Source organism: Gastrolobium bilobum, unplaced genomic scaffold, assembly GCF_033153095.1.
Source record: "Gastrolobium bilobum isolate Gb01-03AN ecotype WA unplaced genomic scaffold, APGP_CSIRO_Gbil_v1 utg5259, whole genome shotgun sequence".
In the NCBI taxonomy this organism is placed as follows: domain Eukaryota; kingdom Viridiplantae; phylum Streptophyta; class Magnoliopsida; order Fabales; family Fabaceae; genus Gastrolobium; species Gastrolobium bilobum.
In genome coordinates, this window is record NW_026898073.1 from 1 (window position 1) to 70541 (window position 70541).

The following is a 70541-nucleotide window of genomic DNA, read 5'->3' on the forward strand; positions in this document are numbered from 1 at the left end:
TCTATCTCCAAGAGTGATAATGTATCCAGAAGAATAACTATATACTGATGCAGCCCTCGTCAATATGTTGTCACTGTTGTTCTCTGCTCCATATCTACAGCAATCCTCATAAAGTTTTGTTCCTATCTACCATGGGTTTTATTGATGAGGATTTACTCGCAAATTGTAAGTCAATAAACAAAACTGGAGCTAGTTCTAATTCCAAAACACATGCTATCATGACTTGTCAGATCAGAGTACTCAATTTGCACCAAAAAAGAAACAAAAACTAATTTTCACCTGCTTCAATATGCTTAAAAGTTAAAACCTATAGCTTTAAATGTTTCTGCTGCTTTAACAATTTCTTTTTGGATGTCCTGGATCATAAGACAGTTTCACGCACATCAATAAACAGGACCAACAGAAAATTCAAATAATTGAAGATAAAATTTCTTTTACAAAATTTTTATAATAACTTCCAATACAAGTATGGTTCAGAAAGGTTACAGAGTCCTGTTTAAAAACTCCCCCTTCAAATTATATGGTCCCTCCCTCTCTCACTGCCTCACTTAAGGTTAAGCTCATTGGTAGACCTTTCATGACTAAGGTGAATTCCAGTAGAAACAAGGTCCGATGCAGGAAATCAATGCTTAGAGGTAAGAGTGATGCAATGAGGAAATCATTGATGATAACCCCCATGCAGTTTATTTTTTGTAAAGGGTATTTTTTTTTTTTAGTTTATACGAATATCTCCTCATTTAATTGGTGAGAGATTAATCTCTCAAATATGGCCACATGCTAAATCTGAAACCATTTTCAACAGAATTTCTTCCATGTGCGTCAATCTTGTCAAATTTACATTTTTTTCCTATGTTTATATCAAAGAACGGGAGCAGTGGTAAAATTGTTCCTTCATGACTGAAAGGTTATGAAATTGCCTCTTTGCAATTATGTAAGGGTAAGACTGCGTACAAGGATTTCCTCCACTCCACACTCGTTAGTCGGGTTTAACGGAGAGTGGTTTTTGGATATCAAGTGCAGGGTACATTATTGGTGTAGAAACTAAAACCATATAGGTAAGAGGTACCCTTATTCTAATTAAGTGACAAACTGAGTTTATTATCAGTAATCACATGTTTCAATTGAAACTGAGTTGGTATTTAGGTGATTTATCAGGTCTGAAGAGACCAAAGTGCTTCTCAATTTCTGGACCCTGCTTCTGGTTTTCATCAAACATAGCAAAGAGATAAGTCTCTATGGGTCCATTAGGCCTCATTGGAGTCCCACCCTTGGCGTGATTAATCAGATTCTTATAGTAAGTGGCTGCGTTATCAACAGTGGCTCCAGTTCCACCTTCAGATGGCCACCCACTCTCAGATACAACAACCTTCACATTTGGTGCCCCTACTTTCTCAAGAGCAGCATACACAGAATCCAACAATGCATCAAACAGGTTTTGGTACCCAACCTCGTTTGCTCCTTGTTTTGTAAACAAAGCATAGTCAAGACCAATGCTTTGTTGGTTATTAACATAAGAGAAATATGGGTACACGTTTGCAAGAAGCGGTGCTCCATTGCTTACTAGGAAGCTTATAATAGGCTTTATATATTGACTTGCACTATCGGTGAAAACACCATCTTTTGGTGGGTAAGAGTTTGTTATGAGGGTGGTGTCTATTGCGGTGGAGACCTTGATTTGTCCTTGTAAATTGGCTGAAGAAACTGCATTCTGAATGTTTTGCAATACGGGAAGAACAGATCCTGCTGCAGCATCACCTGGGTGAACCTCGTTACCAATTGCAATGTACTTGATTTTGACGTCTGGTGAGTATGCTTTCACATACTTATTGACCCAATCTGTGGCAGCTCCAGCATTAGTAAGATCTTGAAGCTTGTTATTATCAGAAACACCAAGGATCACCTCTATGTTTGAACCTCTAAGGGCTTGAAGTGCTCCTTCATCTGGATCATATATACGCATTCTTCCAATTCCATTTGATTTATATAAATCCACCACCGCTTCCTTAGTTGGTAAGTTGTTTCCACTTCCTCCATAACAGACTCCCACAGATTGTGCACCTGCATGATATATTAATGTTGAACCAAAAGTTAGTGATTCTGAGATTGAAATTGTTAGTCTAGACATCATGTACATATTTATATTAATTAAAATACAACAGGTTGGAAATATTCATCTGATTCTAATTAAGTTGAAGTTAAAAAGAGACAATAAAGTAAAACATTAAAAGGGATATAGGATATATAATTGAACTTAAAAACAAGATAGATAGATATTTCATTCTTTTTTGTTTGAGGGGTGTCTAACTTGGAGGTTATAGTCTAAATTCTATCAAGCTCTTAGGGAAAAATAGTGCAGGAAAAGAGACAGACACATTCTCATAGCCAAAGGATAACTTATATAGTTTGTCATTTGCAATATAATTTAGAAAGAGAGTAATAGACCGGTAAATTCTACTCCAGTGGAAGATAATATTCCAATAAGGAGCAATATAGCAGACATGGCGGTGTTGCCTTTTGAGAAGAATGTATCCATAAACTAGCTGATGTATATGTTTTACTCCATAATTACTACCTATATATAGGCATAAAGTGGTAGAATTAGCAGGACTTGGATCACTACATGTAGAAGACTTTTCTACCCGTCAATCACTCCATGAAAATATACGCTGATTTCACTTTAAATTCCATCTTATTTCCCTGCAAGATATGTATATCATCACAATACCGATGGCTTTGAATAAGGAACAATACCTCTGAGAAGTCCATTATGTCATTCAGCCTAAGAAGACGGAAACGTTTCTATCTTCTAAACTTAGCCCACAAATCAACTTCAGACGTCACTCATTTTTTTTTCCTTACTTGAAGTTAATTTATTAAAATGACTTCCTTTGCACGATGTGGAATAGTCGCATGCGTATGTAATCAGCTAATTACCGATGTTAGTGTAGACCGCAACCTAACGAAAATAATTTTAGTAATTTGAGTCGATGTATCTCGGCAAAAAAATTAAAATAATGTATTTAAATTAAATAATTACGCATTTAATGTTGTTTCGTAAAAAATTACACATCTACTGCACAATGTGACGCCCAAAACTAGCGTCACATGTGTGCTCTATATATTTCCTCACCCCCTCCATTCAATTCACACCTCTTCTCTCACTCTTCATATCTCTCTTCTCCACCAACATTCCTTTATCTTTAATTTAGTATTTGAATTTTAGTTGTAATTCTATTTAAAAATGAGCTCAAATAACACAGATGAAATCATCTGATGGTCCTGCACTGCTGCCCGGCACATCAAAAGGGGTGTGTCCCTGACTGTGAGAATCTGTGGCTAGAGTCTCCCCACTGTCATGGCTCTGTGCAACAAGGCCTACAGAGCGATACAACTCCATCGTGTCCTCCGCAGACCAAAAGGGGTAATCGGCATCAAGTCCCTGTGAATAGGGCTGGAAATCAGGCTGTGAGGATGCCGGATCCGCTCCTGCCATAGCCATCGGACTAGCCTGGAAAACTGGCTCCTGCCCGCTCATGTAAGGGTGCTCAGACGCCGCCTGACTAGGACCTGCCGCATACTGCGATCCGTGATGATAAATCGGATGTGACCCGTAAGTAGGACTAAATGCTGGAGGTCTAAACCATCCCTGAGTCTCGACCACTGGTCTAGGTGCCATAATCGGGACAGGCTCAGCAGCAACTCTCTCACGTGTACGTCCTAATCCGCGTCCCTCCCGTCTATTACGAGGAACATCCACGATCAACTGAGGATCAGGCTGAGTCTGCACGGGGGGTGCCTCAGGTCCAGGCTCATCAACTCGTGAACTCTCACGAAACATCCCAATAATCCGGCCTATTTCCTCGTGGATATACTGTAGTCCAAATCGAGGAAACTCCTCCGCCGTTGTTGCATGATACAGCATTTCAAGACCGTCAATCTGCATATTACGAAAAAATGTTAGAAATGTGAAACAAATGTAAAATAAGTACAAAACTCACCATACGCCCTATCTTTGCTGCCCTCCGAGATATGTAGCGCTTTCCCCTCTCTGTACCACTCCATGTACGCATGATTAGGTGACATCAAACCATATAATGGAGGTGGCAGTACAATATGCTGAATCCTAGTATTCCATCATCAATGTAAGCCCTGAGCTTACGTCTCCAGTTCTCTTCAACCTTCCCCTGTAGAGTATGATCATGTATTCCTCTCAATTTTCTAGATTTTTCCGGGATGGGTTGATTAAGACCGAACTGTCGCATGCACCTATCCGGTTGACATGCCTCAACTGTGTGGAAGTAGATAATAGGTGTGGGAGCAAGCCACAGATACTGCTGCTCTAGAGTCACGTCAAGCCACTCATATTCTATATATGGCTGCCACACCACCTACAAACAAAATGTGAAACAATATATAGAGTTACAAAAAAAAATAAACTCATAGACAAATAACAACACCGTAAGTATCTAACACCAAACCTCATCTCTACAAAGTGTGTCCAATGTTGCCCGATAATGGGTGACCTCATGAGGTTTAAACTTTTGTACAACATTAAACCTATCAATCAAAAACAAATAATCGTCCAAAGTCAAGAAGTATACAGTTAGTACATACATTATTAACCATACATTATCGAAATCAAATGAAGTAAATAAATCATACCGGCATCCATAATGTGTGCCCGGCTCTGGATGAGGAGGAAGGGGTGGAGCAATGGGTGAGAATCGTATCCATGCCCAAATTTGAAGGAGAATATGGCAACCACCCATGTCGCTTCGACGGGCATCTGTCACTTCACACAAATTCCTGAACAAGTGTGTCAAAACTGCAGATCCCCAGTTGAATCGGCCAATGTCCTTAAATCCTCCACCTAGCAACGGGACAAGCCGGCAACCAAAATTGTTACCTCCAGACTTGTCCGCCAGCAACCAAGTCCCCAACATCCGGGCAATATGGGCTTTTGTGAAGTAGATCTCGGCAGCATGATTCCCTTCATGATCAGTCCACCGGGTATAATGTCGATCCAAGAATGAGATGCGGAGGTCGCCAGAATGATGGAACTCACCGGCCTCTGGAACATGTCCAAAAACAGCAGCACAAGCTGCGTGCCAATCCTCAGAGGTCGATCTGATGACGACAGTACCATCGGTCGGCAAGCCCAAGATGCCTGCCACATCTTGTAAGGTGATCGTCATCTCACCTTGGGTCATGTGAAAGGTATGTGTCTCTGGTCTCCACCTCTCGACCAGAGCACTAATTAAAAATGTATCTATCTGTGATAAATTACGCAGTTATCACGTGTTAACGAATTTTATTAAATAATTACATAAATACAAAACGACATAAATAGCATACTTGGATATGTTGCATCCTGGCAACATGTATGAAACCCGCATGTCTGAGGTACTCTTCCACAACCTGTGGAATAGCACCGGTAGGTGGGCCCCCTTGTGGCTTCCCACGCCTAGTCTTAATCTTTCTTACATGCTCAGTATTCCACACTCGCTGTGAAATATGACCTTTATGCGTCCTCTGACGAAGGACCTCCCACCTGTACGGTCCAGGTATGATCCACATGCTGGGATCGGTGGGCTCTACATCTGAATCAGATCCCGAAGAAGATGATGACTCAGCCATTATCCTCAACTAACTACAAAGTTATGCACTCCCGCATTAATAACATCATACATACGAAATTTACAAAGTCTCTAACACTATTTATAAATCACTAATTAATATGCTAAACCCTAATACATAATTAAAAATCGGTAATAATAATAACTACGTAATAATAATATTACTATATCATTACAACAGTCATAGCATGACACAAAATTTCTAAGTGACTATCCTAATGTTCCAAGTCTCTAATATACAAACAATCCTAACATGTATTACTAACTATCACTGTAATTTAAATGTATTCATATGAGGTATTATGACCTTACCTACGTTGGCAGAGCTTCGCTACGAACCGCGGTTAGAGAGAGGTTAGAGAGAGGTTGGAGAGAGGTTAGAGATGTAAATGAGTAAGGAGTGAAAAAAAGAAAGTGAGGTATATATAAGTTGCACATGAGACGCCCTCTTTGGGCGTCACATGTGACGCCCAAAGAGGGCGTCTCATTGTGCAACAGATATGTAATTTTTAACAAAACAGCATTAAATGCGTAATTATTTTATTTAATTACATTATTTTAATTTTTTTGCCGATGTATCTCTTATCATTGAAACTGACTCACGTAGGCTAAGTGCATGTGTGGTGTAATGTATAATAAAGTTTGGTAATATAAGTTTATACTATACATTATGATATTTTTAGTTATTTGATGTAGGACTTGGGTCTCTTTCTTTGGTGGGGCATCAAGTATACGTATCTTTGCCGATTAACTAATTTTTAAATGCTGGAGTAGATCCTAAAGAGATCCCACTTTCTCATGAATTTATCTTGAATAGACATTGGCGTAGGGAAGATGAATATTTTAATTTGAAATTTTTTATAGAAATATAATTTCTTATGTTGCATGAATAGTATTGTCTCGTGCACACATAAAAAAATGGTTGGAACCTAGTAATGAGAATAGAGAGAAAGAAAACAAATGATTTCACTTATTTTTTTGTATGTGCATAAGGTAATTTCTTTTTTTGAATAAATCACAAGTATCATTCACAGGAGACAATTCTGTTCGAGGCGGGTCCAGGATTAAGGTTTTAAATCTCTCCCAAAAATAATTTTATATCATGCAACATAAAAACCATATTCCTTTTTTTTATATGACATAATTATTTGAAAAGAGAGATCGGTATAAATATTTTGTTCATGATTTCATAAATTCCGGTGATAAGGATTTTTAGTTAATTTGCAATGTTATAAAAACTGGACCGACTCGGTCGGGTCGACCCGAAAACCGGTCATGTAACCGGTCTGATTTTTATATTGGACCAGCCATGTTACAGAAACGGTCTGACCCGGTGCGACCTAGTCGGTTTTCCTAAAAACCGGTGACTCGGCCCGGTCTATAAAAAAAAACTAATTTATTTTCATAAATTAATTTTTTTTTTTTTACTCTCAAACACTAATGATTTGTTTTCTTTTGAAATATTTGAGTAATTTGTAGCTTATTAACTTACATAGATTATGTACCTGTAACACTAATATTATCTTAATTATGCATTTAATTTTTATAATTTCAATTTAACACATTTATTATAGTTACAAGTTAAAACCATGTTAAGTTTTTTTGTTGGAAATATTTTTAAGAATTGATGTGAGATTAATTTTACTACTATTCATGTGATTCAAATTAACAATGTTATTAAACCCGGTTCGGTTATTGACCCGGTCGAGGAACTGAGTCACTGGTTCAACCGCATGACCCGGTAAGTATATGTAAATCTACAATTTATATTAAAAAAACTATAAATATATTTAAATTCTTGTAATAAAATATACCAATTTCAAATATTTTAATATGAAAATAATAAATTACACATCATTGTTCAACAAAAGATCAATCAAACATATAATATTTGTAATACTAGTGTTTCAGATTCAGTAAACGACATTTTTAACTATAAATCAAATCAAAATTCCTTGCATATTGCATAATCAAGATAATATTAGTGTTGTAGGTACATAATCTATGTAAGTTAATAAACTACAAATCACTCAAATATGTCAAAAGAAAACAAACCATTTGTGTTTGAGAGTAAAAAAAAAGAAGACATTAATTTATGAAAATAAATTAGTTTTTTTTTAATAGACCGGGCCGGGTCACCGGTTTTTACGAAAATCGGTCGGATCACTCCTGTTCTGTAATATGGCCGGTCCAATATGAAAATCGGACCTGTTACATGACCGGTTTACCGGTTTCTGGGTCGACCAAGCCAGATCGGTCTGATTTTTATAACATTGATAAATACAGATAACTTATCTGCAATAACTGCAAAATATTTTTCTGATAAATAAATCACACTTACGGAGAAAAAAGAGTCAAATTTTAACCCTAAATAATGGCATATGGTGGTTGTTATGAGAAAAATTTAATAATGATAATTTTTGTGGAATTAATTCTATAACAATTTTTTATATTAAAGTTTTTTTATTATAAATTCTACTATTTAGTTTCCAAGAGTTCAATGAAAGATGATACATGTAGAATAACAAAATTATTTTGTAATAAAAAAACAATAACAAAATATTTCAACTGGGTTTATGGATAGTCTTTGAGCACAATTGGAATTGGGCCGAACCAAGTGGGCTTTGGATGGCACCACCCTTGGAAATTAGGGTTTTACATATATGGCTCTCTGTTCGTAGCAGTGCCATTGACGGTGGCAATCGGAATCGGTGGAAATGGTTGCGTTGAGGGTGGGTGATGGTTATAGTAGTGGTGATAGGTTTTTAATTATTTATTTATTTTAGTCTTGAGATTGAGTTTGTGAATTTTAATGTAATGTGGTTGTGGTTGAAACAGTTTCACCAGTACCAGGTGGTGGGGAGAGCTCTTCCGACCGAAACCGATGAGCACCCGAAGATCTACCGAATGAAACTGTGGGCTACCAATGAGGTTCGTGCCAAATCCAAGTTCTGGTATGTAATCATCACAAAAACTTATCATTATATTTCATTCCATGCTTATGATGCTTATACCTGTGTATCTCTATGCTGCTTAAATTTTGTTTGTTCATGTTATTTGATTTAAAAATTGTAAGCTTCTGTTAAGAATTGCCATTGATCACTTCTTCTTTTTTTACCTTGTTAATTCTTGCAGGTATTTTTTGAGAAAGTTAAAGAAGGTCAAGAAAAGCAATGGTCAAGTGCTAGCCATCAATGAGGTATGCACATCTCAATTGTCTTAGTATATATACCTCTTGATGTCAGGATGATTGATTATGGCTGTAAAAATGTAAAATGAATTACGTTGAGCATCAATTAGTTGTTAAAAAGGGTTGCAGTGAAGCTAGATTTCTACTTAGAAGAATTTTGGAGCTTCTGTTAAGACCCTTTTTTTAACATTAAATTGCTTGCTATAACTTATGCATCTGTGTCATCCTGGGCAGGGGACCGATTATTTAATTAGGTTATATAAACAATGGAAGAAGTGAAAATATAATGCTATGCAGAGACTTTATTTGGTGGGGATTTGACTTAGTGAAGTCATTTATGCTTAGCTATCTGTTTGGAAGAGTAAATTCTCCCCTTCCCTTTTTCTTTTCGTTTTCTTGTAGTTGGTTTTTTTTGTCTAACGAAGAAATAGTTTTATTGTCAATCTTTTCCACGGTTATTATGAAATCTAACTATACAAGGGGTTCAGGATAAAAGGATGCGAAACTTTGATGATGTTAATGTTCTCAATGAGTTATTGGGGGTGGGGGGGACTTAACGAATGGAAGTATGGAGGAAGTCTCTGAAATAAACTATTCTCACTTTTGAGTTTTAGCAACATTATCATTTATCATTAATTTCTTATGTTGCCACAATGCTCCATCTCATGCTATTCACATCAACTCTTTGTTGCATTTAGTTTGAATGCCTTATATTGAAAGATAGTGGATTTTCTACTTGGAAGTTGCAAGAGTATTGCAACTGTTTTTTTGGGTGGGGGAGGAGGCTCTGTTTGCTATGGTATTATTATAAATAGATGTTTGGTTTGCTTATTTTGGGAGGAATAATTGTTTTTTATTTTTTCTCCTTCCAAAAGCTCCCTTAGAAGGCTTTTAATTTCAAAATAAGCTAATCCAAACTCACAACTAATCAGTTGTGTGCAATATATTTCCAGGGAATGTTCTTTTAGTTGTATTCTTTGAGAGTTATACCTGTCTATGAGAAGATTTTGAGGAATTATTGGGAAGAGATAACTTTATTTGACTTGTGAAGAGAGGAGGTTTTAAGACTGAAGTCAGTAAGACATTTTTATAGTTGAAACATTATGAGTGACAATTTTTCACATTGCCTTTTTGTTTGCAATTGTTCTACTTATGCAGACATTAGGAAATATAGGTAGGCTATTTGAGTTGAAAGACATTGAAGTTTGGACATTGGGTGAATCATGGTTATCAGGAAACACGTCTCATAAATTTTTGAGTACTTTCCTTTCGGAAAGTATTTTTGAGAAGGGTTTTCCCTGTTAGCTTTAGTTTTATTCTAGGTTCCAATTGCAGTCTCATTGGACATGGGTGGTTTATTTTTTGTTTATTTTTATTTTTTTCACTGATTGCAGATTTTTGAGAAAAATCCTACCAAGATTAAGAATTATGGAATTTGGCTGCGTTATCAGAGTCGTACTGGTTATCACAATATGTACAAGGAATACCGAGATACAACTCTAAATGGAGGAGTTGAGCAAATGTACAATGAAATGGCATCTCGTCATAGGGTCAGGTTGCCATGCATCCAGATAATTAAGACAGCCACCATCCCTGCTAAGCTGTGCAAAAGGGAGAACACCAAGCAGTTCCACAACTCCAAAATCAAGTTCCCTTTGGTGTTCAAAATGGTTAGGCCCCCCACTAGGAAGCTCAAGACAACATACAAGGCATCCAGACCCAACCTGTTTATGTGATTCAGTTCATCACTCATCATGGGGCTGCTTAATTCATTAGTAAACATAATTTGTCTTCTTTCAAGCTTTGAATATTTTGTTTTTGTTTTATTTTTACTTTTTGCGGAGTCCTTTATTTTACTCATTTTGATGTATTCGTTCAAGGCTGGTTGTGAATTTAGAGATGAGTTTTGTTTCCAATGCGGGTTTATCATTTCTTATTTGATATAAACTGGGGATGAGTATTTTTAGACAAGCATCACAAATAAATTTGATTCCTTGAAGTGCGATCAGTTGCGTAAATTCATCTATTTGGTGTTCTATTCATTGCTCGTTCGTTATTTATTTGGACTAATATTTTTCGAGAACATGTTTTTCTAAAATCAGACGGTTGTTTCAAGTTTCATTACCGCAAAATGCAAATATATTTGCCTATCCCTTAAAAATAATATAGGGAAATTATGCATCTCTCCAGAAATTGAAGTGAATTACACTTGAGATATCTAGACATCCTTAACCTTAAGCCTTAACCCGAAACACTGTATTCTATATACCGTTGCTGATAAGGCAAATGTACATTTGATACAGAGCTATAAACTACATTCTGTCTGTTACTCTGAGGACATTTGACGTTTAACATTACGTGAAGCTTCCAATTTATAATGAAGTTCTGTATTTCATGAAGGAGGACCACATTTACTCCTGCATGGCACTCTTGGATCTACTCAGTGAAAATTTGTATCAGCTTTTCTGTCTACCTATCTTTTATGGTTTAGCATTGGCTCTTGTCCGTTCTCTACTTATTTTATTATCACCCCAAGTGGGGATATAATTTTAACTCACGATACATGGGTTATGAGTTGAAATTGTCTACTGTATCTTCCATCTTCCACACGCATAAAATAAAAATATGGGAAAAATTGCTGATAAACTTCTATTTACATGTCTGGTAATAATTAGGACACTGTATTGAAGATTTGGCTAAACAATTTAAATAATGAAAAAAAGTCAAGTGTAATAATCATCAGTAGTAACACAAAGAAAGGGTAACCTAGAGTTTCCTACAAAGCAGCATGCAGGAATATGATTTGATATGAAGCAGAGTTATGCCTACATGATAGCGTTTTTACTTGGTAGAATGTGATTTTATTGACAATTGTTTTGCCTTTGTATTTTGTTGGTGAACAAGTCAAGCATGTTATGATAAACGAGAATTAAGCAGTGGGAAGCAGAAAATAATGTTTACCAGGGAAGTCCACCACGAACCACTTTGTCTTTTAATATATATTTAACCCTCCATTGAAATCTGACATACTATTGTTCTGAAAGTCAACATTATCCATCATAGACTCAAAAAGCCTGTGAAAGTTAACAAGTTAACCACAGAAGTTTGAAATCTCATTTCATATTATATCCCCACACTCCACTAGTTCACTTTTAACCATTAATTTTCATGCAACAACCCTTGTTATTAGCCTGTTATATTCAAAGAATCTCACATGAAGCTGAAATATATAATTTTGAAGGTTAAACTCTATTTATCTTAACTGATGAGTCCTTTCTTCCCTCAAATTGATCTTATTCTTTCCTGAGTTAGGCTCAACTGTTTAGTTGTGTTATCTGAAAAAGAAAGATAAGAGTGCTTTGAGTTAGGGCTGTCAAAAAGGTATTAGTTGACAGGTCAGTTGAAATAATCTAATAAAATGTGTGGATTATGTTAATAAAATTACTATTTTCAAACATTAATTATATAAATAAGTAAAATGCCAACCCAAATTATAATTGGCACAACTCCTCAAAGTAGTAACAGGTAAGTATCTTGGCCAGTTTGAGGAGAAATACACAATTTTCAGAATGTCCTAGTTTTGCTTTAGCATTGGAGATTGAGTTAGCCATCATCATATTTTCAACAAAATAAGAGAGAATGAGTGTTCAGCAAAATCTCATTGCTTTCCTCTTTCAAGCCAGTAATGTTTTCATCATGTTTCTCCTTGTTAGCCCATCCCAAGAGCATAAGAGAACTGCAAGCAGTCATTCAAGCAATAAAGAAAACAATATTAAGGTATTCTATTCCTGCTACATGTTCATTCTTTCCCTTGTCTACATTGCTACAGCAACTATTTTTATGGTATTAAATTAGTTAAAAGGGTCAATTGCCCCACTCATTAACTTTTAATCATGTTGAAGTGGCGATAAAAGTAGCAAGATTCCAGTCTTCCAGTTAATTTATTTGTCCTAAGGCTATTAGAAAGGAACTTTAACGAATAATCTTCTTTGTTATTAGAAGTTCCATGCTTTCTCTATCTGATTTTTTTAATGTAGAATGTGAAGAGAACAACGCAATTATGCTGTTGGCTACATTACTAACCAAGTCTCAGTAAGTCAAATCAAGGCCAGAAGTGAATAGAGCTCCATTATTAACAAAAATAACTAATTTTAATAAAAACTTTCTCGCATTGATGACCCTTGCCTTTTTAAATTATATGTACTTATGTATGTATGTTCAACAGAAGCTTGCTGCACTTCTTGCCACAGCAGAAGCAATCATGTCCATAAAAAATTTCAACAAGATTAGGGGCAGTATTATATGGTATTATCTGGCTGCAAGTCCTAGTTGGTATTTTTCATTATGTGGCTCTTTGCACACTGGATAATTGGAACTGCAGTGTCATTACTGGGTGTCCTGAATGTATTTATTGGTTTACAAGCCTACCATGAAAAAACATCAAAAAGTATAATAACTTGGAATATACTATTCACTGTTCATATATCTTTGATTGTGATCTCTATACCTTTTTCAAGACAAATGGGTCTACATAAAGAACCGAGGAGTGGTTTTGGACAATGAACTACTGACTCCCACTTATTAAGAATTTTGTTCAGATGACGAGGAGAAGGCATTGAAGACCGAGTCTTATTAAGGAAGATGAATCAATGCCTTGCGATCACAGACCCTGACTTCTAAACAGATAGATTTTTGGGTTGAATTGGTTCTTGACAATTAATACAGTGAAACTCCAAACAACCAATACAAGGGGAGAAAATAAGTAATGAGCTAAGAAATTCTATTGAGTATCATTAATTATATCATATTTCAAGGAAAAAGCTGTACATAACCGGTTAATATAGCAATTCCTAGTATTATAAAAGGTGGAAGAATCACAAATGCTCCTATGGTTGCAAAGAACACAGAATCATTCCTTTGAGAAACTTCGTTCAGGTAAGCTTGTCTCTTAATATTTCTCCTTTGTGAAATGGTCAAGAACTTTGCACTCACTTTCTTCAAGTTTTTACCAAGGGGTAGGCTGAAATCATCATCCCTTTCTCCAACCAACTGTGCAAGCTGCTCGCGGATTGTAAGTTTCCGAGAGCTGCCATCATTTTCATAACCTGTTAACCAGAAATGTTGCCATAGTTGTTATCCTTTTACCAAAACTCAACAAAGAAGAAAAACCAAATATAAGAAAGAGGTTATAAAGATAGATGGCTATAATATTTCTATCCCTTTACATAAATCATTGAGATATACATGCTTATCAGGAGTGATACATTGACATCCATATAAAGGCATGAGAAAATTTCAAAAGTTGGACAATGCAAAGAAGAGGAGGGGGGGATAGGCATATTATCATACCAAAAACATAGGCTTCCTTTTTCACTCAATTTTCGAACTTTCATATATACTATGAATTATTAAACACATTACCATGAATGAACAAATCATATAACGACAGTCAAATATTGCTATGGAGTTTGGTCTATGCTTAAGAGTATTACATGATCTCAACGTTATTTTTTGTACTCTAAATTGTATACGATGCAGTTAAACATGGAAGGCATGGTAGCATCAAAGTCAAGCACTTCCATCATATTTTAATGATGTGGCAGCAACATAATCAGTTTGCACCTTATGATTTCAAAGGTACTACTCTTGCTTTTTAGGACATGTACCTTCTTCAGGCATGTGTGTACCTTCCGCATATTCACTTAAACTAACAAGCTAACAACAAAACAGAAGAAGGGATATTTAACAGGCATAAAGTTGCATTACAAAACCATAGGACAACTAATTCTTCTCCCCTACACATGTCTTTGATTTAAAGGGAAGGGGAGATTGTTGTAAATAATATTGATTTAGTTATTATTTAGTTTTTATTTAGTCATTTATTGTTGTATTGGGCCAAGCCCTTTGTTGTATTGGGCCAAGCCCATTAGGTTAAAAGTAGGTCAAATATTCTCTATAAATAGAGAACCCTTTGTACAGATTATTTACAATTCTATAATATATTAGAATACCCTTTTTCAAGTTGGTATCAGAGCTCTCGATCTGAGGGCTTTGCTTCCGCACATATTATCTTCTTTTTTAACAAAACCCTAATTTCTTTGCCTCTTGTCGCCATTAGCCGCCATCGGAAAATTTTTCCGGGGACCTTTTGGACCAAGGGGACTATTGTTGACCTTATTTTTCCTCCGATCTATCATTCTACGCAGTGTTCCTCCGCCACAAACGACCGAAACACCTCCGACCGCCTCCAATCAGATCTGTCTTCACCGTTTGGACCACTTTCCGGCGACTTTTCAACCGCGACCACCCACAGACAGGTGCGCGCTCACCGGACGACCACACCAGAAAAATCTCAGCCGGCGAAGCCCATCCACGCGCTCTCACGCGCCGCCCCTTTCCCGGCGAGTGAATCCCACGCGCAGCTCCTTTCTCCGGCGCGTGGAGGCGCGTGCGGCCGTGTTTTTGGACCGGACCACCACCATTCTTCTCGTCTTCTTGTCTTCTGTTGGATCTGTAATTATTTTTCTGATCAGAGGTCATTTGATATTCTGTTTGGTTGATTTTATCGCTGGTTGTTAACTTTTTTTTGTTAAAGAATGGCCGAGCATGATAGTTCTTCGATCTTATCTGGTAAGAGCACACGTTCTATATCTCTTCTTGCTTCTTGCACTGATTTTAAAACCTCATGGATTTTGGATTCTGGTGCAACTGATCATATGGCTTGTCGTACTGAGTTGTTTTGTTCTTATCATCCTACTGTTGGTAGTCATACTATATCCGTAGCTGATGGATCCCATAAATCAGTTATTGGTTCTGGTAACATTCAAATTCAACCTTCCTTGTTTCTTAAAAATGTTCTTTATGTTCCTCAGCTTTCTACTAATCTTATCTCCACTCAAAAACTTACAACTGATTTGAATTGTTCTATCACATTTTTTCCTTCTCATTGTCTTATTCAGGATCTTACCACGAAGAAGACAATTGGAGTTGCTAATGAACAGGATGGGTTGTATCATCTCCTTCCAGACCATGCTAGCAAAAATCAGTTATTAATGACACGTCATCCTTCTACTGCAGAGTCTATGATTTGGCTCCATCACAAGCGTCTCGGGCATCCACCATTTAGTCTTTTGAAGTCTATGTTCCCCTCTCTGTTTCTCAATAAGTCGGTTGAGACCTTTCATTGTGATGTTTGTGAATTTGCAAAACACCATCGAGTGTCATTTCCTTCTAGCACTATTAAAAGCAGGGAACCTTTTTCTCTTATCCATTCTGATGTTTGGGGCCCTTCTAAAGTGCACAGTGTTTCAGGTGCTAGGTGGTTTGTTTCTTTTATTGACGATTGTACTCGGATAACATGGATATACTTGATGAAAGACAAGTCTGAAGTACCAGAGATATTTATTCGGTTTCATCACATGGTTGAGACTCAGTTTGGTAAGGGTATTAAAAGACTCAGATCTGATAATGGTACTGAGTACGTCAATCAACGCCTGTCACAATTCATTTCAGACAGAGGTATGATTCATGAGCTCACATGTGTTGATACCCCTCAACAAAACGGGGTTGCTGAAAGGAAAAATCGTCACCTTCTTGAAGTTGCTAGAGCATTACTTTTTCAGACATCTGTTCCTAGTTCTTATTGGGGAGAAGCAGTATTAGCTGCAACTTTTTTGATCAACCGTTTACCTTCACGGGTCCTTAACAATATCCGTCCTATTCATTCCATGACTTCCTTCTTTCCTTCTGTTCCCATATTGCAGAGCCTTCCACCAAGAGTGTTTGGATGTGTTGCCTTTGTCCATGTTCATAAACAACATCGGAGTAAGTTGGATCCTAGGGCTCTTAAGTGTGTCTTCCTTGGTTATAACCCTTATAAAAAAGGGTACAAGTGTTATCATCCACCAAGTCGGAAATTTTTTGTTTCTATGGATGTCACCTTTCAAGAATCTGAATCTTATTTCCTGGGTCCTCATCGTCAGGGGGAGAATAGTTCTTCAGAAGACTCGTCCCCTTCCTTCTTTGAGTCTGGATCAATCTTCTCTCTTCCTAGTGTGTCTGCTCCTGGTGTGTCAGAACCTTCAAATACACCTGAGATACAACCCATACTGTCTCACCAGCAACCTCAATCGTCTGAACCACTGGTAAGTCCTGAATCTCCTATTTCTTCTGAGTCTCCTGAATCTCCTGTTTCTGATTCTAATATTATTTCCTCTCATGATTTGTCTATTTCTTCTGATATCTCTAATGACTTACCCATTGCTTCTACTTCTGATGACTTACCTATTGCTCTTAGAAAAGGAAAAAGATCTTGTCACAAGAAAACTTGTTCCTCCTGTCCCTCTTGTACTCAATACCCTATCTCCCACTTTGTTTCCTCTGCTAATCTTTCTGTGCAGCACAAAAGCTTTGTTTCAGCACTAGATTCTATTGCAATCCCAAAATCAGTACATGAAGCCTTGAAAGATAGGAATTGGGCTCAAGCCATGCAAGAGGAGATGAATGCTTTGGAGAAAAATAAAACATGGGAGGTTATTGATAGACCCAACGGAAAGAAAGCAGTAGGGTGCAGATGGGTTTATGCCCTGAAATATAATTCTGATGGCACTCTTGAGAGATATAAGGCTCGATTAGTGGCCAAAGGTTACACTCAAACCTATGACATTGATTATGAAGAAACCTTTGCTCCAGTTGCAAAGATGAATACAGTGAGAATCTTGTTATCCCTTGCTGCCCATTACAATTGGGATATAAATCAATTTGATGTGAAAAATGCTTTCCTCAATGGTGAGTTAGAAGAAGAAGTCTACATGGAAATCCCGCCTGGTTTTGATTCTGTGAAGGGGGAAAATAAAGTTTGTAGATTAAAAAAGGCCTTGTATGGATTGAAGCAGTCACCTCGTGCTTGGTTTGGAAGATTTACTAAGGTTATGATGACCTTAGGATACAGACAGAGCCAAGGAGATCACACTCTTTTCTTCAAGCACTCCCAAAATGGGAAGCTTACTGTGCTCCTTGTATATGTTGATGATATTATTATCGCAGGTGATGATTTTGTGGAGAGACAGATTCTGCAAACACGACTTGCCTCTGAGTTTGAAATCAAAGACCTTGGGAAACTGAGATATTTCCTAGGGATAGAAGTAGCTCATTCAAGCAAAGGAATTTTTATCAGCCAGAGGAAATATGTTCTTGATCTTCTCAAAGAAGCAGGAAAGCTCGGGTGTAAACCCTCTAATACTCCTATTGAGCAGAATCACAAGATGGGCTATGAAGAAGAGAGTCCTCTAGTTGATAAAGGACAATATCAACGGCTAGTTGGGAAATTGATATATCTGGCCCATACTAGACCAGACCTAGCTTATGCTGTTAGTGTTGTCAGTCAGTTTATGCACGATCCAAAAGAAAAACACATGCAGGCAGTAGAGAGAATTCTTCAGTATCTTAAAGGTACTCCTGGTAAAGGATTGTTATTCCGACGTGATGGCAATCTATTTTTAGAAGTCTACACAAATGCTGATTATGCTGGATCCGTGACTGACCGTCGTTCTACCACTGGTTATTGCATGTTTCTTTGCGGTAACTTGGTGACATGGAGAAGTAAGAAACAAGATGTGGTTGCCAGATCAAGTGCAGAAGCTGAATTTCGAGCTATGGCTCAAGGCATTTGTGAGTTACTGTGGCTGAAAATTGTTCTTGATGATCTCAAAATAAAATGTGAGGGACCTATGAAGCTGCTATGTGATAATAAGTCCGCTATTTGTATAGCTCATAATCCAGTTCAACATGATCGGACTAAACATATTGAGGTTGACCGCCATTTCATCAAAGAGAAACTTGATAGCGGGTTGATTACCACTCCATACATTCCCACTGGGCGTCAATTGGCTGATCTATTAACAAAGGGGCTTCCTTCAGACAAATTTCAAGAACTTACTAGCAAGCTGGGAATAATAAATATCTATTCCTCAGCTTGAGGGGGAGTGTTGTAAATAATATTGATTTAGTTATTATTTAGTTTTTATTTAGTCATTTATTGTTGTATTGGGCCAAGCCCTTTGTTGTATTGGGCCAAGCCCATTAGGTTAAAAGTAGGTCAAATATTCTCTATAAATAGAGAACCCTTTGTACAGATTATTTACAATTCTATAATATATTAGAATACCCTTTTTCAAGTGAGATGTTAACTTACATACCACTAATGGGTGAGCTTGTAGATGTAAGTTGCTCCAAAAGATCCAGCTGTGCACGAGAAGAAGATAATGATCCTAACAATAAAAGTCCTCAAAAGCAAGTCAGAGATTTCCCAGACTAAGGCATGAACAATAAGCACATATTGGAATATTGAGAAGAATTTATACAAATTTAGACCATTATGATAAAACATTAAAAGAAACTTTGGAACATGGTGAAGAAATGAAGCTGTTTTTCATGTACTCATACTCCATTTTTTTACCCCTTCCTACTATTTATTATTATTTTTCCTCTTACAGAAATTAAACGCATAAAAAAAAAATCCTTGCGGATGCAACAATGAAAGGAAGAATGATTAAAATACTAACAGACATAACTTTGAGTGCCAATAAAACAAGAAAGGAGAAGTTTATTCTGTAATTCAACATCTAATATGAAAATACACATATTTGAATTCAATCCAAAAATAAATAAATAAATAAAAAAAAGAGTGAAATAGGAATTGTTGAGATACCAGAAGAAGAATCCTCCTCTGTAAGTCCAGTGTCAGTCCCTTGTGATTGAGCACATGTTCTGCTTAAAGAAGAAGAATGGTAGAATTTGATGTGGTTGTTATGTTTGGGGGTGAGAAAGGAAGGCTTTGAGTGAAGAGAAACAGCAGTGCTGAGATTGATGGCCATGGAGTTTTGCTTCATCATAACTTAATAGCAACAGTGAATGCCATTCATTTTTGGTTTGAGGTTTGAAATTTCAATTGGGTATTGGATGATAATAATATATAATTGGGTAAAGGCAGTAGCTCACTGCCACAAATATTATTTTATGTAATTATATGGAGAATTCTAGTTCCATGTAGGACAAAAGAGTGAACGGGTGTCCCAAAACTCTAGTATCCTAAGAAGTAGTCACGTATTTTCCTGAACTAGATTTTAACCGAGTGGTTCGGTTTGTATTCATACGCAAGGCGAAACTAATTTTATAAAAAGAGTAAATATCTTTTTTGTTCCTCGTTAAATTTCACGATGTCTACTTTAGTCTCTATCTAAAAAAGTTTATTGTGATCCCTAAGAAATTTAAAATGAACCTATTTTAGTTCTTTAGGGACTAATATAGATCTTTTTTGAATTTGTGAAGACCACGATTTCAACTAAATAGGTCTATTTTAAATTTCTTAGGGACCACGATGGATCTTTTTATTTGCTAGGGACTAAAGCGGATAGCGTAAAATTTGCTGAGGACCAAAAAATATATTTACTCTTATAAAAAAGAAAGGGAAAATGATTTCTCTAGTTGTGACAAAAATTATTTCTCTCATAGAGAAAATGAGAAATAGAAACATAAAGGATGACAGAAAAAAATGATGGGGGAACCTACATCTTTTTACTCTTAGACAGATGATTTCTGCTGTAGAAATTAGTTATTTTGAATGGGTGTTTGGTAAAGGTTTATTTTCAAATTCTCGAAAAAGTGAGGGTGATAATCTAATTTATTCATGTTTGATTGAAAATTTTCTTGGGAATGTGATTTCCCTAAGATTTTATTTTCTTTGTAAAATATAAACCAAAATCAATCCAAGAATACCATCTAGAAGGAGACATTCTCACTTTTTCGAAAAAATGAAAAAATTAGATGTGAAAATTCTCTCAAAAATCTCGGTAATATTTTACTATATCAAATAACTTTTTGATATCATTTTCAGAAAATTTATTTTTCCACCATATTTCCTAGAATTGTGATTCTGGGTAAACAAAATTTTCTCTTTTACCAAACACAAGAAATTTAGAGAGTTTTTGTTTAAAGATTTCTGGAAAACTGGAAGTGGTAATCTAAGTTACCCACATTTGGTGGAGGATTTTTAAATTTTTCTCGGAGGAATATGATTTTTTCGGGATTTTGTTTTCAAAGCAAAATTTAACCAAGAATACCATCCCAAAATATCACCCTCTACCCAGAGGATAGTATTCTTAGATTTCCCGGAAAAAAGAAATTTAACACATTTTTAACAATATTTTATCATCAACCAAATATATCATCAGAAAAATTAATCAAACATTACCTGGAATATATTGACTTACCAAATAGCTTTTTTAGAGAAAGCCAATTTTTCACCATATTCTTAAAAATCATGATTCTCGAAAAAAATTTTTTTGCGTAAATGCCAAAAAGAAATCATAACTATGATAGTTCAATTTATTTAATAATCTGTTACGGGTTTGTTATTTTTTGAATTGTCAGTTTGTTTAAGTTAATAGGTAGATTTTAGTACTAAGTAATTACTACATAAGTGCTAATAATGGGTTGTTTGTTTTAGTTTAATATATTTAGTTGTTGTTCCAGTGTGTAGTTATTATTTTAAAATTTTATTTAATTTATTTAAATTCTAATCTGTAGATAAATTACTTGGAAAAATATTTTGTGCAAGAAGTCAATCTTTCTCGATAAAGTTATTCTTCTATGTTGTATCCAAAAAAATAAAATTATTCTTCTCTGTATGTAACATAATCCAACAATATATAATTAAACCTATATATTAAAAAGAGAAGGTTTTTTTGACTCTAGAGTAAGATTTTTAAGTCTTATTCCTCAGTTTAACCATTGATAAACAGAAATCAACGATTATCATCTATAATGTAATTAATAATTAATTAATTAATATAATTTATAAATCTTATTCTAGAGTCAAATGATTCCTCTTCCATTAAAAAATTTTACACTAAAAAATAGATCAAAATAAAACTTAAAAGGGGATTATCTAGTCACCAAACACATAGATGAGCTATTGTTCGCGCTTAAACAGTGATTTCAAGTTAGAGTTTTGAGTGAATATCATTTTCGCCCTCAGCAAATTTTACGATGACTACTTTAGTCCCTATCAATTAAAAAGGCTATTCGTGGCTCCTAAAAAATTTAAAGTGGACCCATTTTAGTTCTTTTGAAGGACTAATATGGATCTTTTTTGAATTTGTGAGGGACCACGATTTCAACTAAATGGGTCCATTTTGAATTTCTTAAGGACCACGAAAAACATTTTTTTTTATTTGTTAGGGACTAAAACGTGCATCGTGAAATTTGCTGAAGACCAAATAGGATATTTACTCTAGAGTTTTAGATATATAATAATGTTAAATTGTGATAGGGAGAGTTTAGACTTCCTCATCCTACCCCGCTGGAATTTCAATTAGTTGCTCCAGTGGTGGACCCACTTGCGGACAAATGCGGTCATAAAAAATTTTATTTTAGTTTTTTTTTTTGTTGCAGGTCCTTATTTGTCTCTTGGTTCAATATATATATTAGGAGTAGATACCTTTTTAAGTCCCTAGCAAAAAACATAATCCCCATTTTAATCCCTTACAAAAAAAAATTAGTCTCGAGGTCCCTAAAAAATTTAAAGTAAATCAATTTAGTTAAAATCGTGGTCTCTCATAAATTCAAAAAGAACCTACATTAGTCTCTCAAAAAGACCATAATTGGGGTCCACTTTGAATTTCATAGGGACCAGGTGACTAATTTTTTTTATAATGGACTAAAGGGGGCCGAATTTTTTGTTAGGGACGAAAACAAATATTTATTCTTATATTAGTTAGCAACGTATGGAAATGATTAAAACAACGTAGCAGCGCGAATTGAATAGAGAGAAAACTTATTCTTCCTCCCTTGTCACGTACCCATTCACATGCTCTCTTCATCCTTTGTTTCCTTTTTTCATTTGTATAAAAAGAGATGATTGGTTGCAGGTCTGACATTCTCAAATAAGTTAATATCTAGAGACGATGCCTTCACTGTGATATTGTTTGTCTTATGTACTAGTAGTGTTGACTTGTTTATTCACCACTATAAAATAGAATGATGGTGTAGGGCAAGATTTAGGGGGAATAATTGGTCAAACTATTGCATGCAGAGCAACTAGATTATGAGCGAGTTTAAGCGTTGATTTAAAATTTCTTTACAAAAAAAAATTTCGGGGGCGAACCCCCACCACTAAATGTGCAGACATAAAAAAAATTTCCTGGGTCCGCCACTGAGTTGCTCCACATTGGCATACTGGATGGTTTATTAAAAAAAATATATCAATAATTCCAAGTGAGATTATCATAAGGGTTTAGTGTGTGTCTTTTTAAAGAATGTAAGTTGTGTCCTTTTAGTGATTTATATAAAATCTGACCAATCATACTTTGTATAAATCTGAAAAGTTATTTTTTTTTTTCAAATTTACAACAAAAATATTATCAGTTATACCTTATATAAATCACTAAAAGACACAAGTGTCCTTAAAAAATGATAGTTGTTTTTCCTTGTAAAGGGCGTTACGTGCGTTGAAATGAAAATTGACCGTTAGTTGCGCATCGAAAATGAATAGTTCTTTTGAAAGTTTTTTGATTATTTAAGAAAAGGGCAAAGTCGAATAGGATGCCAACTATCTCCAACAGGCTTTCACAATGGAAAGTTAGCACCTTTCCTTAATAGGAGCATACGGCCTTTGTCTGCACAATCATCACCATGCGTTGCAAACAACACAACTAAGAAACCAACTAGGCTTGTGTTCTTTGCTACGTTGATGGCAAACAAGGTGGTTCCTCATGAAGCTCACCCTTATGCCTTTCATGTCTCTGGCCCTCGCAACTTGACTACCCTCAATTGGAGAGACCTTATCAGTTCCAGTTGGTCAGTACCCATTTCAATTCTTGATTGGACTTCATTTATGCTTCAACTTTCATGTGAAAGATTTTAAAATTGTAACTTGTTATTGGGGTGTTGAAAGAAAGCAATATTAGTAGTGTGCATGATGTCTTGTGTGAAGAAGTCTCATTTTGCTGGTATAAAGTTGCAAACTTTATCAAATGGGTTTGCAAAATTCTGGAATTTAAGGGTTCTGGTTGAAGCAACCCATCATGAAATGGAAAAAGATTTCAAAACTTATCAACTGGTTTTTATCTATAGTAACAAATTAGAGATGGATTGCTTGGATTTTAGATATCTAAATTATAGAATTAAGGGGCTTTCCAAAACTATAGTGGTTAATGGTATGTATTTTGTTTTAGTTGCCTTGAGATGTCAATCAGGGACTGCCTTTATAATGTCCAAGTTATAATTTTGGTAATTCTTGATTTAATGTGTCTATTTGTTGTAATCTTCATTCGGCTACCCAAATTCTTAGTTACTGTAATTATTAAGCATTTCGAATAGAGTTTTGGGGACCTGATTTGCAGCAATTCCATAAATGCTATCAGTAATATCAATATGATTATTTTCTAAAGGGATTGGCTACGATAAAGATTTAACTATGACTTGGAATTATGAATTAGCTTAACTTTCGGTAGAGCCATGATAAAGAAAAGAAAGCGTTCACAGATTTGTGTTGTGGATTGCGTTAGAAGCTTTTTTTTTTTTTTTTTTCTTATTCAAATCTGTTTCGGGTCATTTTAAATTTTGATTTATGTCATGGATCTTTGATTGTATGAATTTTGTTGTAGGCATGTTAACATGAGAGTAACATGTTGGCAATAACTCTAGCAAGACCCCTTTACCCTTCATTTGTGACATTCACATTCATTTATTACATTTGTGGACGCTGATAATTATTTTGTTAATACAGGAAGGATGCAAATTATAAACGAACTGTCATTGCCTGCTTTATACAGGCAGCTTACTTGCTTGAACTTGATAGACAGGAGAACAGAACACAAGAAAATGCTCTAGCACCAAAATGGTGGATTCCCTTCAAGTTCAAGCTCACACAAACATTGATTGATGAAAGGGATGGATCCATTTTTGGTGCAATTCTTGAATGGGATCGATCTGCAGCAATGGCTGACTTAGTACTGATTAGACCAAGTGGTGCCCCTAGAGCCGTTTTAGCCCTCAGAGGAACATTACTCAAAAGCCCTTCAATGAGAAGAGATATTGAAGATGACCTCCGTTTTCTTGCTTGGGAAAGCTTGAAGGGTTCTGTTAGGTTCAAAGTAGTTTTGGAGGTACTAAAATCAATTTGTGATACATATGGAAGCAGTAATGTATGCATTGCTGGTCACTCCTTGGGGGCTGGTTTTGCTCTTCAGGTTGGAAAGGTACTAGCAAAAGAAGGGATTTATGTGGAGGCACATTTGTTTAATCCACCTTCTGTTTCACTAGCCATGAGTCTAAGAAATATTGGAGAAAAGGCAGAGGTTATGTGGAATAGACTTAAATCTATGCTTCCTTCAAATAGCAAAACTCAAGTCAGCAATGAAGGAGACAAGACTTCTGGTGTTGGAATTAAGGATGCTAGTTTTGCGGTGGCAAAATGGGTTCCTTATTTGTATGTTAACAGCAGTGACTACATATGTTGTTATTATACTGATGGTGATGGCACAGCAAAGATTGTTAACAAGGAGAATATGGGTCATACAAAGGGACAAATTGCAGCAAAGTTGTTTGTTGTCTCCAAGGAAAAACAGAAATTTCTTGAGGCTCATGGCCTTGAGCAATGGTGGTCAAGTGATGCAGAACTTCAGCAGGTTATCCATAATAGCAAACTCATAAGCAGGCAGCTTAGATCTTTATACACTGGTAATCCTTCCCAAGCAACATAGAGTAACAATATATTGAATTTACTCTGCTACATTGGGAAATCACTCGTTTTCAATGTTAAATAAATCAACCTGTTTTTGCTTGTATTCAAGCCTTGCAACTTCTTGTTTCCTTACTTTTTTTTTTCTGTTTGCCTTTGAAATAAATTGTATCATTTTACCGTTAATGTTGTGTTTAAGGATTGATAATCTTTGAAATATCAATGATAATTGAATTTTGCTTCTAATATCAAATATTTGCATTTCATTTTTATTTTTCTAAATTATAGGATTTTAATCCTAGTTTAGGAACTAATCGAATTCTTGCATAAGAGATTTACTTTCTCCCATACTTATCGGTTGATCTGCCATGAAGAAGACGTTTTGATCGCAGTCCAGTGAACTTGTAGTCGTCGTATATGCTGACCTCTTGTTCAGTGTGATCAGGTACAACAACAAAAATGCCATCTTTTTTAAAAGAAAAAGAACAAGAAAAAAAGGCAATATACCATGAATAAAAGAACAGGATAAATTATTATTAATCTGATCGGTAAACCATGGTTAAGTGAAGGGGGATGAGAGTAAAGGGAATGGAAAGAAAGATGGACATCCTATGGAGAATCGAAGTCGTCCCTTATCTTATATAAGACAAGGCAATATACCGATATCTAAAAGCAGGGGTAAGCTTCGTGCTTTTTTATGAGGTCCACTCACAGAGATACAGTAGATTTTTTTTATGTACCACTAACTTAACATCCAAATCATGTGCATTCATCATTTAAGACAGCATAGCTGTTTTATCTTTTATCTATACTTTGATAGGACCCACTAGTTTAAATGAAAAATAATAACGTAAATTTTTCAACCCAAAAGTAACGTAATTATTGCACGAAGCTGCCACAAACTTCTTGAGAAAAATAAATTGAACAATTAGATAAATATAGTTTACATTATACATGAAAGATATATAAGACAAGATGAAATAATCGACTCCATGTCCATTATAGGGAAGTTCACTACAGCACTTATTTCTATCTTCCATCAAAAAGCTATCTTTCTCTACATCGAATATAACAACAATTTAATAGGAAACTCGAGATTAAACAATAGCAGTAATTCCATTTAATAAAGAGGAAAGAAAGAAAGAATACAAAAGAAAAAAGAAAAAGAAAAACCTATTAAATCACATCAGTGACTTTCCAGATTGCTGTCCAGTGAGTTTTTGAAAAGGGTTTAGTCGCGGAAACATGAGGAGGAAGAGGTCTGCTAGTTCGGCTGGCAAGCATGAGGTACAAACATTTTATACGATTGTACATCATAAAATTTTGTACCCTGTTCTTACCACCAGAACTCGCAAGACTCTTCCTCCTCATGTTTCTGCGACTAAACCCTTTTCAAAAACTCCCTGGATGGCAATCTGGAAAGTCACTGATGTGGTTTAATTTCCTAGACTACAAATTATTTACTGGATCAAGACTTTGAGGAAGCCTGAATCTTTTCAGTCAACGATGAACCCAATTGAAGCATAAGAGGATAAACCGGGCTAAACTCTTTATCTCCCCTGCTCCTTACATTAGCAGCATAATCATCAAGTGTTGCTTTGATACCCTTCCAGATTTGATCCTCCCCTTGAGAATCTAGCCACAATGAATACTGCAATGGTGTTAGTTTGTTTCTTTGCAGTGGTGACTGCAATTCTTGAGGACCACGAGTATACAGATGATGAAGTACGACATTTAGTGGCAGATCTTGAAGAAGAGATGATGATGCAAACTGGGATGTTTCCAAGAAAATAAGTGGACGAAATGCTCGAAGTGCTCGATACGGTGCACCAAGTTGCTCAACAGGGAACAGATTTTGGCCCACAGCTAACTCCAATTCAGCCATATCCCTAGCCATCCTCAACTTGCCAGATTCTGAGAGCGGTCTGACAAGAGAAGCATGTCGGATGAAGAATACTAGAACACGTGAAGCCATACTCTGGACAAGCCTGGTGCAAATGTTCTCTATCCCCGGAGCTGTAGTAGTTCTGGAAGGCAACAACCTAGATAGAAACTCACTGCGAAAGTGAAGAATACACTTTTGGAGATCCTCCATGTAAGGTGATGCATTGTTGTCCATAGCAGCATCCATCCCAAGCACTCCAAAGTTCTGATCATGTATTTGCAATATGCAAGATTCAAGACGATCAAGCATTGCCTGGAATAAAGATGTTACTGAGTCACAGGCAACACCATATATTGCACCTAACGAAGCAGACAACACATCTGCAGCAATACTGGGCATTCCTTTAAGTATAGCTGATATTCGTGTATGAACCTCTTGCAGATGCTGGCACAATGTAAAGTTTTTGAGCTGTGCCTGTGTTGCAGGACCACTTACTTGACGTGATTCAGGACCAGTGGATATCTGCCGTAACAAAGAAAATGAATACTTTAAAGATTAGAAACTATGCTTCTATAATAGTACTTCCTTCTCATGAATAAAATGGACTCTGGGTTTCTAAAGTTAACAAAAATTCATACACAAAAGGGAAAACCGATGCAAAAGGCTCCCCGCCTTTGCGAGGGGTAAGGGTGATCGTTGATTTGTACGCACTCTTACTCTTGTATTTTTGCAAAAAGACTATACACACTCTTACTCTTGTATTTTTGCAAAAAGACTATTTCAAGACTCACAACCTGTGACCTTCTGAAAGGTCACAAAAGAGCAATTTTAACACTGCTCCAAAGCTCGTACACAAAGAAGAAGCAGAAAAAAACGCCTTTAAGTTCCAGAGAAAACATACATCAGCAGCAATTGTTGTATTACAAACCCTCAAACAAATATTAAAAGGGACCAAAAAGATCCGACTCTCCCCCTCAGGAACAAAAGTGGGTGTGACATTGCACGTTCCAGAGTCATGAAGTGTGCATCTCTTAAAATCAATCCCTCAAAAACTAAAACGTGGACAAAGCACTGGGTTAACCACTACCTTTGACTGAAACCTAACACATTTTTGGATATAAAGATTTAATCACAAGAATTTTTAATGCGTGTTTGGATTAGCTTATTTAGTGGCCAAAAAAGCTTTTTTTAAAATAATAATAATAATAATTAAATTCTAAGAGCTTTTGGAAAAAAGAAGATTATTTCACCATAATTAAGAGTTTCCAAACATGCTATAAGTATGTGTTTGGATTAACTTATTTTGTGGGGAAAAACTTTTATTTAACAGCTTCGTAAAAGAGCTTTAAAAAATAAGATTATTTCCCAAAAAAAAAAAAAGAAGCTAAACCAAACATGCAATGAGGGCAACTTGGCCCGGCTGACTCACTAGACCATCTGATCAACTGGGTTCAGATATCACGTCAAAGAACCAAGTTAAAACCACTACACCCTTCAAGTTTCTACCATTTAAACATGACGAGGCTTTAGTAAATACCTATCCTCAGTCATTTTGTCTCCCCAAATCACGAGTCACGACAAATACAACACTTTAGGTAATACTATCAGTAAAATGTTTGATAAGTCTAGCCAATGTTTGATAAGTCTAGCCAAAACATAAATAATTTAACATACTGAAAAAGAAAAAAGTGATTAAGTTAAATAATTGAATGGTCTCTAATCACTACAATGTGATACATACAAGATGAGACACACACGAACTCCTCAATGAAAGAACACACAATTGTTATCTATTGATATATGCATGTAGTTAACAATAACATGATTAATTGTAGTTAGCAAGATGTTCCTTCTTCTGAATATCCATTGTTTCCTTGTCATAAAATATTCTTTTACCAAAAATAATAAAGATGTAAAAGTTTACTTTATAGCCTTTCTGAAAACCTATGGGCTAGCTAGTATTGAATTCCTTCCCGAGCCAATTAACGTAATTCATAAAACATCTTATAAACAGCATACAACACCTTGAATACAATAACATATTTTATATTTACCTGGTATTCAGCCCGTTCTGCAAGAAGAAGCAAAACCTTGCCAATTTCACGCAAAACAAGAAGAGTTAAGCGTGCATCCACCTGAACAGCTTCTATCTCTTCCTGAATTCGTGATATAACTCTTGATATTTGTTCCTTGGAGGGAACACTTCCCCGACTGGACATTGGAAAAATAGAATTGACTAGATCTGAAAGGCGACTCAAGCAATGAGCCAAAAATGCAGTCTGGAATATTTCGACAGCTGAAACTATCTGCTCTTTTCCACTAGAATTAATAGCTGGTAACACTCCTTTGACATCTGTGTCACGTGAAATTCTTTCAAGGAGATTCTCTATCATGGAGTAAAGCTTTGGATATCCCATTGTAAGGATTTCTTTAACAAAACTCGATGCAGTGAAAGCAGACTTCATTTGGCTTGCAAAAGCCTTTGCAATGGCCTCCCAGACCCGATCTGTTAGCATGGGATCACCTTCCTATGCAGCAGCAATCAATGTTAGAAAATGAGGGAAAAAACCAATTAGAAAATAAGAAAGAGCAAACAATAGCAGCTAGAATAAGTACAGTCAATGTTCCTCGTGTAATAACTCAATACTGTCAATGTATAATAGATCCTGAAAACCCCAAAACCTTTAGGAAAGTCCATTGAATGGGTTTCTTCGCAAATGGCATAAAAACATAACATTTTTCAAAACCTTGGATAAAAGGCAAGATAAAAAATGCAATGCAAATTCTTTTACATGTAAAATATTGACCACCTTATTCACGATGTCTACATAAAGCGCAGTAGCGTTTCAAAAGATTGCATATTGATTTTCATCCAATTCAATGCAATCCATCTAGTGCCATTTGATGAATCCAAACCAAATGTGCAAGCATGAACTTTTACAATTTCTTTACCCTGCATCCTATACACGGCGAATTCTAAGAGGGAAAGGTCCTAGACTGTATAATATTGGATAAAACTGGAAGCCTATTTGAATAATTTAACAGAAAGGGAAACAAAATTTGACTTTGATCTCCTTACTCTCCATTTATAGGTTGCACAGTAAAGCACAAGTCACCACACCATATCTGTTAACAGTGACTTTACAGCACACTAAAGGAAAAGAAGACCAAGAGAAAAGGAAAGATAAATGACTTGTGTCGCACAGAGAATTATCACTTTCAGAAAATGAAATATTATTACACTTTTGGGATCTCTAACATTTATGGATCTATTACACTGTTGCAATAGAATCTTAGATCTTTGTCATGTCAGTTTCTACAGAAAAAAATGAACATATATGTTCAGAAATTGATAATTATTGACTCACTTAAAGCTTTTAGTGCAATCCTCCATTTCTTCCATTCAGTTAGGAAGTGTGACACACAAAAGAAAAGCTCCCACACACTAGACTTCACATTAAATCGGGCGCAAAAAACTGAAAATAAAGTATCGTCTTTGTGCTAACAATTTCTGCAAGTTCCAAACTTCAATTCAACCCCCAAAATTTGGATACTTTAACGCAATGAAAATTTTAAACTTTAAGTGAGCCATAGTGTATTCGATACAAAATTATATCTCTAAATCCATTCCATTAGAAAAATTACCCAGTTTAATCACAACAGAAATTTCCACATAGACTTGGGCATTCAGAGGACAAACACTTGGGAGTATATATGCAAGTTATGAATCCAAGTAACACATGATTTGATCAATGCCTAAGATTTTGTTTTCATGTAAATGAACTACGATTACAAATTTTTATCACCCTTACCTGAATGACCTCATCAAGCAGCAAAACGTGGGTAAAGGGATCGCGCTTTTTTGAAAGCACCCTCTGCAAATGCCACACGGCGACAGCAATCGAATGCAATTGATCCATACAATTCCCCAACCTCTGCCACAAAGCTTCCCTAGCCTTAGCCCCTCCTCCAATCTGAGGCGTTCCGGTACCCCTAATTCCACCGGGACCGAATCCACTTCCACCAGATCCCGTAATGGCCTTCATATCCAACGCCACACTCACACTCTTGGAACCCATACCCTTATACTTGTTGATAACTTGCTCCACAGTGACCTTCAATTCACCTAGATTGTAGAAAACTTGCAACCCAGTACCAACCTCAGCCTGATTCAACCCTTCCATTCCTCTTTCCAGAACCTTCATCGCTTCGTTCCTCAACCGATCACCAGTTTCCCTCACCCAATTGACCTCTTCGTCCACGACATCAATGCCGGCGAGGTCGTATTCGTCGCAGAGGCTTAGGATCTCAGAATGCAGCTGCGCGGCCTTGGCCAGATCCAGCTTCTCCGGCTCGGCGGCGGCGGCCATGAGGTCGCGGAGCTTCTTGGAGAGGCGGAGGGCGCGGATGGAGTGCTGGAGGAGCTCGGTGGTGCGGTGGAGGTTGGAGAGTTGTGCGGTCTTGGAGGCGATGGAGCGGTGAGGGTCGGAGAGCTCCGATCGGAGGCGGCGGAGGGAGGATTGGAGAGAGGAGAGTGCGGATCGGAGTGTGGAGAGGGCATGATCGGCGTGGTGGAGGGAGGAGAGTTGAGAGAGAAGATCGTTGTGGCGGGAGAGGACTTCGGAGCGGAGCTGATTCTCGAGGAGGCGGATTGCGTGGTGGAGTTTCTCGGCGGTGGAGGCAGGGGAGCCGGAGGAGAGAGCGGCGGAGGAGAAGGAGGTGGAGGAGAAGGAAGGGGAGAGGAAGGCGGAGAAGATGGGATCGGAGGCTAAGGAGTCAAGTGCGGAGGAGGAAGTGGGAGTGGCGGCGGCGGTGTTGGCGGAGGAAGGGTTTTTGAAGGTGGAGAGGCGTTGAATTGGCGAAGTGGCGGAGGAAACCGGTGACCTTGCCGCCGCTGGTGAGGCCATTGTGGTTTTTGTATTTTGATGAAGCCACCACTTCTTAGTGCGTCCTGTAACTGTAATGTAACTACTACTTGTTCTGTTCTATCATTTTAGTTTGTGTCATTAGTGTTTTATCACTCTGTTGAGTTTGTTCGTTCTACAACATCTTCATTTCTCACTTTTATTTTATTTTGATTTTCTTCTTGACATGAATGTGTTATAATTAATAACTTTCTATTTTTATAAATAAAATTTTTTTAAAAAAATTATTTTTTATTTAAATTTTAAATTAAAAAAATCATCAACTTTTTTTCACTTTATCATATATTTTTTTCCCCTCTTATTTAAAAACACAATTCGCGGTGCAGCCTTCTCTGTCCTCCGTACCAAACCAAAAAAGTAAAAAAAATAATTCTATATTTTTTAAAAAGAAAAATATTAAATCCGTAAAAAATGAAAACAAAAATCTATCTATTTAAAAAAGTAAAAGCTAGAGAAAAAACTTCTCATTTTTCGCGTAATCATCATCCATCATCTGATAAAAATTGAAGCAACCGCTGTAGACTCGTAGATTTGATTTAATCAAAATCAGCCATATTTAATTTTTTAATAGGTTAGGGTGGATAATAAAAAGTGTAACACTATTTCATGTTTTCTTTAGTTCATAAAAAGAGAGAAAGAAAAAGAGATAGTGTTACAAGCTATAGTATGCAAAGGTATGTTCCCTTCATTAAAATTAAAAAATGAGATCCCTTATAATTAGAAGTAGGAGGGTGCTCTTCCTATATAAGTAGATTAGTCTATAAAATTATTGAAGATGCATATTTCTATATTATATCTCTCTAACATTGTTATATTATAATTAAGGATTTAGTGTTTGATATTTTAAATGACACAACTTTATGTCATTTTTAATGAAATTACGTCGTTTTGGTGTGTTTTATCATTTTCTCTAATTTATAAAATTAGAAATAAAAAGAAAACGGAGAAGAGAGAATGTAAAAACTTACCAAAACGACGTAGTTTCATTAAAAAATGATATAACTTTTTAAAATGACAAACATTTTTTCCTATAAAAAAAAAAAAAAACGTGGAATCGGTTCCCCATTTAAGTAGAATAGTCGAAGAAGTAGATCAAATATTTCTTACTTACTTTCTCCGTGGTATTATCCCAAAAGAGATACATTTTTTTTGCTTTGCTTGTATATTTTGCTGAACCGATCCAATTATCAGCAAAAACACAATGGTTCCACACACTCGTTGTCGTAGACAAAGCTTTCTTTTTATTAGATTAAAATTTTCATTTTGAGTGTGTTGGGTCTCTGATAAACAATTGTTTTGTTGGCAAATAATTATGATTCAGAAAAACACAAACCAATTCGATTCATAAAACCAAACCATAACCAAATCAAATCATATTAACTTTAGAATGTGGCAAATTCACTTGTTGTAGAGGTCAGTATGATTTAGTTTTATCTAGAAAATCGAACCAAAGCGATAATTCGATATGATTTTTGAACTGAACCAATTATACTTTTGTTGACTGGTTTTAAAACGGTTCAAAACCGGTTTAGTTTCCTCTGAATCAGTTCAGAATTAATTTTTCCTTGTAACCGGTTCAAAAACAAATTCATGTCACCGTATAGAAATTTTTTGAATACTAGAGAAATGTAATTGATAGGGAAATTGTTGGAAAATGAGTTTGGTAGGAAAATGTAAAAAAAGTTGTTTGGTTGAAAAAAAATTTACCGGGCAAATTAGGTAAGATAAGGGCATTACGGTCAGCTTTTTGGTTGTCTTTTACTCATTTAGCCGTATAAGTCACAATACCACGTTCAAAGTGGAGAAATTGAACAGTAACTTGCTTTCCATTTTGCACACAAATATTAAAATCTAGGAAAATGTGTTTCCTATCAAAATTTTGTAATATTGTGAACCAAACATGGAAAACAAAGAAACCCTATCTATGATGCCTAGGTATCTCCTAAAAAAACCTCAACCAAACACCACCTAGAAGGATAGACAGGGAACATGACCATTTTGCCACGCTTCACAAATTTACAAGACTGCCACACCAACAGTAAATTTTTCCAAAATGTCACGTGGCATATTTCGCTACACTGTGTAGCAAAATATGTTTACAAATAATTCGTTACACAGTGTAGCGAAATATTCCCTGTCAGGTTGCACAGTCAGCAAAAATGACATGTGTCAAGCAGGCAGAATTCAAGCATAATTCGCTACACAGTGTCAACAAAATTCTGTATGCTTGACACATGTCATTTTTGCTGACTGTGCAGCCTGACATGGCATATTTCGTTACACTGTGTAGCGAATTATTTGCAAACATATTTCACTACATACTGTAGCAAAATATGCCGCGTGGCATTTTGAAAAAAATTATTGTTGGCGTGGCAGTCTGATAAAAAAATTTGTCAAGCGTGACAAAATGATCAGTGTTCCGATAGATTGCATTATTATAACAAAGCAACGACAGTTGATCTTAAATTATATTTGTGTACCTAAAAAGATAGAAAAAAATAACACAAATGCACATAAGATTTTTTTTTTTTATTTCTCCACTGATTGTTTGTGTTTGAAGTTTGGTGGGATAAGAGATATTCAAAACCACTTAGCTAGAGACAATTTCAATATCAAACAATTCTCATGATAGAAGCATGTCAAATTCTTGTTTTGTTCCTATAGAACCAGAACCAACAGTGCTGTCTGATGGATGATTAGGAAGAGTCCCAACCATCATGGTCTGAAAAGGGTTCAAAGGTTTTAAAAATTTCCTCAACACCTTCCAACTTTCTCAGAAGTCAGAACAATACTCATTAAAGGTCTCAATTCTGGCCTGAACTGAACACACCATATAGCCACTAACGTCAAGGTTGCTCAAATAATGGCATTCCAAAACTGTAAATATCTGACTCGTGAGTCACAGGAAATGGCAATCAAAGCTCTAGTTCTGCATAACTTGGAGTTCCCCTTCCTCCTATCATGGTTATATGTGCAGCATAACCATGACCAACCAAATTAAAAATGAACAAGCAGAAATTTAGAACATATGAAAAATTCCAAGCACATAAATCAAGTCGTCTGATCTCATCAACACAAACATTTACATAAATCAAGTTGTCAACAACCATGGACGCAAATAACTTGACATTCTGGCTGTAAGACATTCAAGAACAAAGTAACATGACAAAGCAAATCATTTGTTCTCATCATTTACAGAACATGCCAAGGGTCTTGGTCAGTTTCCCATTAACTTGGAGCACCTCAAACAACAAGCAAGAGAGAAACAATATTTCTAAGCTAAAAAGATCAAGCACGTGCTCGGTACAACGTACAAGTGCAAGTCAGCATGTCATTAAGGAACAACGAACCTAATAATAAATGAAAGGTTCACACCTGGAATCAGTTAACATCCCTTAATAGTTAAAGGAGAAAATTCAGTAGTGTGCTTTTTATCTCAAAACATTCCTAACACTTCCAACCACCAAGGAAAGTTATCCCTAAAGTTAAGTTAAATTCAGTGATTGCATAAGCCTTCAAAGAGAAGACAAAGTCAAGAAACAGTAAATACAGGCTTTGATAAGGTTAACTACTCCAACCTGGTAGTTTAAAGTTAAGTGCTTGTAAGTGTCTTTAGATTCTAATTTAAAAAAAAAAAAGTAGGGAGGTTGAGGATTTCCATAGGTTTGTGATAGGACACCAGCAATAAGGGTGTACTATAGGAAAAGGCATAGGAGATCTCAGCTCTTTCGCTAGCTGATTCAGCAGTTCTGTTAGAAGGAAATTTTCTAGAATCTGTTGGAGGAATATTGGGTAACAATGCATATGTTCATATGAGGTTAAATAGAGAATGGCAAGAAGGATAGTCAGACTTTTGATAGGATTGGAATTGGGACTTTGGGAGAGAACAGTAGCCTCTCAAATGCTACTGAGTTATCTGTTTCCTTTCTTTTCTTCAATTGATCCACAACACATTTTCTGATTTGCTGTAATTTTTTTTTCATACCCTGTAACTTCTTCCATCCTTATATGTACTGTTTTCTGGTTTCTTACTAGAATCAGTTCTGAGAAATACAAATTAAGTGTTTAATTTTCCATTTAATTCTATCTTTGTTATTGTAACCTAACAGTATGCTTCCATTGAGCTTGTTGCTGGGATAAATCCATGTAGAGAAGGTTTTGAAAATTCACAAAACTGCTGCGTATTCTACCCACAAGTTCATTTCCATTGAGTTTTAACTTTAGGAGATTACCAAGGGAGTTTGGAATACTTCTTGATATGAGATTTCCAGCCAGAGAAAGCTCTAGTAGTTCCTCTAACTGGCCTAACTCGTGTGATTTCACCAGAGATTGAATTGTGGGCCAAGTTTAACAACCTCGATGCCCAAGTCCCCAACAATGCCATCAGGGTCAATGTCAGAAAAATCATCCCAGTCCCCACTATTTTTAGGCACATAAAACTCATGTGTCACTAGTGCCTAAACTAACTCTCCCCATCTAATATTTTTACATGTTTCATCTTCAGAAATCAGAATCACTAGAAGCAGTATAACTCATGTTACAATAGTTAATTTGTGCATCAATAGGCTCTTCTATATAAGTGGTGCCAGAAAAGGGTTTAGTGGCTCAACATATAAATACAGTTTATCATTATATGCATCTCCATTAGCTTTGAACCATTTGAGGATTGCAGCATCATTTGTCGACCATCATGCTCCTCTCCTCGTGTAAAACCCCATCCATACGACCATAGGTACTAGTATCTCACAATCCAGCTTCAGCCCCACATGACATGACTTTAGAATTCATGTTTGATTCAAATTGAATGAACAAAATAAAGTAAACACAAGTAACAACAACACCAACAACAACAAAAAAAAAAAATTGAGCACTACGAATTGAAATCTACCTCTACGGAGATGCTCGTTCAAATACAAGAACTGCAAATCCTTCAGCTTTGCAACGTTGATAAAAAAAGGGCAGAGTGCAATTTTGGGGAAAGAATTGACTAAAAGTGTAATTTAGAGAAACCTCAACGGTGGTTTCTATTATTTATTCTTTCTATTAACTTTATCTACCAAAAAAAAAGTATTGATCTTTGAATGTAGCGGGGCTTGCTCGCTAGGTCGGATCCGGGTCGGGTACCTAGTTATTCATTATTTCTGCTCCTCTGTTGATTCATTAGGAACTAAAAAACATGAAAAAAATATCAAACTCCATTATCATTGTTCATCTCAAGTGTCCCAAGGACTTGGTCGTTAAGCAAAATATTATGAAATATTACATATAATAAAAGCAGAAAATGAAGATGCCTTTACAATTGACAAGCTTTCTTCTGTACCCTTTTTATGTGTTAATGATGAGAAACCCATCAACAAAACCCAAAAAACAGAAGCAACTAGTTAACTTAAGAAAAAGAAAAAAAAAAAAAATGAATGAATGAAATGTAAGGTGAGACTCAGAAGTTGCAGCCACAGCAAAGGTAGAAGAAGCAGAGGGTGGAAACAAGGACTACACCCTCAGCCACAGAGATAATCTTGAAAACGACGGTGTCCATGATGGTCGTTTGAAGATCCAGTCGCTTCCACCGAAACACAGAAAAACTCCTTGGCCTCACCTTCTTCAACCAGCTGTTCTTCTTCCCCATATTCTTAAACTCACACACATACACACACACAACCAACTCTCTTTCTCTCTCTCTCTTTTTGATTTGGTCTTCTTTGGAATTGGGATACAGAGAAAGAGAGGATGAGTTACTCTTTATATAAAAGAATGAGATGCTTTGGATGCTTCCAAGACAAGGTTGTGGTTGCTGTCTGGCACTCGCTGGCCCAGGAGGATTAAAAGAGGTTGAAACGTCTTAAAAACAGCACTTTCTTCATGGAGTCTGCTTTTCTCACGTTTCTTAGCTGGTCCTTCAAACACTTTGGTCCCAATCATACAAAATTACTCTCATCTTCTTTCCAATTTACCTCTACTGTACTTTCTACTTTCTGCGGTTATATTCACAAATTTTATTTTATTTTTATAAATTTATAAATTACATTATATTTTATGATAAGACTTCGTTCAAGAATATTTTACTGATAAAATATAATATAATTTATAAAAGTTTTTTATAAATATAACATTTCTCATCTTTTCTATTAGGATGGTAGATTAATAGATTGAAGAGATATATAAAATTAAGAATGTCTTAATAAGCAAAATAAAACTGTTCATTGTCATATAATTTTTTTTTATGAAGTTATAAATATTTGTATGGAAGAATCATAATGAGAAACGAGATAGGACATACAAAGACTTGGAAAAAAATTTAGTATTGATTATATAACATAAAAGGGACTTAGAATAATCAAAAACATTATTTTGTTATAGTTCATTTTACTTTTCTAATCAGTGTATATTAAGTTTGTTGAATCTTTTTTTTTTTTTTATAGATTAAGTTTGTTGAAACAAATTACGTTAAATTGTGTGAATTTGTTACGTAATTTCATAGTAAATCTCACTTTTTATGCTGCTTTTTTTTTTTATTAAAACACAAAACCCCTCAATTCAATATTTTGTTTGAATAATTTCATTATAAATGAGAAAAAAATTGTTGAAGAAAACACTTTTGCGAGGTTTTGTAATTCATTCAAATCAAACAGTGAGTGATTGATTTTCCTATTAATATTTTGATAATTTATCTTACGCAACAAGTGGCGGACTCATAAATTTTTTTTATGTATGCATAATTAGGGCGAGGGATTAGGGGCAGCGCCCTCGAAGATTTTTTTTAAAGTAAATTTTAAATGTATTAAAAAATATATAAACAAAAAAAGAAAATTTTAACTTAACCCAATAGGTGCAGCTCAGTTGGTTCCCTCACGCTGAGTTAGTGGGGTTGGACATGTGTTCGATTCTCGCTAAATGCATTCTTGGGGAGGGGGCTGAACCTTTAGCCATCACTGACCCTCGCACTCCGGATTAGTCTCATAGCCGGCTCAAAGAGTCGAAGCTTGTGAGGATACCGGAGGGAGCCAACTCGCCTCAAAGAGGTAATTAGGGTTGGGTAACTCCAAAAAAAAAAAATAACTTAACATAAAAAGACCACTTCAAAAGTAAAACTTTGGAGAATCAACTATAGTTTTAAAGAAATAATCGATAATGATAATTAAAAAATAAATAAACACCACAAAAAGATATTTGTAAAATATAGTATAATTGTAGGGGTTAACTGATCAAAAACACACATCTGTCAATGTCTATTTGATCCAAAGTTGGCTACTTTTATTTTACAAAAAAACGTGAAAAATCTCATGCGATTCTCCTTCACTTGATGAAGATTGAATTTTAGGAATCATTGATGTCTATTAAGATTTGGAGCTAATAAGATTTATGTTTCAAAAAAAGAAGAAGAGAAAAAAGCAATGAGATAGGATTTAAACTATGAGCTTTTAATTATAGGAGTTTGTTGGGTTAGACTTATGTTTTTTTTTTTTCTTTTCAATCTTCCTAAATCTTTTTTTTACTTGACCTAAATCACTCGTTCTTTTGAGAAAAAAAATTCTCAAACTTTTGTGTCTGTGTGTTCAGACAAAAGCAACAGTGTCAGTCGACCATTATATGCAACACATAAGAAAAATTAATAGAATCCAATAAAAAAAATGAATTCCATTCATTTTTGTACGTGTTATATAAGATAGAAACATAAAGACAATATCCCTTAATATTTTTAGTTGAGTGAAGCACCCGTTTTCCCGCAATGTTGTCGTGCATGATTATAAAGACGGGCCTTAATTTTCTTTTTCCTGTTTTTGAATCTTCATAATGTTGGGAGTGATCATGATATAGCTCGCTAGGATCATATCATCATCAAATGTAAGCATAACTAGGCTTTTCTTGAAGGTTGATATAAAAAAGGCAAAATCTGAATCATAACCCAACACAACCTGGACCGCTTGTTAATGGCATGATTCACTCGTACATTCATTTTCGTTTGTGTAATTTTTTTTTTTTAAATTAACTCAACCTTAATTAACTCGCGTTGGCTATTTTCAATACCTTTATAAGTTTTTATTTTTTGAGTCGGCTATAAATTAATCTGAAATATGAAATGAATCAAATCGAAATGTTTTCTTTTTTATTTATTTAACTCTTTTGTTATCAATTCAACTATTAGCATTTGTTGGTGTGTCTAGTTTTCATACAGCTGTTCTTCAAATTCCACCCAATTCCTGTGCACGTCATCGCTCATCACTATTTGTCTTTGTACGATTTCAGTTTCGGGTACTTGCAAAGTGTGTAACAATAAGTCTCAAACAAGGATGAAGAAAAAGATATAATGCAAACGATAATACATATATTTATTGGGTTTAGCATGTATCATTTTAAGGAGGTAAATAGTATCAGCCACGCAGCTGACCCAAAAATTTAGGTGCCACAAAAATTGACATATCAAATTATTAAAATATTTATCATAATTACATAAATTTATCAGAAAAAAAATTTACTATGAATTCTAACATAGTTATCTAAATTATATACTAAATAATATCACATAATATTAAAAATTCAAATGAACAATTGTGGTTGATTATATATCAAAGCAAACATATAAAAATACATTAACATTTTCGGTAAACATTTCAAATATAAGAATTTCACTTTTATCCTACAATATAATAAGTAATGAACCAAACATTATCCTACGGATATAGAAACACACAAATATAATAATTATATGTATAATAAGTATTGTCTTTCGTCTCCTCTTTCATTATCTCCATTCCTTAAAAAATTTCAATATCTCACTTTAGAAAACATTGCCCTTGTTTGCAACAACCATAAGCATGAAGGAAAGTTCTCACATTTGGGAATTAGGTTTTTGAGTATTCTTTGTGTGTGTAAAAACACAAAACACAATAATTCAATGGACCTTCATATTCCATAATTATAGTCCTATTATTCATTTAGTTTCATGATTATTACTTTCAAGGGTCAAGTGTTTGTCCTTTTGAAGGACACAAATTGTATCCTTTTAGTTTTTAACATTATGTCTTACCGGTAAGACATAGTTATAACGTTAGCTGAAGTGACTGAGAAAATAGAAAAAAAAGCAATTTTTTATATTATAACTATGTTTTACCGGTAAGATATAGTGTCAAAAACTAAAAAGAAACAACCTTGTGTCCTTTAAAAGAACAAACCATTTTTTCTTCTTTTAAATGGTTTTATTTGGTTTAGTTGGGCCAAATTTTAAAATAGGTCAACTAATCATTTTTGTGATTAAGTTTAGAAATTTTTCTTTTTTAAAATAATAGGAGTATGAATAAATAACATAACTGATTAGAATAAAGTAAATAAAAAATATACAGGATAAAAAATAACAAGAAGGTAAAACACAAAAATAACCATACTATACATGTTTTTTATTATTTGTTTGCATTTAGATGATTCGTTGTTACTTTGTATTGAGTATTTGATTTTCTATTTAGGTGGTTCCAAATTATAATTTTTACCTTAGTTAATAATATAATAAGTAAAAAAAAAAAAACAGGTGCCAATGCACCTGCTGGCTTGCATGTGGCTACACCACTAAGTTGTATTCTTTTAATTTTTTATTTTATGTATTCCCGATAGTTTATAGTTATAATATGAAAAGTTATTTTTTTACTTTCTACATTAGCTGATGTGACTGAATAGAGAAAAAAATAACTTTTTTATTATAATTATGTATTACCGGGAGTACATAAAGTATAAAAACTAATTTAATTTTGACGAAAATTTATTTAAAATTTTGCAAATTATCACTTAATCATGTTATTGCCTCATTAGATAATATTCTCTCACAATAACTATTTCAAAAATTACACTTTTTTAATGATATGATAATTACACTTTTTTTTTTGTAAATATAATTACACTTTTTTAATAATATGATAATGCATGATTAAGTGATAGTGTAAATTTTTGGGTTATCTTTTTCTACAGTCAATGTAGATAACTTATCTACAGCGAGTTCAAAACGACGTCGTTTTGAGGCAAAAAGCAAGGTATTTTTGTAATTATAATTTATTTCAGGGTTATAATAGTCTTTTTCATTATAATTTTTTAATTTGTAAACCCAAAACGACGTCGTTTTAGGAGTGAATGTAAATAACTTATCTACATTCACTTTAGAAACATTAAATCCAAAAAAATTTCATCAGCGTATCAAAACAAAAACTAAATATTTTAAGATTTTTCTTAAGAAAAAGACATCTTTGGATTTCTTAGTTGATTATTTCTTTTAACTTCATAGAATAATTAAGGCTTTAACGGCAAAAAAATTAATTTATTACTTTTTTAATAAAAAATTATGAATAAGTTGTCGTTTTGCAAAAAATTACGAATCTATAGCACCCAAACACGCCCACATGGGGCGTGTTCTGATGGAGAGAGACACGCCCATGTGGGGCGTGAGCTTGTGAAGGAAACACGCCCAACGTAGGGCGTGTGTGGTCACGCCTAGGATAAGGCGTGTTCAGTGGGTAGACACGCCCAAATATGGGCGTGAGTAACTAAACTGTCTGCTATTTAAACACCCACCCCCCTACACACTCTTCACAATTCTGTCATTGTTATGCTAAACTCTCTGATAGTTTGCACTTGTTTACTCATATTTTGTTTTATCTTTTAAAATTTTGATTTTAAAAATGAGTGTGAATTCTGATACTATTCGTGTTGTTCTATATTTTAACGGTAGGAAAGAAGAAGGTCGTCGTGGTGTTATTTTTGTAGGGGAGAAAAGGCCATCACGTATTAAACGAAACTCAACGGTTACTGAGCTGCATCAGAAAATACGTCAAAAATTATGTCTTCAAGACAACCAATTTGATCACTCTTGTCACGGCAAGGTTATGGCAATGTGAACAATACATTAGCTTGCAAGTGGTCGATGACGAAGACATCGATATGGTAATGGAAGAGTTCTTGAACCAGTGTAGAAAGGATTTCTTAGAGTTGTATGTGGATACTACAACCGCGGAGGAAGTTGTCATACCAATGAGGTCAGTTAGGTCTACTTCTCCTCTTAATGCATCATCATCTGTTGTTCCTGTTGTTAACATGTCTGAGGAAGATGAAACATGACCCTACTTCTCCTCTTATGCATCATCATCTACTTACTCCTTGCATGCTAATAGAAAAATTCAAAAAACAGTCCACAATAGTCAGCGATAGCACAGTACACAATTACAACAGTCCCAAAAAACCAGTCAATACATCAGTCCATGTAACTAAAAATAAAAAACAGTCAATACATCAGTCCATGTAACTAAACAAAAAAACAGTCAATACATCAGTCAATACATGAAATAAAACTACGACCAACGAGGCCATGGCCTATCACGTGCCTGACGTGGGGGTAATCGACGCCTAGACTGAGCCTCTATAGCCTGTGCAAATGCGTCAAGACATGGCTCCTCGTCGTCAACCGCCTCTGGAACATGAGCTGGTGGAGTCGTGCAAGACATGTCAGGTGTAGAAGCAACATATCCACCGCTCGCAGATGGTATAAAATCATGTTGTGCACTAACATGTGTAGGCCAATCGCCTACTCCGTTTGTGGTCAAGTCCAAGGTCTGGCACCACTCCGTAACGTCTTCCATATTCCACTCCTGATACTCTGTACCACAAGAAGGATCCTGAGAGACCGGTACCCCACCAGATGCGCATGCCATGGGGCTAGCCTGATAAACCTGCTCACTCTGTGTAAACCCCTGGCCATATTATGGACTTGGCTGGCTATCATAATACTGCGGCGGAGGAGGACCATGGTACATAGGCTTTGGCCCGCCTGCTTGGCTCAGCACTGGCGGTCTAAACCAACCCTGCATATCAGTGCGCGGTCTAGGAGCAATAATAGGATCGGGTATCGCTCGAACCGATTCTCGCTGTCGTCCTAGTCCATGCCCCTCCTGCCTGCCACTGGGCACCTCAATGGTCAACATCGGCTCCTCAACAGTCTGCGTAGGTGGAGCCTCTGGCCCTGGCTCCTCTACTCGTGCCGACTCTCTGAATATGGCAATAATGCGACCAATCTCGTCATGGACCCACTCTAAGCCAAAGGCGGGGAACTGATCCGCAGTAGTCGCAAAATATAGCATCTCCAACCCATCAATCTATAAAGAAATGAAACAACATGATATAATTAAAAATTTATAAACACATAATCATATTCATAATTGAAGTGTCAAAACTTACTGCTCGTCCAACCCTGGCAGCTCTCCTGGCGACAAACCGTTTCCCTCGCTGTCTGTACCAGTGTAGGTACTCATGGTTCGGGGACATCAACCCGACCAGTGCAGGGGGAAAACGTATAGACGTATCCCTGATCGTCCATCGATGTATGAAGGGCCTCAACTTACGCTCCCAATTATCATCCTTCTTCCCTCGCAGAGTTAGATCATGAACACCCTTAAGCTTTCTTGGTCTCCGCGGTATGGGCTGATCAAAACCAAATTGTCGCATACATCGATCCGGTTGAGCGTACTCAACTGTATGGAAGCAAATGATAGGAGTAATGGACAACCATAAGTACCGCTCATGATCAGAAACAAACAATGTTGTATGGTACTCTCCGTATGGCTGCCACACAACCTACATATAAAGAAATTAGTAACAAGTACACAATTACCACCAACTATAATATGTAAATAAATAAAAAACAATTAATAATAGATATCACAAACCTCGTCTCTATAAAGCGTGTCAAGGTTTGCCCGATACCAAGACTGCTCATGTGGCTTAAAGGGAAGTAGGGAATTAAACCTGTAATGGAATGTGTAAACCATTATCATACTCATTCGACAAATGAACATGTAACAATTTAGTCAATATGAGTTAATAAAATATACCTGTGACCAAAATGCCACTCCGGGTGGGTAGGCTGCGGGATAGGTGGTGCAATGGGGGGGAATTTAATCCAAGCCCATATCTGCAGTAATACGTGACAACCACCCAGATTTACAGTCCGCGGGTTTGTTGCCACACATAAATGTCTAAAGAGATGGGCGAGAACCGCAGACCCCCAACTGTATCTGCCAATGTCCGTAAAGTCCCCTGCAAGCAGTGGAACGTAACGACAAGCAATTTTGCTGCCATCTGATCTGTCACACACTAACCATGAGCCTAATAGCCGCAAAATGTGTGCCTTGGTGTAACGCCTCACCTCCTCTGGATTGTGTGCTACTGTAAACCAATCAGCATATATCTTGTCTAAGTAAGAAATACGTAGATCGCCTCCGTGAATGTCTGTGCCCGCAACTGGGGCAGTCCCAAAAACCTGCTGACACATAGAAATCCAATCCAATGCTGTAGATCCGGTAACTGCCTGCCCGTCAGTAGGCAAACCAAGTATACCAGCCACGTCCTGTAATGTAACGGTCATCTCTCCCTGCGTCATGTGAAATGTATGTGTCTCCGGTCTCCAACGCTCAACCAAAGCAGAGATCAAAGGGGTATTGATCTGAAGGAAAAACAACAATTATACAAAGTCCACATACGGTAATTTAATTAAGCTATTTATACATTACATACCTGAACATGACTCATACGTGCCACGTGTATGAACCCAGCCTGTGTCAAATAGTCAGCGACAACGTCTGGTATATCATCGTGATGGGGTCCCCCCTGAAGTTTCCCTCGCCTCGTCTTTAACCCCCTAACCGTATCCTCGTTCCACACAACTTGTGAAACGTGACTGCGCTGTGTCCTCTTACGGAGTACCTCCCACCTATATGGACCAGGAAGTACATGCGTACAAGGATCGGATGGCTCAATTCTCAATTCTCTTACATAGGTCACAAATATTTTTCTAACCCCCTAACAATTAAATAAAGTCACAAATATTTTTCTAACCCCCTAACAATTATCTAAGTCGCTAATAACTATCATATATTAATTGCTGTTAATAAAAAAAATAAACAATAACGCAGGGAGAACACGCCATATCGTGGGCATGTCTCTCTCTTAGAACACGCCCTACTTTGGCCATGTCTTGTTCAGAAGCTCACGCCCCACATGCGCGTGTCTCTCTCCTGCCGCACACACCCTAACTTGGGCGTGTTTCCTTCACAAGCTCACGCCCCACATGGGCGTGTCTTTCTCCATCAGAACACGCCCCATGTGGGCGTGTTTGGGTGCTATAGATTCGTAATTTTTTGCAAAACGACAACTTATTCGTAATTTTTTATTAAAAAAGTAATAAATTAATTTTTTTTGCCAGGCTTTAATGTTTCTAAAGTGAATGTAGATAAGTTATCTACATTCACTTCCAAAACGACGTCGTTTTGGGTTTAAAAATTAAAAAGTTATAACGAAAAAGACTATTATAACCCAGTAATAAATTATAATTATAAAAATACCTTGATTTCTGCCTCAAAACGACGTCGTTTTGGGCTAAATGTAGATAAGTTATCTACATTGACTGTAGAAAAAGCGAACCCAATAATTAAAGGCTTTAATGTTTTTAAAGTGAATGTAGATAAGTTATCTATATTCGCTCGCAAAACGACGTCGTTTTGGGTTGAAAAATTAAAAATTTATATTGAAAAAGACTATTATAACCCTGAAATAAATTACAATTACAAAAAAATCTTGGGTTGAAAAAGACTATTTCCCCCTTCTTTCCCATTCTCTCTCCTCTTTTCTCTTTCCTCTCTCCTCTCTTTTTTCTCTCACTCTCTCTTCCGAGCACATGTGTGCCGGAATCACTACATATTATCTCATCTTGCACAAGGGAAACAACGATTATTACATCTTGCATAAGGGAAACAACGGTTATTACATCTTGCATACATCTTGCACACATCTTGCACACATCTTGCATACATAAGAGGGTATATATATATACTGATTTTATAGTGTACACCATAAAAGCTTTGGACCATACATCTTGCATAAGGGAGACCACCGTTATTACATCTTGCATACAACTTGCACACATCTTGCATACATAAGAGGGTATATATATACTGATTTTATAGTGTACACCTTAAAAGCCATAGTTAAGATATTAAACCTAAATACTGATTTTACTTTTCTAATCAGTATATATTAAGTTTGTTGAATCATTTTTTTTTTATAGATTAAGTTTGTTGAAGCAAATTACGTTAAATTGTGTGAATTTGTTACGTAATTTCATAGCAAATCTCACTTTTTATGCTGCTTTTTTTTTTATTATTAAAACACAAAACCCCTCAATCCAATATTTTGTATGAATAATTTCATTGTAAATGAGAAAAAATTTGTTGAAGAAAACACTTTTGCGAGGTTTTACAATTCATTCAAATCAAAACAGTGAGTGATTGACTTTCCTATTAATATTTTGATAATTTATCTTATACAACATATAAAAAAATTAATAGAATCCGCTAAAAAAAATGAATTTCATTCACTTTTTTATATGTTATATAAGACAATTGTCTTGTGAAACATAAATTCCCCTAATATTTTTGGTTGAGTGGAGCACCTGTTTTCCCGCAATGTTGTCGTGCATGTTTATAAAGACTGGCCTTAATTTTCTTTTTCCTGTTTTTGAATCTTCATAATGTTGGGAGTGATCATGATATAGCTCGCTAGGATCATCATCACATGTAAGCATAACTAGGCTTTTCTTGAAGGTTGATGTAAAAAAGGAAAAATCTGAATCATAACCCAACACAACCTGGACCGCTTGTTAATGACATGATTCACCCATACATTCATCTTCGTTTGTGTAATTTTTATTTTTTAAATTAACTCAAAGTGAGTTGGCTATTCACTACATTTTTATAAATTTTGATTCTTTGAGTCGGCTATAAAATTAATCTGAAATATGAAATGGATCAGTTATAAAGATATTTAAACTCATTCCAAAAGTAATATGTAAGAATCGAATCGAATCATTCTCCTTTCACTTATTTAACTCTTTTGTTATCAACTGAATCATTACAGTTGAGTGATTTTCATACAGCTGTTCTTCAAATTCCACCCGATTCCTGTGCGCGTCATCACTATTTGTCTTTGTACGATTTCAGTTTCGGGTACTTGCAAAGTGTGTAGCAATAAGTCTCAAACAAGGATGAAGAAAAAGATGCAATGCAAACGATAATACATATATTTATTGGATTTAGTGGGTATTATTTTAAAGAATATAAGTTGTATTTTTTTAATTTTTTATTTTATGTACTCTTGATAATATATATTTATAACATCAAAAGTTACTTTTTTTTTTATTTTTCACGCCAGCTGATGTGACTGAATGTAGAGAAAGAAAAAATAACTTTTCATATTATAATTATGAGTTCGCTTTTTCTATAGTCAATGTAGATAACTTATCTACAGTGAGCTCAAAATGACGTCGTTTTGAAGCGGAAATTAAGGTATTTTTGTAATTATAATTTATTTCAGGATTATAATAGTCTATTTTATTATAATTTTTAAATTTTTGAACCCAAAACAACGTCGTTTTGGAGCGAATGTAAATAACTTATCTACATTCACTCTAGAAACATTAAAGCCTTATAATTATGTATTAACAGGAGTACATAGAGTATAAAAACTAAAAGGACACAACTTACATTCTTTAAGAACACAAAAAGTTTTCCCATATTTATTTTATAGAATATCTCTTAACACGCCTCTTGTGCATAAGTTCATTATTTTTGAACAGGCAATCAATGGAGAGTCCTCTTAAAAATTCTACGTTTTATTATTGAAAAAAATATGTATCATTTTAAAGGATGTAAAGTTATGTCATTTTAAGAGAGAGAAAGAGATATATAAAAGAAGAGAGAGAATTGGCAAAAAAAAAATAAAAGTGTGGGTCTCACCTCTTTGTGAGAGTAAAAAATATAAGTTATGTCACTTAAAACAATAAACATTTTTTCCTCTTTATTATTTTATGAGATTGTTAAGCATGCGGACTTTAACAATACAAAATTGGATATTGTTATCAAAAGCTTGAGCACAAAAACTTTTTTAGCATTCAAAGCAAAGTTTGTTTTATTATTATTTTTTAAAATTTATGGTTTAAAAATAATCTTATATATGCTCCACATATAACAAAATATAAACCAATAACAGCTTGAGCGCTTTAACCCTTGAGCTTATTATTCTATGAAGTTAAAACAAATAACCAATTAAGAAATCCAAAGATGTCTTTTTCTTAAGAAAAAATCTTAAAATATTTAGTTTTATTTTGATACGCTGATGAAAAAAATTTATACTATCACTTAATCATGCATTATCATATTATTAAAAAAGTGTAATTTTGTGAAATAGTTGTTGTGAGAGAATATTATCTAATGAGGCAATAATACATGATTAAGTGATAGTTTACAAAAAATTTAAATAAATTTTCATCAAAATTAAATTCATCAGCCTCTATTCATTAGTTTTAATTGTTATTCTTTTTAAGATAACATTAATTAGTGTTATTTTAGTGAAATAAAATCATGTGAGATACACGTTAGGTGTTGCACATCCTTTCCACCTTTGTTTAGAACTTTGTATTACACATTACCAAGTTGCTTTTTTCTTGTATTTTCAGCTTTTTCTCATTGCAGTGTGTTGAACAAAGACAAATTGACATTGATTCATTTGTTCCCCTAACGTCACTTTGGTATGGTCACTCCAAAAGAGTTGAATCAAGTGGTCCCTGCGGTACTCATAGTCATGTCCACTAGCCACTAGTGCTTAGACGTTAGCTAATCGTTGTTTTCTCATACTGGTCAAGTCAATTTGCAATATCATAACGGCTAATGTACCACTAAATATACAGTATCGTTAACAAATAAAAGATAATATCATAGAAACCTTTTACGTAATGCCCGTTTCGTGTAAGTAGCTTGTCTGACATTTGGACTACTCATGGAGACAATGACAACACAACTATTATTATCTGCACAATTTTTATAGCATATAAATTCGATAAACTAACTAGTAAACTTATAGATTCACCTAACTCAGATTAATATTTTTCCTATACATTAATTGAAAATAACTTTATTCTACGAATTCATATAGAATGAATGGAGTTTCTTTTTCTTTTTCTTTTTCTTTTTCTTTTTTTTATAGGGCCTCACCCACTTTCGTATGAATACACGAATAAAGTTTTCTTTAATTTACAAGAAAAACATTAAATCATTTATAAATATAAACTAATGATTTTAACTCAAAGAGAGATTAACTTCATAAAAAAAAATGAGTGGGTGATAGTTAAATTGGTAGGACGTAGGGTTACTTCACTTTGTTTGTCGCTCTTCATGATTTCATATGTTGATTATATATAGGAATAATTGTTGTAGATGTATAGATAGTGTGTGTTCTAGACCAGTTAGATGACCTTGACCGATAGTCTCATTGATCGCATGGCAAGGGAAAAAATACTTAAGCACCTGAGGATACATGAACCTTCTTTATATGTGATTCCTCCCACTTTCTATGCACGTGTGATTCCTCCACGCCTAAGTTTATAAATATTGGATCACATATTCATAATAGACACTTTCATCTCCATCACTTATCTTCATTTGAGGCCAAAATGTTGACTCTTCTAAGTTAAGGTTCATATGGTTGGGGAAAAATCAGTTCCCTCAGATCGGCTCAGGGGCCTTTGCGGAAGTCAGTCAATGAGATCCTTGATCTCAGATCTCAGCAATACCTCGGCCTGAATTTCACCAGGTCAGGCAGCGCAGCGGAAAAATCAAAAACGGAAAACAGGAGAGAGAGAGAGAGAGAGAAAGAGAAAAGGAACACAACCAGTTTTAACGTGGGAAAACCTTCTTCAATGAAGAAGTAAAAACCCACGGGACCTAGTCCAGATCAAAAATCCACTATGAAAATAATGGTTACAAAAAATCAAATACACCAATGTGGTGGTTAACTCAACCTCTCCAACAATGGTGATAATCAAACTACCCTAGAGATGTTTCACTCAAACTCTCTCTAGAGATCTCTCAAATGCAAAGCATAAAGCTTTGCTCAAACAATCAAATAATTATCTCTCGAATTTTCTCTCTAATCTCTTAACCTAGCCTCCACCCACAACTAATGAATATATAGAGGAGGTGAGATCTAGGGTTAGGGTTTTTAGGAAACCCGTCAATGGGCTTGGGCTTAGCATTGAAGGAGGAAGCCCAACAAATCTCCCCCTCCGACTTCAATGCATCGGCTTCAGCATCAACCCGACTCCTTCACAGCAGTCTTCAAATTTTCTTGTTGGAACCGGCTTTGTCATCATGTCGGACCAATTTTGGTCAGTGTGCACCTTGACGAGTTCGAGCTCTCCACCTTCCACCACATCCCGGATCCAGTGATACCTCACATCAATATGCTTAGTGCGGGAGTGATAGGTCGAATTCTTCGCAAGATGAATTGCGCTTTGATTGTCACAACCCAGCTCGTACTTGTCTTGATCATGGCCGAGTTCCATGAGGAACTTTTTCATCCACAACATCTCTTTGCTTGCCTCAGTAGTGGCAATGTACTCAGCCTCAGTTGTCGATAGTGCAACACATTTCTGAAGTCTTGATTGCCAAGAGACAGCTCCTCCGGCAAATCTCATCAAATATCCTGTAGTAGACTTCCTCGAGTCGGCGTCTCCCCCTAAATCAGAATTCGAGTAGCCTTGCAACTCAGCTTTACCTTCTCCAAATCAGAGACATAAGTCGGTTGTACCTCGGAGGTACTTGAAGATCCACTTCACTGCTTCCCAGTGCTCTTTGCTGGGGTTTGACAGATACCGGCTTACCATTCCAACAGCATACGCCAAGTCGGGTCTAGTGCAAACCATTGCATACATCAAGCTTCCGACAACGGATTGGTAAGGGACCTTCATCATCTCATCTTTGTCTTCATCAGATCTCGGACATTGCTTCTGGTTTAGCTTTATGTGTCCGGCAAGGGGGGTGCTCACTGTTTTGGCTTTGTCCATGCTGAATATCTTCAGTATCTTCTCAATATATTTCTCTTGGCTCAACCACAGTAGCTTCTTCTGTCTATCTCGGATGATCTTGATTTCAAGAATCTGCTTTGCAGGGCCGAGGTCCTTCATTGCGAAGGACGAGCTCAACGCCTTCTTCAGGGCGGATACCCTCGATTTATCTTTCCCTACAATAAGCATGTCGTCAACATATAACAACAAGATCAAAAAATCTCCGGCCTCATATCTCTTCACAAATACGCAGTGGTCAGCTTCTGTCTTCTCAAACTTATGATCAGTCATGAATGATTCAAACTTCTTGTACCACTGCCGAGGTGCTTGCTTCAAGCCATAGAGACTCTTCTTCAACCGACATACCAAGTCTTCTTGGTCTGGAGCTTGAAATCCTTCAGGTTGCTCCATATATATTTCTTCTTCTAAATCACCATGAAGAAATGCCGTCTTCACGTCCATTTGTTCTACCTCGAGGTCCATCGAATCCGCCATGGCTAACACGGTTCGGACCGAGGTCATTTTCACCACAGGAGAAAAAATCTCCTCAAAGTCTACTCCTTTCTTCTGATTGCAGCCTTTCACTACAATTTGGGCTTTGTATCTCGGCTTTTGCCCGTTCTCTTCATTCTTAATCTTGTAGACCCATTTATTTTTCAAAGCTCGTCTTCCTTTAGGCAACTCAGTCAGCTCATAATTCTGATTCTCGTGCAGAGACTTCATCTCGTCTTGCATTGCTTTTTCCCATTCTTCTTTCTCTGAGCTCGTCACAGCCTCATCATAACTCTGAGGCTCACCGTCTTCAGCAAAAACGGTGTATTCATCAGATGGGTATCTTGTAGAGGGTCTTCTTTCTCGAGTTGGATATATCGGTTGTTCTTCAACTTGAGGACCCGGTTCATCATTCTCATCCCGGATCTCATCATCAACTCGGACATCAGTGTCTTGGTCATCCTCAGCTGGTTGCTGGTCATCAATCTCTTCATTTTCATGATTTTCTCCCCCTGCTTCAGCTCGGACATGAGGGATGGGTTCTTCGCGTCTGACAGTAACTTGGACTTTGGGCTTCGAGATCTCATGAATGTTCTCATCTTCATGAAAGATCACATCTCGGCTTCTCACTATCTTCTTATTGATTGGATCCCAAAGTCGGAGCCCGAACTCACATCTCGGCGAACCAAGATAAATGCATTCTTTGGTCTTTGCATTAAGTTTAGCCCTTTCATCTTTAGGGATATGCACGAAAGCTCGGCATCCAAACACCTTCAATTGATTATAGACCGCTTTTCGACCTGTCCAGACTTCTTCTGGAATTTCTCCTTCAAGTGGTCGTGATGGTGAGAGGTTGATCAAGTCAACAGCAGTTTTGACGGCTTCTCCCCAGAATGATTTCGGCAATCCGGCATTGGATAACATGATTCAGACCTTCTCTTCAATAGTTTTGTTCATCCGCTCAGCCAGTCCATTCAGCTGAGGTGTCTTGGGGGGCGTCTTCTTTAGTTGAATCCCGGCCGCTCTGCAGTATGCATCAAATGGGCCACAATACTCACCACCATTATCAGATCGGACCACCTTCAATTTCTTGCCAGTCTCCCTTTCAACCATTGCATGGAATTCTTTAAAGGATTGGAGTACCTGGTCTTTAGACTTCAACAAATATACCCACACTTTGCGGGAATGTTCATCAATAAATGAAACAAAGTACTGAGCTCCTCCAAGGGATCTTTCCGACATGGAGTAGACATCAGTATGGACGAGATCAAGAATATACCTGCGTCGTCTTGGTTGATCCGGTCTCACAAAAGAAACTCGGTGCTGCTTTCCTACTAGACAATGCGTGCAACTCTCCAACACTTGGTCTTTCAACCCGGTCAATAATCCTTTCTTGTTCAGGATCTGGAGCCCTTTCTCGCTCATGTGGCCAAAGCGCTTGTGCCATAGCTCCAAGCTAGGTTCATCTCGAACAGAATTGGCTTCTCCGTCATTGATCTTACCTTGCATCACGTACAAGGAGTCTTCCTTCTTACCTCGGGCCACGACCAAGTTTCCCTTGGCCAGCTTCCATCTAACACTAGCGAAGTAGTTCACTAACCTGGCATCATCAAGCTTTCCAACCGAGATTAGGTTCAAACGCATGTCAGGTACATGCCTCACATCTTTCAACACAAGTCGGCATCCGACATCCGTGGTCAGAGTTACATCACCGACACCAACAATCTTGTTGGTCACTTGATTTCCCATCTTCACGACTCCAAAATCACCACCTCGGTAAGAGGAGAAAAAACCTTTGTGTGGAGTAACGTGGAAGAAGGCACCAGAGTCAACAATCCATGTGCAGTCATCATATGCAACATTCAAATAATTATCCTCACCAAGGAGGAATATCTCGGCATACGGGTTGGCAGCCACCGCAGTGGTGCTCTTGTCTTCCCTCTTCTTGGGAATAATCTGATCCGGCTTCACAGAGCCGTTCTTCTCATCATTCTGCAGGGTCCAACAGTCTGGCTTCTTATGACCTGTCTTTCCACAGTAAAAGCACTTCAACTCATATTTTGGCTTTGACCAACCTCTGGACTTTTCTCGTCTGTCACGACCTCTACCTCTGCTTTTGCTTCTAACCCGGGAGTCAGATTTCCCTTTGTTCTCAGCAACGTTGGCCTCAGACGTGCTTGAAACACCTCGTTCTCTTCTCCTGACTTCTTCGCTCAGGAGGCTGTCTGTCACGACATCCATCTTCAACTTTCCTTCTGGAGCTGAATTACTCAAAGTCACCACCAGAGTATCCCAACTTTCTGGCAGCGAGCTCAACAGCAGCAAAGCCTGCATCTCATTATCAATTTTCATCTCAGCTTTTGACAGCTGATTCACAATACCTTTATAGGTGTTGAGGTGTTCAATCATGCTCATGTTGTCCTTGTATTCAAGCTTCACAAGTCGGCGAACCAGGTATGCTTTATTCCTGGGAGTCTTCTTTTGAATCATGAACTCTAGCTTCGTCCACAACTCATACGCGTTCGTGAACTCGGACACGTGCTCAAAGAGACTTTTATCAATATATTTCCTTATCGTGGCTACCGCCTTCCGACTCAGGATCTCCCACTCCTTATCAGTTTTGCATGCCGATCTCTCATCAAGGATAATGGGATCATGTAAATCTTTGCAATAGAGATGATTTTCCATCATCGGTCTCCAATAGGTGAAATTATCTGCGGTCAACTTGAACATGGCTCCATCATTGGTTATGCCACTGGTCTCCATCTCGTCTCCCTCAGAACCCGTCGAACTCGGGCTCTGATACCACTATTGGGAAAAAATCAATTCCCTCAGATCGGCTCAGGGGCCTTTGCGGAAGTCAGTCAATGAGATCCTCGATCTCATATCTCAGCAATACCTCGGCCTGAATTTCACCAGGTCAGGCAGCGCAGCGGAAAAATCAAAAACGGAAAACAGGAGAGAGAGAGAAAGGGAACACAACCAGTTTTAACGTGGGAAAACCTTCTTCAATGAAGAAGTAAAAACTCACGGGACCTAGTCCAGATCAAAAATCCACTATGAAAATAATGGTTACAAAAAATCAAATACACTAATGTGGTGGTTAACTCAACCTCTCCAACAATGGTGATAATCAAACTACCCTAGAGATGTTTCACTCAAACTCTCTCTAGAGATCTCTCAAATGCAAAGCATAAAGCTTTGCTCAAACAATCAAATAATTATCTCTCGAATTTTCTCTCTAATCTCTTAACCTAGCCTCTACCCACAACTAATGAATATATAGAGGAGATGAGATCTAGGGTTAGGGTTTTTAGAAAACCCCTCAATGGGCTTTGACTTAGCATTGAAGGAGGAAGCCCAACACATATCATTGCTTCTTCAGTCATCATCATATTGATATACACCTAATCAAGGAATCATCATTTGATTTATCATTTTTGACAAGTTTAGTGGCGCAATTTATTGGAAACGATAAATTCTTATTCCTTATCCTCATAAGTAACTCATCTAGATACGTCAAAGTTTCAAAGCAGTAACAATGGTGGAGACTCATTGCGCTATACGTACTCAACCTCTTCCTGGACAATAAGTGTTTAATAGACACGTTGTGACGTTGAACGAGAACACTTCTTTTTTAGTTTGTGCTTCAATGCAGCAACAACAACCACCACACTTTCGAGTTGCAGATCCAACCACCATAGAGCTTTTGGAAACTTTTGTCAATATATTTCTGAAACATGGCTACCGCCTTCTGATTTAGGAGTTTTCACTCCTTTCCATTTTTTCCTCTGGCATCTCGGCACTCAAATGAGTTCGTACAAATCATTGCAGTAAAGTCCTCCATCATAGGCTTCCATTATGAGTAGATCTCAACAGTGAATTTAAACATGTAACAATCATGTATAATGCTTCCCTCCATTTCAATTTTCACAAAGCCCTTGATCAACGAGCTTTGATACCATTGTTGGGTCTGAGTCCGACTTATGAGTGAGAAGGTAGGAAGTCATCAAGTCGAGTATAGCAACCCAAAACTTGAAAGTTGCAATAGCGCAAATCAACAAAATCAAAGAGAGAGGAAGAAATGGTGCACACAAAAATTTTAACATAAAAATCCCTTCAATGTAGGAAGAAAAATCATAGGATATAGTCCAGAAAAATGTCCACTAATCGCTAAAAGATAATGTAACACCATATGATTGCTTTCAATCTGTCACCCACGCTAGGATGGAATACGAAAAGTTCATCTCTCTCAATGGAGGAATTATATACTCTCTCTTCTTAGGAAGAGGAATGCAAACACGTAAATATTTTCTCTCAATCTTACTACACTGTTTCAAATTTAAGAACTCTTCTCTAAATCTGTCTCAAATTGTTAGGAGTTGTTCTTCAAGACATGGAGACACATACAAATAATGATAAGCAACCAAAATATTAAGGAGGAACAAGTCCCACCATAATTATCATTTAAAGGTTTTTTTTTTATAGTGTAAATATGTATACTTAACCAAAGATAAACCAACAACAGCTTGGGCGCTTTCGCGGTTGAGTTTATTAGAGCGTTATCCTACAAAATTAAAAGAGATAACCTAGGGGTGTAAATGGGCTAGGCTGGCCTGTCCTAGCCTACAGCCCGACCTACGTTGAGCCTGGTCTAGCCCACATACGTTGAAAAGTAGAGTAGGTTTAGGTAGGGGTGTAAATAGGCCAGGCTGGCCCAGCCCGGCCTACATTGAGCTCAGCCCAGGCCCGACCTTTCAGAAAAGTAGAGTAGGCTTAGGCTTACAAAAAAGTTTTTTTAATAAATAGACCGTAGGCCAATTTTGTCAAGCCCGGCCTACAGCCTTGTAGGCTGGCCTATTTAATTTATTAAAATAAAATAATAAAATAATATTTATTTTATGTGGCAAAGACACAAAGTACCAAATACCAATATCTCTTACTTTTTGTGCTATTTTATTTTATGAAAGAAAAACTTGTCTAATGTTTCCAAATTTTACATGTTGTTGCAGCTTAATACCATGGAGCAATGGGTACCTTGCTGGATTATGATGTTACTGATGAAGATCTTTCAATAATACTCTTCTTTCCCTTGTCTTGATGGTGGTTTAAAGATTTTTAGAAGAATGACATTCTCTTGTAGACTTTATTTCAGCATCCAGTAACTGTATTTTTCTTATTTTTCCCATTTCTTTGACTCTATTCCTCTATGATATACATTCTAGAGCTGAGTTATTATGTTGACTTTTTCTTGTTTGTCATTTTTTTCTTATGAGAAGTACTAGTGCATGTATGAATGGAATTTTCTTTGCTCTATACAATTATTTTTTTTGCTTAGTATATATAATGGGAGGCCTACAAGGCCTGTAGGCCATGTCAGGCTTTCTTATTTTTGAAAATGGGCCGGGCTTGGCCTACAAATAAAGCATTTAATAGGCCAGATAGGCTGAATTTTTTTTGACGTAGGCTTGGGCTAGGATGGCCAAAGCCCAGCCCAGCCCATTTACACCCCTAGGTTTAGGCTTATAAGAAAGCCCTTTTAACAAGTAGGCCAATTTTGTCAAGCCTGGCCTAAAGCCTTGTAGGCTGACCTATTTAATATATTAAAATAAAAAATAATTTTTCAATATATAATTTTTTAAAATATTGGAGATTTTTAGTTTATAAAAATTAATATATTTTTTGGACACGTTGATCAACAAATTTCTATAAAAATTAATATAGTCTGATATATTTGAAAGAATTATATAACTTCATTATTAAAAAGGTAATTTTGTCAAAAATATTTATTTTTATCCTATCTAGTATTATATAGTGCATTACCAAACATTGGATGATATTATCTTATACAATATATTATTTTATACAATATCATGTCAACCGCTGGATAGTATTGAAATTTAATGAGGCATTATATTAGGCTTTTTCATCATTTTGCCCCTGATTAATTAATTAATAACCATTTTGCCCCTGATTCAAAACTATCCACTAATCTACCCCTCTTTAATCGATTAACTTGAATATTTAACCGATTATATGGTCAAAACAGACAAAAATGGTTGACTCGAGATTTAATCGATTAAATCTCCCTATTTAATCGATTAAATCTCCCAACAGGTAACAAAGGAAAACAAGTCAATATAATTTTTTACTCGATTAAACAGGGAGATTTAATCGATTAAATCTCGAGTCAACCATTTAATCGATTAAATATTTAAGTCAATCGATTAGAGAGAGACATATTGGTGAATAGTTTTGAATCATGGGCAAAATGATTATTAATTAATTAATGAAGGGCAAAAGGGTCAAAAAAATCTCTTATACTATCAAGTCTTATACTATAAGATTTTATCATATACTGTGTACCAAACATTCCTGTTTATCCTAATAACTACAATGATAGCTCCAATATTCAGGAGCAGAAAAAATTACAAAAACGTCGATTTTCATCAAGAATGTTATTGGATAGCTATCGTTTAAGGCACTAGTCGACATAAATTAAAAGGAAGGATATAACACTTTCAGAAAATATCTAATTCTGAAAAATCAATTCAAAGATGTCTTTTTCTTAAGAAAAATCTTAAAATATCTATGCAAAATATCGAGTTTTCTTTTTATAAACTGGTGTAAATTTTTTTATACTATTACTTAATCATGCAGGCATTATAATATCGTTAAAAAGCTAACTTTTAGATTAGTTATTGTGAGAGAAACTTTTTTAATAAGACAATAATACAGGCTTAAGTGATAATATAAAAATAATTAAATTAAAAATGGAAAAAATGTTTTTCATTTTAAATAATACAAAATTATGTCATTTTTAATGAAACTACGTCATTTCGATGTATTTTTACATTCTCTCTCCTTCACTTTTTCTTCTTCCTAATTTGATAAAAAAGAGAAAATGACAAAACACACAAAAATTACTTAATTTCATTAAAAATAACACAAAGTTGTGTTATTTAAAATGACAAACACTTTTCCCATTAAAAATACATCAAAATTAAATCCAACACAGCTTTTGTTCATTACATTACTTGTTTTTTTTTTTTTTTTGACATGACATTAGTGTTATTTCAAATGAAACAAAATCATGTGAGATACACGTTATGTGTTGCACATACATTCCACCTATGTTATAACTTTTTATTACATATTGCTAATTTTTTGTATTTTCAGTATTCTTGTAATTGAAATGTGTTGAAAAAAGACAAATTGACGTTACTTCATTTGTTCCCTCACTCCAGAAGGGATCAATCAAATGGTCCCTGTGGTATTCATATTGACTAGTGCTTAGATGTTAGATAAACGTTGTTTTTTTGTTAAGAATGGTACGGGGGAGCCCAAAATCCATTGCAAGGGATACATCCATGGACCAAGCGATAAACCACAATAAGTAAGCTGACATCACATTTTAACCCAAAACCTTAAGGCTGTAGGTTTATGGGTCTTTTTTTTTTTTTTGATAACATTAAGGGGCGAAGCCCCAAACAAAAACAAACAAACAACCAGAGACAAAAATTAACTATCCAGGGTCTATACCCCTACAAGAGGAGATTCCCTGAAGATCGTGATCAAATAACTGAGCAAGGTGAAACGGCATAACTCTATGACTCCAGAATCCAGTATCTTTGTGAAGAGCAGACTTGGCTAACCAATCAGCACAGGAATTAGCTTCCCTTGGAATATGAGAAAGCGTTATCTCCCAATCCTGACCGATGAGTGCTTGTATCTTAGCCACTATACGAGGCTGACAAGCTGCATTGCAATCAGCAAGCAAAGAGAATACTTCAGAAGCATCTCCTTCTAGTTCCACCTTCTTAAATCCCAGTTGCCAAACCAATTCCAGACCTTTTAGAGTTCCCCAAAGCTCCGTCATTAAAGGAGTGCAAGCACCAATATGATACTCAAAGCCTCCCAACCAAGAGCCATCATCAGATCTGATAATCCCACCACAAGCAGCCACCTCAGTATTCCTTTCAACTGCCCCATCAATATTAATCTTCACCCAATTTAACCTTGGAGGTTTCCATAAACTCATACGAGTTGGATGAATGCTAGTAGTAGCCATAGCCTTCCTACCCATGCAGTTACGAACTTCCTCTATATACATAGCAATTATGTGCGTTCCATGGGTTGGATGCTTGAAGTTAGTATCATGGACACTTTTGTTCCTCCATCCCCAAATGAACCAACAAGAGATAAAAAAGACATCACGCCAATCATCTGAATTACTTTGATTCCAGGCTTTTGAGATATTATTTTCAACCCAATCTCTAAGATCCAAGCTGTAGAATAAGCTTTGCCGATTAGCTGAAACCAGAGAATTCCAAACACTTCTAGCATGCTTACAATCTCTTAGAACATGGAGGTTTGTTTCCAACTCACCAGGACATATTTTACAATGACCAGATTCCCCACTCCATCTAGATGTGCGGTCTTTAGTAAGAAGGCGGCCATGCATTATGATCCACATACAAGATTTAACACGTTGAGGCCCATGCCATTTCCATATGGTAGTCCAAGAATTTTTCAACGGCATGAGAGGGAAACCAAGCATGTTATAATACGCGGTTTTAACTAAAGAGCAGCCAACCTTTTGATTTCTCCAAATAATGCGGTCATTTCCATCCGATGCGCTAGGAATGAGAGCAGCTTGGATCCTTGCAACAGCTTGATCATTGAGATATTGACGAATATAGGGAAAGAGGTTTATGGGTCTTTTGCACTTATATAGTCATCACTTAGTCTATGTCTAGTCGATATGGTACTTCTTTATAACTCATACTTAATACTTCCAACAGTTTTCTCCTACTAGTCAGGTCAATTTGCAATTGCATAACGTCTAATGTATCGCTAAATAGATAATATTGTTAACAAATAAAATACAATATCATATAAACCTTTTACGAAATGCCCGTTTCATATAGTGAACTCCACAAACTATAACTTCTAAACAATGCACAAATTCACCTAATTAAATAATCTAGCTAGCTTTTTTTATTAATTTCTCAAATTATCATGATATAAAATTTCCAGATCTTATTCTATCCCATCTTCAACTTTATCAAAGTGAAAGTTGTCATTACTATTGTTGTTGTTTTAAAGAAAGCTTAATAAAATAGTTCAATTTTGGAGAAGGCATCTCTTTTGAGCTCAAATCCTTGCTCTGTTCGCATGAAAGTGACAAAAGGTTAGCTTTCAGATTCCATTCTCTTTATTTTCAAACATGATCAACCCCCAACTTAACTATTTCGCAAGCTGGACATCATTCATTTTTAGTCTATATTGTCCATATTAAAAAGAGGAAAAAAAGAGGGAGACGTATATATTCCCTTGACGGGGCATTTGGTAGAGGAGAAAAAAAATTTTGTCTGAGAATCTCGATTTTTAAAAATATGATTTTTACATTAAGTTTATGATAATATTCAAAAATTTAAAATTTAAAAAAAATCAATTTCTCGATAATTTTGTCAAAAGCCACGTACCAAACGGTCGGTGAAAGTTTTCACACTAAACTTTACCACCAAATTAAGTCCATATAGCATAAAAGAAACATATAGTTAAAGTGTGTGGGGCAGAGACCTATTTCATTTAGTTGATGTTGAGTTCTTTAGTTTGTAACCGGGGCAGGGTGTTACTTGAATTGGAACATATCAATTAACTACTTAGTGTTCACTGTAATATCATTGTCTGATCGAACTACATGAATGTTTGATGTGTCAATGCATGGTTTGCCATGGAGTCTACGACTTTCTAGAGCTTTGGAGCATTTTCTAGACTACTAAGTTTTGCTTCATGACAAAAAATAGGGCTTAGAAGTCTTGGCATGTTAAACATTTAATTACTCTTTAAAGACATTTGTCTATGTATACCTATATATGAAAATTGGATTGAATTTTGATTTCTGGAAGTTAACTTTAATATTATTATTTGATGGTATATTATTTAGTTATTAAGGAAATCTGAGCGTTACTGTTATTATCTTAAACAAAATTATATATTTTAAGAGTTATATTTCTCTTACGTTGTGAGAAATAAATTCCCGACTCGCACAAAAGAAGAGTGAGTCCACATCTATTTTTTCTCTCTATTCTTATCTGTGGGTTCTATTTGTAATTTTATTTTTATTATATGAGATAATTCTTTTCCTACAATATAAGAAAATTATTTTTCATACTTTCATACTTTAATAGCAAATTTTTTTTTTTGCATTTGTGACATAAATTTTTTTATCTGTCACATAAAGAAAAAAAGGAGAGAGAAAAACCCATAAAAGAGAGAAGAACATAATAACTAATGACCCCCATCCCTTTTTTTTCTCTAGATAAAAAATTTCTTGTGCATAAAACAATTCTCCATATTAATAACATCTTAACATATTATTGAATGATAGTGTAAAAAAATGTAAACCTACTATGCTCAAGATTTAAACAAATCATCAAATGTTAAATATCCACAGTAAGTTATTTACCAAAAAAATATAAAAAATATCCACAGTAAGTGGTAAAGGTGGACTTCGCGGTATTTCAAAAAAAAAAAAAAAGGTGGACTTCGCTTGCAGAGATGGGCTTCCGAAATAAAGGCTTATTCTTATGGGCTGTATAGGGTTTTATGGATGTATATGGGCTTTATATTTTTGAATTTATAGGACATAGCAATACTAAGGACAAAAATTAAAAATTAAAAAATAGAGGAAATGAGCAATATTAAATATTTTAATGTATTGATCAAGTTTTGACCAAAAAGAATGTACGTATTGAGTAAGTTATATATGATTGAGTAAACACCCTTTTTAGTCTCTGTCAATATCTACGAAGTTCTTTTTAGTCCCTGGCAATAAAAAAGGACCAAATTGGTCCCTGAAATTACAAAAAAAGGGCCATGTTAGTCCTTATGTCAACTCCCAAATATGTAGAGTGGCCTTTTTCTTGTACTTTCAGGGACCAATTTGGTCCTTTTTTATTGCTAGGGACTGAAAAGGACTTCGTAGATATTGCCAGGGACTAAAAAGGGTGTTTACTCTATGATTTGTAGCAAATAAATAAATTTTTTTATTAAGACTCTGGAAATTAAAGTATGGATATTTTAATAATTACAAGATGGTTCAATTTTCAATATTTTAGCCCATAAAATGGCAAGAAGCCAGATTGAGCCATCTTGGACAAGAAGGACAAGCTTAAAAATTTAAAAAGAAAAAAAAGTGAAAATGGTTCTATTTCAAATTTAATAAATATTAGTTGTTCATACTTTTTTTTTTTTTTACATCTACATATCTCAATATGTGATGGGGAGAAATTTTAATAGTGAGATAACAGTTAAACTCTTGAGACAGCAAGTAGCCTTTATCTTTTGAATTATTAGTTGGAATCCGAATCATTATATAACAAAGAAATGTGTGTCAAAAAATGACCCAAACATTGGTGTGTCTGCTTTTGCCTACTCTCCCTCAAATAGCTACATTCTTTGTCCGGTTGCTGAGTACACCATGTGTTGATGAAATCACTTATAACTAATAATGGTTACAATAATCAATGACTATTTCTAGTTCGGAATGGCACTTTTTGTGCAAAAAGCTTATAAACAATGAAAGCAAAGATGTTAAGAGATAAAGCTATGTCAAGAGATAAAGTTTGGTTGATGGAGGTTACCACTTGGTGGGATGATACCTCACTTGCCACAAACTTTCGCATCAAATACAAACAGGTGACACCTTCATTTTTAACCATTTATATCAACGTCATAGGCTAGTTGGTGACAACAATGGCAATTTTTTTTTTTGAGTTTTTTATTTTTTTTAATACAGTGATTATGAAATGATGGTAACTCAGTTGGCGCCATGGAGCTGAGTAGGTGAGAGTATGTGTTTGATCCTCCCGAATGTCAATCTTTGAAAGGAGTTTAAAGCCTTAATCCTGAACCTGTTTAAATCGAACTAATTGCAAAGTGATGAACCAATTGAAATATCTTAAAAAAAAAATGAATAAAATGGTTAAAAATTATGGGTTTAATTTTGATATATATTATTCACGTAAAAGAATTTAGAGTATGTAACATCCCAAGAGCTGGCAAAGGCAGGGAGTGATCGCCGGTGCGAAAGGGCACATACAATGAGCGGCTCATGCCAAATCTTGCAGCTTGGGGTTCATGAATGAATCGAATCAACACCCGAAAGAGAGGGATTCCAGAGACTGTGCTGGTATGGGACGGTACAATTAGGAATGACTTATAAGAATTAATTGGTACTACCTATACTAACAAGATATATCTATTTTTCGGTAGCCCAGATCGGAAGAACTCCACAGTTAAGCGTGCTTGACTTGGAGCAATTCTGAGATGAGTGACCTCTTGGAAAGTTTTCCCGGAAAGTGTGCGAGTGAGGACAAAGCACACTCGTGTTAATGTGTGGGGACATTGATTGATTCTTGCAAGTGGCCACGCGTTACAGAGTACTATTCAATTATATGTGTCATTACATCGTTTAATAAGTGCTGTTAATTAATTGAATCTATAGTTACTCCAAAAGGTAACATAACATTAACGTGCTTGATCAGGTCTAACTTAAAAAGTAAGAAAATCAGTAGAGAAAATAAAAATCAAGAAGCACAATGAAAAGAGGCAGGTTTATAGGAAGAAAACAATAGAGATAGCAATAACAAGCGGCAAGATCGCATTGGGAAGCGGAAAACGTTGGAAAAGGTGAACAGTTCTCGTTAATCCTTCCCTCCCAAATCATCAAATCCTCAACAAAACAAAAGTAACATAGTAATATATTAACTAACACACACAAGACAACACAACAAGATACACAAAGTTGAACAAAGAATGAAGACCCACCATTCCTTAAGATATGCTTCTACTTCTCCTTGTCCTCCTCATTTTTAACATCTCTTCCTTTCCCACCAAATCTTTTGCATCCTCAATGTCATAATTCTCTTAGTTCTCTGTCTCTGCATAGAAACATTCACTAAATAAGCACGTAGCCAGCCATGTTCATGACTAAGATTGAGTTGTGTTAAACACTGCAGTCTGCACTGCACTGCACTATAGTGTTACACACAACACAAAAAGAAACTTTGGATCATAATGGCTGGCAATGAATGGATTAATGGGTACCTTGAGGCTATATTATCCACTGGGGCTACCACCGTTGATGAGCAAAAAGTTGTGGCTCCAAGAGAAAGTGGGCATTTTAATCCCATCAAGTACTTTGTGGAAGAAGTGGTAACAAGTGTTGATGAATCTGACCTGCACCGTACTTGGATCAAGGTGGTTGCTACTCGCAATACCAGGGAGCGTAGCTCAAGGTTAGAGAACATGTGCTGGCGTATTTGGCATCTTGCCCGCAAGAAGAAGCAGGTTTTTCTTTACATTATTGAGTTAATCAACTCAAATTTGCAATATTCAATCATACATATATCATGCATACATGGCTACGAAAAATTGTGTGCGTGTGCTATGTGTAGTTGGAAGTGGAGGAACTCCAGAGAGTAGCAAACCGAAGATGGGAGAGGGAACAAGGACGAAGGGATGCAACAGAGGACATGTCTGAAGATTTGTCAGAAGGAGAAAAAGGAGATGGTATTGGGGAGATGATACAAATTGAGACACCAAAGAAAATTCTCCAGAGACAGATTTCCAACTTGGAAGTTTGGTCTGAAGACAAAAAGGAAAAGAAGCTTTATATTATACTCTTGAGGTATAGAATCATTTTGAAATGACATCACTGCTAATGAAATTTCTTAGAATGTTTCCATGTCTAAAGGAGTTCTGATCATAGTGTAAGCTATATTCATATTTATTTAATTAGCCAGTGATCAGAAACTAAAGCTCTTTGTGTCAGATACAAGATTAAGTTTAAACCATTTTTTTAGTGTAAGCGTAGTCTAATTTTTTCATTTCTTAGTTGTGAAATGCTTCAGGTAATAAACTCTACAAACATATGTAAATGTAATGGTGGCTATGACCTTGTCCTTTTACAGTTTGCATGGATTGGTTCGAGGAGAAAACATGGAGCTTGGTCGAGATTCTGATACGGGTGGACAGGTATTTGACACATTCTTACATGATTATGCTCCTTCCCTTCCATTTAATTGGAGTTTAATGATTTAATCAATGTATTTTCAGACTAAATATGTGGTAGAACTTGCTCGTGCACTTGCAAAAATGCCTGGAGTGTATAGAGTAGATCTCTTCACACGCCAAATATCATCTCCTGAAATTGATTGGAGCTATGGAGAACCAACAGAAATGCTAAGTGCAGGTCCTGATGATGATGATGATAACACAGGGGAGAGCAGTGGTGCATATATCATAAGAATACCCTTTGGTCCACGTGATAAATATCTCCAAAAAGAACTTCTTTGGCCCTATATTCAAGAATTTGTAGATGGAGCTTTAGCTCACATTCTCAATATGTCAAAAGTATTGGGTGAACAAGTTGGTGGAGGCCAACCTGTGTGGCCTTATGTAATTCATGGACATTATGCTGATGCTGGTGATAGTGCTGCCCTTCTTTCAGGTGCTTTGAATGTTCCAATGGTGCTCACAGGTCATTCACTTGGAAGAAACAAGCTCGAACAACTTCTTAAGCAAGGTCGTCAATCAAAGGAGGATATCAATTCAACATATAAGATAATGAGGAGAATAGAAGCAGAAGAACTTTCACTAGATGCTGCAGAACTTGTCATCACTAGTACAAAACAAGAAATTGAAGAGCAATGGGGACTTTATGATGGGTTTGATGTCAAGCTTGAGAAAGTTTTGCGTGCTCGTGCTAGACGTGGTGTCAATTGTCATGGTCGATACATGCCAAGGATGGCGGTAAGAATGCAATCGATGTTAGAGAAGTAATATATAAAACCATTAACGAGACCCTTACCTAACAACTTGAACTTTTAGGTGAAGTGGTTGTTTATCATGGTATAATGTTTCATGTTTCAATCCCTTAAAAAATGGATTCTCGATGTGGTGGGCCTGTATATTATCCATATTTTAAGTCCAAAAGGTTTGTGAGGAAACAAGTAGTTTTGGAAAGTTGAAATTAATGTTATGATATTTTTAGCTCTTTAACCTTGTTGAAACTAGTTTTGGAAAAAGGAAACAACTGCATGTACTTGAACAATGTTTTGATACAAGAAATTGAAGTTATAATATTTTTTGCAGGTTATCCCACCTGGTATGGACTTTAGCAATGTTGTGATACAAGAAGATGGTCCTGAAGTTGATGGGGATCTCACACAGCTTACTGGTGGTGCTGATGGGTCTTCAACTAAAGCTATACCTGCAATCTTGTTAGAAGTGAGTAACTGATAATGTGTCTACATATCTTCTATTACACCTTTAGTCACTGTTATTTACTTGCAACTAATAACTTTGTGTAGTTGATGCGTTTCTTCACAAATCCTCACAAGCCTATGATCTTGGCCTTATCAAGGCCAGATCCAAAAAAGAACATAACGACTTTGTTAAAAGCTTTTGGAGAATCCCGTCCCTTAAGAGAATTAGCTAATCTTGTAAGTTGACATAATTCAACTTCCTACTTGGTTGAAACTATGGTTCAGCATTTGTAAAAAGACTAATAATATGTTTTCAAATAGACGCTTATAATGGGAAACAGGGATGACATAGATGAGATGTCTTCTGGGAATGGTAGCGTGCTCATAACAGTGTTGAAATTGATTGATAAGTATGACCTATATGGGCAAGTTGCATTTCCTAAACATCACACGCAATCTGATGTTCCAGAGATATATAGACTTGCTGCAAAAACAAAGGTATGCTCAAGTTGTAATGTATAAAAATTACTCCTTATGTTTTAACATTGATGGGCAACTAACTAGTTTGAAATTTTTCTCAGGGGGTTTTCATAAATCCGGCTTTAGTGGAACCTTTTGGTCTTACTTTAATTGAGGTAGGTTTTAACTAACTAGACACTTTGGTGACATTATTCTCATTTTAATGCTAAAGTGATTATTATTAAACATGTTTCAACTCATGCAGGCAGCTGCACATGGACTGCCAATGGTGGCCACTAAAAATGGGGGACCAGTGGACATTAATCGGGTAATTGTAGAATTGCCTTTATATATATATCACAGTTAGTTAAATGGTGCATGTTAGGAAGTTCCTATATGTTTTAAGGCCATTAAGGCATTGGAAAATAAAATGAGATAATCTGTAGTGGTTAGGCTGTTGTAGATTCCAAATTTCCTTTATCCTGTTTTGTTTATTTTGGAAATCAAGCAGAATCAACTATGCACAGGGACCATTTTGATGTATAATGACCTTGCAGCCTCTTGTTATGTCTTCTTGTCATATGTTAGGCCCTCCACAATGGTTTACTTGTGGACCCTCATGATCAGCAAGCAATTGCTGATGCATTGCTTAAGTTGTTGTCAGAGAAAAGCCTATGGCTTGAGTGCAGGAACAATGGTTGGAAGAACATACACCTTTTCTCATGGCCTGAACACTGTCGTACTTATTTGACTCGGGTGGCAGCATGCCGGATGAGGCATCCTCAATGGCAAACCAATACTCCTGAGGATGATGTAGCTGTTGAAGAGTCTTTCAATGATTCACTGAAGGATGTTCAGGACATGTCCCTTAGGCTCTCAATTGATGGCGATTTGGCTGCAGCAAGTGGTGGCCTTGATATGCAAGACCAAGTGAAAAGGGTCCTAAACAAGATAAGGAAGTCAGATTCTGGTCAAAATCAGGATGGTGGAAATAAGATAAGGAAGCCAGATTCTGGTTCAAATGTTGAGAATATGCTGCTTGACAATGTAACCAACAAATACCCTCTATTGAGGAGAAGACGTAGGTTGATTGTTATAGCACTTGATATATATGACAACAATGGAGCTCCTGATAAGAAGATGATCCAGATAGTTCAAAGGATAATTAAAGCTGTTCAACTAGACCCTCAAACTGCAAGAGTTTCTGGATTTGCTTTATCAACTGCTATGCCAATGCTAGAAACAATAGAGTTCCTTGCATCATGCAAAATACCAGTAAATGAGTTTGATGCTTTAATTTGTAGTAGTGGGAGTGAAGTTTACTACCCTGGTATTCATACAGAAGAAGGAAAGCTTTTGCCTGATCCAGATTATGAGGTACACATTGACTATCGTTGGGGTTGTGAAGGTCTCAAGAAAACCATTTGGAAACTTATGAATACTTCTGAGGGTGAAGAAAATTCCAAAACAAGTTCTAGCCCCATTGAGGAAGATCCAAAATCAAGCAATGCCCATTGCATATCATACAAAATAAAGGATCTTAGTAAGGTAAATGAAATTTACTACTGTATTTGCATAATGGCAGAAGCTAAGGCACATGAAAATTGATTAAAAATGATGCTGTTCATTGTCTATTTCAGGCAAAGAAAGTTGATGACTTAAGACAGAAGCTTAGGATGAGAGGTCTACGCTGTCATCCTATGTACTGCAAGGGGTCTTCTAGAATGCATGTTATTCCACTTCTTGCATCTAGAGCCCAAGCACTCAGGTAATAGTTCATACTTCATAGTAAAGACTAAAGAATAAAGGGTTTTAAAGGTAGGTAGGTGTAACTAATGTTTTAATCTATTCATAATATTCAGTAATTGAGTAGTGCTTATTATTTGCTTATATTTAGGTATCTCTTTGTCCGTTGGAGATTGAATGTTGCAAACATGTATGTCATACTTGGAGAAACTGGGGACACTGATTATGAGGAAATGATATCTGGTACTCATAAGACCATAATCATGAA

General features: G+C 36.0%; 8 protein-coding genes across 11 annotated transcripts in view; 3 read left to right on the plus strand and 5 right to left on the minus strand.

The window, feature by feature from the left end:
• Nucleotides 1–1117: 1117 nt before the first annotated feature.
• LOC133312622 (glucan endo-1,3-beta-glucosidase-like) lies at nt 1118–2533 on the minus strand. Its single transcript, XM_061513858.1, has 2 exons — nt 2443–2533; nt 1118–2058 (listed from the first exon to the last, which is right to left on the minus strand). Exons 1-2 carry the CDS (start codon nt 2531–2533, stop codon nt 1118–1120), a joined length of 1032 nt encoding a protein of 343 aa, XP_061369842.1.
• Nucleotides 2534–5918: 3385 nt separating this feature from the next.
• Nucleotides 5919–10742, plus strand: LOC133312609 (large ribosomal subunit protein eL20-like). Of its 3 annotated transcripts, none has more exons than XM_061513834.1 (4): nt 5919–5933; nt 8475–8590; nt 8772–8835; nt 10221–10742. In XM_061513834.1, the coding sequence occupies exons 1-4, from the start codon at nt 5919–5921 to the stop codon at nt 10560–10562; spliced, it is 537 nt and encodes a 178-aa protein (XP_061369818.1). In that variant the 3' UTR covers nt 10563–10742. The 3 variants fall into 3 exon arrangements, with proteins under 3 accessions (XP_061369818.1, XP_061369819.1, XP_061369817.1); XM_061513835.1 differs by lacking the exon at nt 5919–5933 and adding an exon at nt 7226–7240; XM_061513833.1 differs by lacking the exon at nt 5919–5933 and adding an exon at nt 8261–8368.
• A 2607-nt stretch (nt 10743–13349) lies between these two features.
• LOC133312617 (uncharacterized) lies at nt 13350–19793 on the minus strand. Its single transcript, XM_061513849.1, has 3 exons — nt 19535–19793; nt 19023–19094; nt 13350–13931 (listed from the first exon to the last, which is right to left on the minus strand). Exons 1-3 carry the CDS (start codon nt 19716–19718, stop codon nt 13636–13638), a joined length of 552 nt encoding a protein of 183 aa, XP_061369833.1. The 5' UTR covers nt 19719–19793; the 3' UTR covers nt 13350–13635.
• A 3630-nt stretch (nt 19794–23423) lies between these two features.
• LOC133312620 (GDSL esterase/lipase At4g10955-like) lies at nt 23424–25752 on the plus strand. Its single transcript, XM_061513854.1, has 2 exons — nt 23424–23682; nt 24614–25752. The coding sequence occupies exons 1-2, from the start codon at nt 23576–23578 to the stop codon at nt 25587–25589; spliced, it is 1083 nt and encodes a 360-aa protein (XP_061369838.1). The 5' UTR covers nt 23424–23575; the 3' UTR covers nt 25590–25752.
• An 807-nt stretch (nt 25753–26559) lies between these two features.
• LOC133312610 (conserved oligomeric Golgi complex subunit 5) lies at nt 26560–32453 on the minus strand. Its single transcript, XM_061513836.1, has 3 exons — nt 31265–32453; nt 29507–29980; nt 26560–27974 (listed from the first exon to the last, which is right to left on the minus strand). The coding sequence occupies exons 1-3, from the start codon at nt 32357–32359 to the stop codon at nt 27036–27038; spliced, it is 2508 nt and encodes an 835-aa protein (XP_061369820.1). The 5' UTR covers nt 32360–32453; the 3' UTR covers nt 26560–27035.
• A 5141-nt stretch (nt 32454–37594) lies between these two features.
• On the minus strand, nt 37595–38138 carry LOC133312643 (uncharacterized). Its single transcript, XM_061513876.1, has one exon. The coding sequence runs from the start codon at nt 38001–38003 to the stop codon at nt 37815–37817; it is 189 nt and encodes a 62-aa protein (XP_061369860.1). The 5' UTR covers nt 38004–38138; the 3' UTR covers nt 37595–37814.
• A 5971-nt stretch (nt 38139–44109) lies between these two features.
• Nucleotides 44110–46376, minus strand: LOC133312623 (protein MAIN-LIKE 1-like). Its single transcript, XM_061513859.1, has 6 exons — nt 46314–46376; nt 45920–46204; nt 45238–45848; nt 45073–45151; nt 44585–44980; nt 44110–44502 (listed from the first exon to the last, which is right to left on the minus strand). The coding sequence occupies exons 1-6, from the start codon at nt 46374–46376 to the stop codon at nt 44110–44112; spliced, it is 1827 nt and encodes a 608-aa protein (XP_061369843.1).
• A 19190-nt stretch (nt 46377–65566) lies between these two features.
• The window catches only part of LOC133312599 (probable sucrose-phosphate synthase 3), a 5278-nt gene continuing 303 nt past the window's right edge, over nt 65567–70541 (plus strand). Inside the window, exons 1-13 of one of the 2 annotated variants that reach the window (XM_061513821.1) lie at nt 65567–66149; nt 66257–66489; nt 66773–66836; nt 66918–67613; nt 67956–67968; nt 68068–68090; nt 68174–68305; nt 68390–68566; nt 68650–68703; nt 68793–68855; nt 69116–70075; nt 70168–70295; nt 70425–70541. The exon at nt 70425–70541 is cut by the window's right edge and continues 303 nt beyond it. In XM_061513821.1, coding sequence (XP_061369805.1) covers nt 65877–66149; nt 66257–66489; nt 66773–66836; nt 66918–67613; nt 67956–67968; nt 68068–68090; nt 68174–68305; nt 68390–68566; nt 68650–68703; nt 68793–68855; nt 69116–70075; nt 70168–70295; nt 70425–70541 — 2933 coding nt within the window. In that variant the 5' untranslated portion in view covers nt 65567–65876. Of the gene's footprint in view, nt 66150–66256; nt 66490–66772; nt 66837–66917; nt 67614–67955; nt 68091–68173; nt 68306–68389; nt 68567–68649; nt 68704–68792; nt 68856–69115; nt 70076–70167; nt 70296–70424 lie in introns of both variants that reach the window. The other variant, XM_061513820.1, reaches the window with a different exon arrangement.

Bases quoted from the DNA above. Each gene is read 5' to 3' on its own strand.
- LOC133312622 (XM_061513858.1), bottom strand. From the start codon at position 2,533: ATGGATACATTCTTCTCAAAAGGCAACACCGCCATGTCTGCTATATTG. The intron at 2,059-2,442 runs GTCTATTACTCT...TATATCATGCAG, and splicing joins CACTGGAGTAGAATTTACCG to GTGCACAATCTGTGGGAGTC.
- LOC133312609 (XM_061513834.1), top strand. The intron at 8,591-8,771 runs GTATGTAATCAT...TAATTCTTGCAG, and splicing joins CGTGCCAAATCCAAGTTCTG to GTATTTTTTGAGAAAGTTAA. The intron at 8,836-10,220 runs GTATGCACATCT...CACTGATTGCAG, and splicing joins AAGTGCTAGCCATCAATGAG to ATTTTTGAGAAAAATCCTAC.
- LOC133312617 (XM_061513849.1), bottom strand. From the start codon at position 19,718: ATGATGAAGCAAAACTCCATGGCCATCAATCTCAGCACTGCTGTTTCT. The intron at 19,095-19,534 runs GTATCTCAACAA...TTTTATTGTTAG, and splicing joins AGAGGAGGATTCTTCTTCTG to GATCATTATCTTCTTCTCGT. The intron at 13,932-19,022 runs GTATGTAAGTTA...TCTGGTTAACAG, and splicing joins TACAAGCTCACCCATTAGTG to GTTATGAAAATGATGGCAGC.
- LOC133312620 (XM_061513854.1), top strand. From the start codon at position 23,576: ATGGCAAACAAGGTGGTTCCTCATGAAGCTCACCCTTATGCCTTTCAT. The intron at 23,683-24,613 runs GTCAGTACCCAT...TTGTTAATACAG, and splicing joins GACCTTATCAGTTCCAGTTG to GAAGGATGCAAATTATAAAC.
- LOC133312610 (XM_061513836.1), bottom strand. From the start codon at position 32,359: ATGGCCTCACCAGCGGCGGCAAGGTCACCGGTTTCCTCCGCCACTTCG. The intron at 29,981-31,264 runs GTAAGGGTGATA...GCTGCTGCATAG, and splicing joins TGCTTGATGAGGTCATTCAG to GAAGGTGATCCCATGCTAAC. The intron at 27,975-29,506 runs GTAAATATAAAA...TTGTTACGGCAG, and splicing joins CAGAACGGGCTGAATACCAG to ATATCCACTGGTCCTGAATC.
- LOC133312643 (XM_061513876.1), bottom strand. From the start codon at position 38,003: ATGGGGAAGAAGAACAGCTGGTTGAAGAAGGTGAGGCCAAGGAGTTTT.
- LOC133312623 (XM_061513859.1), bottom strand. From the start codon at position 46,376: ATGGCCAAAGTAGGGCGTGTTCTAAGAGAGAGACATGCCCACGATATG. The intron at 45,152-45,237 runs GTATATTTTATT...ATTCCATTACAG, and splicing joins GAGTGGCATTTTGGTCACAG to GTTTAATTCCCTACTTCCCT. The intron at 44,503-44,584 runs GTAAGTTTTGAC...ATTTCTTTATAG, and splicing joins CTGCCAGGGTTGGACGAGCA to ATTGATGGGTTGGAGATGCT.